We start from the raw sequence: 52,371 nt of genomic DNA on the forward strand, positions 1-52,371 counted from the left end.
ATCCTATGATTTTCTTTTGTGAAACAACAGGTGTCTTCTGAAAGAGCACAGATAGGGAAAGATTCATGTCAACGGGAGATAATTCTGGATCGGAGGTGCTAACCCGTTGCAGCACTGCATGATTCTGCCATACAGGATCAGATAGATTCTTAACAGCACAGTGTCAGCAGGATTACAATATATCTAGAACTTTGGCAGAAACATTCAATTACACTTTAACATGTGGTTGAAAATATGGTGCAAGTTAGTTTACGCTTTTGTTTACAATTATGGTTCCGGGTAGAGGGTTGTAAAAACGTGAAGACTTAAATGTTTGAAAAAGTACATTCGGAAAAGTAAATCTTGCGCTGTCCGAATGCACATTACCAAATATTTACTAGTGTGTTTACCTGACCTAAAACACGAGTTAATACCGGCTGTCACCTGGGTGAGGTACAGTATAGCTGCAGCTGCTTTTTGATTGAGTGAGGCATTATTTTGGATTCCACAGGTCAGATGAGGTACGTAACCCCATAACAGTACTTTATCATTATATACCAGGGGTTTCCTCATATCGCAATAACATTGATCTAGTTGCTATTGGGAAGTAGTAGCACAGAAAACAAGATAGGTAGCGCTAACTAGACAGTTGATGGTAATATAGTAACTAATTTAACATATAATATAAGCTTATATAACACATAAGTGACTAACACAAACTCAACCTTATATAAATGATGGAAATATATAAGTGGCTGCCGCTGATACAAGTCTGACCCCCTGGTCAGATAGAGACTAGATGGAATAGAAATATGTATCTATGGCGCCTAACATACAATAATATGTAAAAAGGATATAAACAGCCGAGCCTGGTAGAAGTGCAGATCTCAAGGTGTCTCCAAGTGAAGTAATAGGTGCTTAAAAAGAATAAAAATAAGTGCATAGCATAATACTGTATAATGCACATGACACACAAAACATATAACAAACAGCTGAGATATTCATCTTCAAACAGCTGTTTCAAACAGAGGAATAAATTGTCCAGCTGCATCTTACCACAGAGGAGAGGGGATACTCTCAAATATATCCACTGCTTGCCCTTATCATCCATCTGGTGAGTGGGCAATTTTATCATTGAAGCAGATTATCAGTCTGACCCATCTCATTTTTATTTTATGTACCGTTTATTATTTTATAATATTTTTTATGTCATTTGTATGTCTTTTTATTAATTGCCAATTTCATTGTTCACCTATTGAGTATCCCAGCTGTTTGTTATATGTTTTGTATGTTTTGTGTGTCATGTGCATTATACAGTATCATGCTATGCACTTTTTTTTAATTCTTTTTAAGCACCTATTACTTCACTTGGAGACACCTTGAGATCTGCACTTCTACCAGGCTCGGCTGTTTATATCCTTTTTACATATTATTGTATGTTAGGCGCCATAGATACATATTCCTGTTCCTGCTATTGGGAAGTGCTTTTCTTTATAGCAGAATAAGACGAGCTCCCCTCCAATTACATTTGCTGGGTTTCAAAATAATAATAATAATAATCCCCTTTGGCAAAGCAACTGAAACACTTACTTTCAGTTTTTGTCTTTTCACTGGGAATTTATTTAATGTATTATGTGCACTAAAGGGTCAATTTATATGTTTGGGGACTACTAGTTTTTGTAAAGACTAGATTGCCTTAAGGGGTTAACTGCGTAGGCTGGTTCAGGTTACTCCTCTCCATCATGTGATTGGTGGACTGATCAATAGGATTTTTGACTGATACACATTTCTTCTCTAACCTCTTATTTGCAGAGCCCTCCTACACTGAGGATTAAATAGACCAGCGGTTTGCAAACTGGGGGGCGCGAGATTGACGGCGGGGGGTTTATACAGTCCTTGCGCGCTTCCCGTAGGCACTTAAATTAAGTGCCGGAAAGCGGCGAAGGCCCCTGTAAACTGCACTTACCGTGACTTAGACGGCTGCAGGAGACGCGTCGCCATGGCAACGTGACATCATGACGCCCAGATGTCGGAGCTGAGATAAGAGGGGGGGGGGGCGCGGAGAGAGGGGAACAGCCGGCAGGGGGGCGCAAGGAGAAAAGACTGTGCTCCCCTGAAATAGATCACGGAACACAGTTCAACGTCACAGTTACGATATGGAATATTTGTTCAAATGCTAAAACCCCGGCATTGTTTAGATCTCATTTTCTCTTAATTGCTGGCAGCGGAAAGGTTTTTTCTTTTTTTTCCTTTCATATATGATATATAGAAGTTCAAAATAATAGAATCTCACAATATTAGGACATATTGAGAGGCTATTTATTTACCACAGTCTCCTGGCTGTAAATCTACAGTAAAAAAATATTGAAGCAGGATTAGTACTTTTTAGTTTAGGTTTTTTTGCACCACTATTGTCCCAGCTGTGCAGCTGGACAACTTTCCCATGCTGTATGTACATAATAAAGCAATATTGCTTGAAAACCTTTTCTTCTTTAAAGACAATATGTAATATATAAACAGATATATTTATATGTACCGCTCACCTATATGTATGCTAACGATTGAGGGGTACATAGGGTGCATACGGGAGTATGGATACAACAAGGAGAGGGAAGTGTTGAAGATACAACCTAAAGAACCTATGTCCTCTCACTAATAACCAATTGAGGGCTGGAAGCATTCAATCCTGGGGTATGTGACCCCTATATAGCCACTCACTAATAATCTAAACAATGATTTTATTAAACATATATACAACGTGCAAACATATACAAATAAACTAACAGGGAGAAAGTGCAACAGTGGAGGATGTTATATCATCACACAGTCTTATTGATGTTATGTGTAAATCCAATAGAGATATATAAAGAGAGAAACATACGTGCATCAGTGTAGGTGTCATGATACTGACAAGTGTAAGTGTAACTTCAATTAGCTCTATTGAACAAGGATCCTGTATATAGTCCCTGTAGCTAATAGTGAAATCAGAACAACACCAGTATAGTCAATCCTAGTTGTGTGTGCATAGATGTAACAGATACTAGTTGTATCACAATTGTATCAACAGACATACTGTACACTGTTACCACAATGCAGCTACATGCAGTCAATTGAACTAGTTACTAATGAACGAAAACACATAAGTTACGAATTACGCTGGTGTATGAACCACCGCTATATTAGGTCAATACCCAGCAGTATTTTGCAAGGCTAATGTTCTTCCTTATCCACTGCTATGTCACTGTAATATCACAATAGCATAATGTAATGGTGAATCCAGTGCATTCTAAGGATAGATATCCCAGTGCAGCGTTCGCCAGCCAATGCGTGGCATACAAGAGATCAAACTATTCTCTGGCACATACAGGTGATGTGATAAACCTTACAGTCACGAAAGCTGCACTAAGGCAGCATGTATATGAATGCGTATGATGCGTATACGACCTGATGACCAGAAACAAGCGTGGTTACAGACAATATGCTAAGATTATCTTTTTTTCACATGCAGCCTATTAATTCATCGTATGAAACTACATCGTGTTCAGGAAAAAATGGACCCTTTTCGTTATCAGCATATTTGATATATTTCTTGCTCAATCCGCATGAAAACGTGCACAATTGTTTGTCTGTTATAAGATTAAAATTATATACAGTAAGAAGCAAGATGTAGACAATCAACTGATGTTAACTAAATTGATGTCACTGTATTATGTCAGCAGGTACCAGATACGCGGTGGGAGACATAAACAAGAAATAGGATTCTTTCCTTCGTAGCTCGTAGTGTAAATGTGTTACTGTTGTACTGTAATCTAATCAAACACAAAGATTACTATAAAGTTTTGAGTTCAAAGTATGTGTGTTCAAAATGTCCTCCTCCTGCTGAAGCGCACACCTGAAGACGAGAATGCCACTGTTTGATTGCATAATTAATAATGCATTGATCTTGCTGCTCCCATTCCTGAACGATACGTTGTTTTATAAATTCGTTTTTTCAGTTCTCCTAATGACCATATTTTATCAGTAAACATTTTATGTAAGCGTTTGGAACCATAGTTCTTGCTCTGTCTCAAGCACTTACGCACTTATCTTCTTCGCTGGACACACTTTTTGTAACTATGCACTTGTTTAGGTCATCATGTCGTCACCGATTCCAAAGAATATTTATTAGATTACCAAATAATTCTTAAATGTAATAATCTACTGTGACAGACTTTTATCATTGCTCACATTTTCCCGGAGAGTTACTATTTCTCTCTTAAATCTGTTGCCTTATCAGGTGGGTATTGTCTTGATAAAGATGCAGTGGCACATTCATACTGGTGATTGATGCTGTACTCTTAATATATGAGAGATGATGCTCTGACACCAAACAAATCTGTCATTTGTCAGAGAACTTAAGAAAGTGGCATAGTGGTAAATTCACTATCTTGGAAACCCCACTTGGAAACCCCACTTGAAATCTTAGTGGCACCTGATTGTGACTTAGGAAAGTGTCACTTTGGGCTATACAGGTGTGCCGACGAGTATTCTAAAACTTGCCTTGGAAATTCTGGGGCAATATCCAAGTAATGCTGCCAACATTCAGTGACATTTCTGCAGGCAGACTAATGGCCCATCGGATTAACACAGCGGGGGCCCCTGGCAGTCCCATTCAAACTGTTGGCAGCATTACTGGGGTATTGTTGGTGATTGCCCCAGATTTTCCAAGGCAAGTTTTAGAATACTCGTCGTCGCAACTGTATGTACTATGCAGGGTACAGGATCCTCAAGACCATTTCTGGCATGGATTGATACCATACAGCCCATTGACTTGAATGGGCCATAAGGTGTTTCCTGGCATCGGAAGGTATATTATGGAATAGCACCGTTTAGAAAATATAGGCCTGTGGTCTTCACTTTTAGCTGCAGGCTTTTTCAGACTGGACTTTATTGGGCTTTTACAATCTTATGCACTGCTCAGACACTGTCAATGCTATATAAGGGAACACAAACATGTTCCCCTTAGCCAACCCTTTTACTGAAAATGTATCCAATGCATAGCAAAGCTAAGGCTCTGAAATTTTTTTTCTTTACAAATATCCTTAACTTCATTGTGACATCATCTCCAGTTACTGTAGTGTCCAGGAGCCCTATAACAATGAGCATTGGGAAAGCAACACATACTGGTCAAAATGTGCCTCATAGTTCTTTAAAATCTGTTTCCTGACAGAAAGGGATGTATAATAGGTACTGTAACTTGCAGCATACAGAGAGCACTGTGTGCAAGCTAATGATTTTCAAATAAAAGTGACAGTGAAAAGAAGGAAAATTATAGACTTCATCACATTAAACCTAATTTTATTGCACCATTCATTTTTATGGCTTCTAATGCAATGATCCTTAAACTAAACTGCAGCATATTAAAAGAAAGTTTGGCTTGTAAGCGTGTATTTTTAAAGGGCCGTCCCACAAAGTGGGCCAAAAAATATATAAACGTAATTGGCTTCCTTTGAAAGATGCTATTATCCTTAATGTAAATGTATCCCCCTTTCCCTATGCCTAAGGGAAACCGTGAGCGATTATGCATGCTGCTGTTACCTGTACGCACACAGGAGGCCTGAGCCTCCGCTTCTGGGAGCCTGGGGTGAGCTCTCTCTCTCTTTGTGCAGCACCTCCACCTATGAGGGATCCTAGTGATGGCGGGATGATTCCTCATAGAACTCAATACACTCAGTAATAACAATACCAGACCATATATATGTAGCCAGGACTGGTTCTTGGCTTCCAGTGTGCCCTCCCTGGCAGTAAGTCCTGGTAAGAGCAGGCCTGCCAGTACTTATCATGGGTTTTCCCCACTCCTTGAAGTGCCCTTGAGTGACAGGGGGAGGAGGTGGAACTAGGCCTTGGTTTACCCAATTCTAGGTCAGATCTGGTGCCCTCCTCCTGGCTGTACTTAGGAGATTGCTGCCCAAATGTAAGTAGTGCCTCTCCCCACTTGAAAGAGGCTGGTCACACACAGGTTGCCTGAAGACTGGCCTTCCCTGTTCCTCTTCCCCTCGGGGGAGACTCGAGAGTGAGTGTTTACCTTTCCCCTGATCCTGATAGAGGATCAGGGAAGAGCAAGGACTGCTGCAGGGGCACTTGACCTGTAGTGCAGGTCCAGGGACCACTCTACAGCTGGAGATATCACCAGAGACTGCATAGGGCAGAGGCCTGCTGTGACTGCTTGAGCTGAACAGAATAAACCGTTCCAGTTTTATACCTCCTGCCTGGTGTGTGATCTTACTGGGGGAAGGAGAGGGACTTATTTCTACCGTAGGAGATCGCCTGCATACATCTGGAGCCTGTGGCAGATGGAGACGCTCTGCCATTACAGATCTATGCTGAGTATGTACCCAGTGAAGGTGAATCGTGTTATCCAATAGCTATTATATATCTGAAATCATGTGAGTGTGATTTTAACTTTTTCTGCAGATATAAAGTGTCTGACAAACTTGCACTATGTTTATTCCTTCTTTATGCACCTGGTACATGCGGTGAGGACCTTTACCATAAGCGATTCCCCACATGAAAAAGACCCATAGAGATTGGAGTATAAAGAAACCTTTACATATACCGTAACACAGAGTAATCCGTGAGTATACATTTCATTGGGATATTGAATATTCAATACAAAACAAAGACTCAAGACATATTGCACCATTTGTTCTATGTTCTTTTATTTTTCATGACTTTGTGCTCCCTGACCCCTCTGGACATCTAAGAAACCTGGGTATGTACCCAGAAACCTGTCCTGTGTCCCCACAAACATCGGTGGACGAGTCGGCCCTCCTGCTTACAAACAGGTAGCATGCACCACACATGCTGTAATGGCAGAATCTCCCATTGGGTGGTGGAAACACTGTTACATATAACTCAATTTTATTGTAAACCCACAGTATGCAACAACACAATACACAAATACAATAACACACTGATACAATACTACAATGCCCCTGTGTGTCTTCCCCCAAAGTACTGTGGGTGCCCAGGGCAGAACACTTCCCACCCAAATGTGAGGTAGTGCTACCCCACGTGAAGTGGTGGTGCACAGTGGGCACCTTCCTGGTCAATGGCCTAACCAGTGAATGCTTGGTAATGGTGTTGGATCCTGTCCCACGCAGCGGGGCCTCCAACACAATTCCCCTCATACCTTATCCAGGAAGCGGTCTGCGCTGAAGTCTCCAGCCGGAGGGTTCCTCTCCTGTGCTGCCACGTGCAGCCTGGTCCCCGGCCGCAGTCCACAGCTGAGGTTCTAAAGGGAGGGTCCCTATCTGGGGCCTTCCCTATGACACTCCACTTCTTTGAAGTGATCAGGGTCTATCTGGGGCCTTGGGGTGAGTGGGTGGGCGAGTGAGTGGGTGGGTGACTGAGTGGGTGGGTGACTGACAGGGTGACTGACTGGGTGGGTGGGAGACTTACCTTGACCGGGTGGGTGGTGGTTCCTGGCGGCAGACGGTACCCCTCCTGGCCCTGATATCTCTGTGGCATCTGCCTGGGGCAGGAGGTGGGGTCGGGAAGTTGATGGGGAGGTGGGGCAAGAGTGGCAGGCTGGGGCAGGAGGGCTGCGCCGCACTTCCCCTCCGTTCCTCGTTGGGAGCAAGGGGGGAGGAGCATGAAGTTGGCGGCTGGGGTAGGAGGGCCGCGCCGCGCTTCCCCTCCATCCGGGAGCCAGTTGGGAGCGAGGGGGGAGGAGCCTGAAGTTGGCGGCTGGGGCAGGAGGGCCGCGCCGCGCTTCCCCTCCATCCGGGTGCCGGTGCAGGGCGGCGCATGTGAGGGTGAGTGTGATGGGGGTGTGATGGGGGGGGGAGAGGACAGAGAGTGTGTGTGTGTGTGTCAGTTGGGTGAGGCAGAGGGGGAAATGAGTGGCAGTTGGGTGACGTCATAGAGCCACCAATCTGATTGGCCAGAGGCTGAGGACCAATCAGATTCACCGCATCTAGCACCAGACTCACAAGATTAAATTTTATTACATATATATATATATATATATATATATATATATATATATATATATATGCAAATACAACTGTATGCTCATCTGCATGTCTTAGGCAGGTCTGCAACCCCGCCTTTCCCCATTATCACCCAGCATACAGCACTTCCACTGCAGCAAGGGATTCTGGGAAATGACATGCAAATGAGCACACAGTGTCACTTTTTGCCTCAAAAACCATTTATAACATGGTTCCCTATAGGCTTAAGCTTGCTGCATGGTCACAGCTTTGAGCACAGCCAGGGTTAAGGTGCATACCCAGAAAACCACCCACAGACAGCTGTTTCGACCTTAATGGGTCTCATCAGTGTGGGGTTGATTTTAACTGGGTATGCAAAGAGGCTATGTTATAGGCTATACCATAATACTGAGTTAAGTTATGGTGAGTAAAAAAAGTGACAAAAACCCTCCACAGGAAAGCAAATATGCAAATACAACTGTATGCTCATCTGCATGTCTTAGGCAGGTCTGCAACCCCGCCTTTCCCCATTATCACCCAGCATACAGCACTTCCACTGCAGCAAGGGATTCTGGGAAATGACATGCAAATGATCACACAGTGTCACTTTTTGCCTCAAAAACCATTTATAACATGGTTCCCTATATATATATAAAATGTGGTGGGTGTTGGAGTTAGAGCGTGCTGGAATGTGTGTGTTAATACCATATGTACTAGCCTGAATGCACATGTGCGGAGAGATGGACTCCCTGCCGAGCGCATCAGGCAACTGCGCCTGTTTAAGGATACTGACTCCCCACTAGTATTCCTATATAGGTACATATGTGTGGGGAGACTGATACACCAGTCCCTTGTTACATTTACGAATGTGCATGTCTATGGAGATAGACACCAAATCGTCTATCAACATTAGTGCTCATACTATTTTTAATGTCATGGTGTCCAAGCATAACTTGCATGTGCCTAAAGGGTAATAATAGCATAAACCTCCAAATTAATCTAAACCAGACAGACAATGAACTATATATATGGATACAGTAACCGCTTCCTATAAGTATTAAAAAATGCAATGATGTCAGATCTGATGTAATGTATATAAACACATGCATGTGCATTTATATCACCGGTCCTTCGTTTCCCCCCTTACCTCCGCTACTGTGGGAGGCTGTTGCAGTTGGCGACGGGCTTACCGGCGGCTCCCTCTGCAGGGCGCCTCCATGTTTGTTATGCACGCACGCAGGGATCGCGCATGCACAGATGTGCGGGAGGACTCGCGGTGGCCATGTTGTGTGGTGCAGGTGCGGCGGCCATTACAGGAAACGCTCCGCGCAGGGACTACAAGTCCCATGAGCCTCAGGGGAATGTCACATGCTGCGACTTAGCCAATAGGGTGGCTGCATTTGCAGTTAAGGCAGTTTGTAGCGCGAGGGAGCTCGCGTTGACATTTAAAAAAGGGACAGTTTAGTCAGTAATCAGTTGAGGAGAGGGACAGGGAGGATAGTGAGGAGAGGCAGTTGTAGGAGATAAATAGTCCCCTTACTTTTTCATAGGAGTATGTCATAGCTTCAGAGTCTGCAGTTAACATGTTGCTAGGCAACCAGTGAGGCTGTGAGATGTATGACAGTTAAGATTAAGTCAGTTGAGGGGAGGACAGGCAAGGAGTGAGATATAAGTTAGTGAGCTAGTGAGTTATAAGTTAGGAATAAGTTAGTAACTTAGAAGTTAGTAACATGAGTTATTAATATAGAAGTTAGTAAATTAGGAATTAGTAAGTTAGTGACAGTTGGAACAGTGAGGACCAGGGACTGCTAAGGGAAGACTGCCTGGGAACCCAGCCCCTGGGAGGCACTTACAAAACCAAGAGAATTGAAGTAAGCCCTTCCTGAGTGATATTCAGACTGGAGCAGTATTTTGGGATGCAGTGTGCTAGAAGCTAGGAAGCCCAAAAGATTTGTGGTGTACTAGAGGCCAAGACTGATCCAGATGTACTTACCTGAATGGGAAGGGGCACTGAGGGAAATTGTCCTGAAGAAAGCATTATACAGGGAACCTGTCTATTGAGGTATTGTGCTCTATAAGATAATAATTGATCCTGTGCAAGCCTGGAGCTGGTGTGTGCCTGTCAATAAAATACCTGTGAGTTGTAAAAGATCCTGGCGCTCTATTTCTTATCTTGTCCTCCAACCCACCAACTACCCTCCATTACAGCCAAGGCCTGAACCTGCCAACAGGAACCATGAGATCACAGGTAACTGACCAAGGAGCTGACACTCTAATCCCATCAGGAGCAGAGCAGGACTTTGTTCCCACGTGTACACCCTACCCCTGCTGCCGGGGGGGGGGGGGGGGAGGAGGGGGGGAGGGGGGGTAGGGGGGAAGGGGGGTTACATTTATATGTTATAAGTTCTTTAATTTGTCACATACATGTTACATGCATGTTACAATTACACTGGACATGATTTGATATAGTCCAAACAAGTAGCAATATAGTCACAAGTTTGGAATAGTCAAAAAATAATAATGATAATAATAAATGTTAATACCATGTACAAAAAATACACTATAGTAAATACAGAAACTTAAACACAGTACATAGAGTAAACACAATAAACAGGATGCGAGAATGAGCATACTAGGAGATGTCCTAATAGATAGAAGCCAATTCAAATAAACAGGGTATACGTAAATCCCTCATTAAGACCATTTGAGCTACGTGTCTTCAGTTTATATTTCCACCTCAATCCATATTAACATCTGATCAATATTGCTACCCCTGGCAGGGTATTTCAGTTGGTATATGCCCATGAATGTTAGGCATTTCACATCACCATTATGGAAATGTGTGACGTGCTGCGCAACTGGTGTGTCATTGGCATGTTTGAGGGAGTTAACGTATTCGAGTAGGCATCTGCGAAGTTGCATAGTGGTCTTACCCACATACCTTTTACTACAATTACAAGTGATGAGGTAAATCACGTTGGTGGTTCTGCAGTTAATAAAAGTGTCCACCTTAAAGTTCTGTGTATTGTCGTGATTAGCGAATATTTTTGCAGCGATAACGTGTTTGCACGCTTTACACCCGTGACACCGAAACATGCCTATTGTTGGAATTAGCCAATTTTCTGCCCTAGGGCGCTGGTGGTGGCTATGGACAAGAATGTTGCGTAGATTTTTTTTGAATGTCTACTTGTGATTATAAGTTTAGGACCAAGAACTTTCACCAAATCCTCATCAGATAGGAAGAGATGACAATGACGAGAGAAGATCCTTTTTATTGCCCACCATCTCTTATTATAGGTACTGATGCATTGTATTGTTGAATCCTGAACTTTAAATGTATTAGACGAAAGAAGAGTATCTCTATCACTATGTAGTGCCCTATGATAAGCACGATTTAGCGTTTTAATGCTATACCCCCAACTTAGGAAACGGTCACGTAATTCTTTGGACTGGTGTATGAACTCCTGTATTGTAGAACAATTCCTCCTTAATCGGAGATATTGACCAATAGGTATCCCAGCTATGAGACCGGGTGGATGTTGACTCTGTGCCAGTAATAAACTATTATTAGCTGTACTTTTCCTAAATACCTTAGTTTGAATATTGCGATCTGAATTGACAAAGATATTTATGTCCAAGAAAGTAATGGATGTTGTTCAGTACAGTAGTTAACCTCAAATTAAAGGTATTCGTATTCAGGCACATTACAATTTCCAGGAGAAGCATCTGTGGGCCACCCCACAATAGGAGAATATTGTCTATGTATCTGATCCATAGAACAATATGATCAGTATACAATGACAATTCCTCACAGAATAAGTGAACATATTCAAACCAGCCCAGGTACAAGTTGGCATAAGTAGGTGCACATGCTGTACCCTGGGTCTGGTGGTAATAATTCCCATCAAACAAAAAATTGTTGTCTTAGCTTAGAGTATGTAATTGAGCAGATCAAGGACAAATACATTGTGTTTGTTAAATCTGCAATCCCTGGTGGACAGGAAATGTGCTACAGCAGCAAGGTCATTCTTTTGAATAATTGAAGTATATAAGGACTCGGCGTCTAAACTCAGATGTATAGTCACAGAGGTGATGTTAATACCATTAGGTTTTTTCAGTGTATCTTGCACATATGATGGTAAACTAGTGACAAAGCCCATTAGGACCTTGTCAATGTAGATACTACGACCCTCTGTCAAACGTATTCCCTGAAACGATTGGACGTCCAGGTGGATACTGCTGTTTTTTATGTACTTTTGGCAAACTATAAAAAGTTGCCACAGCTGGAGATTTTGGGTACATAAAGTCATATTCCTGTCTGTTTATTAAATCGGCATCAAGGCCCTTTTGCAGAATAGCAAACAGATATTTTTTTATATTGTGAGGTGGGGCTACTGTTCAAAATCTCGTGGCAATACTTATAACCTAAGAATCTCTTATTTTCTTTCATGTAAGCATCAGTTTATTGAATGACAATATTGGCACCTTTATCAGATGGTTTGATGGTATATGTGGTATTGGACATGAGATCATTAAGGCCACTTCTGTCCTTGGCTGTAAGGTTATTTGCTGATATACAGTGTGTAGGTTCCGCTTCTAGATCCCTAGTTACTGTAGGGTAAAAGAACAATAGTGCTACAGGTATAGTGCTACAAATGACCAGGTTTGATGGCAATATATAAACAATCTTGATTGAAGAGCGTTAATCAACGGTAGGTTATATACACAAGTGAGTGCTGGGGTATGCAGGTGGGCGTATATAAGAGACATGTATATATATATAGCCCTGGTGAGTGTTGTAAGCAGAGATATATAAACCCTACCACATCACTCCCAATAAGAACACAGTCTCAGACCGCCTAAAGTCACCTGTATAGTACCTCCCAGTAATGCAATAATGCCAAAGACTCACGTGAACCATGCCCGTTTTCCTCCTGAATATGCGTGCTTCCGCTGGGTAAAGTAGATATTCTGGTAGCCACAGGATGCGGTAGTACAGAGCACAGCGAACGACAGGACTCCACAGGACAGCAGTGATGAAGATTAAAAAGTTTTCTTTATTAGCACATAATGGTGCAGACAGGTGCAGACAGGTGCAGACATGTATGGGTGCAAAATCTCCTCCTCTTACGCGTTTCACGCCTGTGTTTGGCGCTTCGTCAGAGAGTGAGTGTACATGTGCTTTGTTCCCCCTCTTATACCACACTGATTGCCTGTAATAGCCTTCAGCCGCCATAACCGGAAACCGGAAGTGACGCGGGTTCAGTCAAGAAACCGGAAGTGATGTGTCGCAATGTATGCGAGGTGGTGAGTTGTTTACAAACCACCCATGTAGTCATGGTGATTACCACGTCATCTCCTCTAGTAATGAAATGGAAAATTTAAAACAAAGGGGAGAAACACAGCCATATATATACCTTGCAGAAATGTGTTTTAAAATAATCTATGCAAGGTTTAACGATAAAAACAAAATGTATCAAAGTGTACAGAGGACCTCTAAAGGTATATGCATATTGTTACTGAAGTATATAGGTTATAAAACTTCATATGATGAGTATACATTGGGCCAAACAAATGGACATTATTAAAGAAATATCAATATATAATATAGGATCCGGAAATATTATGCATACAGTACATGAAGAGATATATCACACCCAGATACAATTTCATATCGAATTAGGATATATAAGGGTGTTGGAGGAACAGAATATATGCAGATATATCAAATTAAAGCATTGCTGTACATCATAGACTATCATCATTGATAAAGCATAATCATTAAATCAAAAAAATTTAAGTTCCCAATCGGTATTTATACCCCCGGGTGATAGTGACCCGAGGTTATAAATCCAAAACATTTCCCTTTGATTGAGTCTACTCTTCCTGTTACCTCCCCTAGTATGTTTAGGGATATGTTCCAGGGCATTGAATGTAAAAGAATCAATTGAACCATGGGGGCACTCAGTAAAGTGTTTAGAAACAGGTAAGTTTAAGTCATTCTTTTTTATGGATCGAAGATGTTCTGAAATTCTAATTTTAAGTGGACGAATCGTCCTACCAATGTATGTCTTGCCACAGGCACAATTTAGTTTGTATACTACATAATTTGTTTTACATGTCATAAAGTGATTAATTTTGTATTTTTTGCCTGTAACTTTACTAATAATCTCTTTCAAAGGAGTAGCAAATTTACAATAGGTACAATCCCCACATTTATGGAACCCTTTGGGAAATTTTTTAGATTTTGTTTTCGATACATACAAACTTGGTGATACATGATAGCCAATAGTCCTAGCTTTTTTGTACACAAATTTTGGGGGGTTTGACACAACAGCAGTCAAATCTTTATCTAGCTGTAAAATTCTCCAATGTTTTTCTATGATTTTTTTAATATGGTTAGCCTGATTATTGTAAGTTGTAATAAAAAGAGGGGTTTCTGAATTCTGATCAGAGACATGTTTACGTTTCATTTTTTCCTGTTTTGGAGTTTTTAACAGATCCGTGCGTTCTTTGCTAATGGCATTTTTAAAGGCTGATTGGATGATATTCTCTGAATATCCTCTCTTTCTGAATCTATCATTTAATATCTCTGATTCCTTTATAAATGATTCTTCAGTAGAACAGATTCTCCGTAATCTGAGATACTGTCCTGTGGGAATGCCACGCAGTAACGATTTTGGATGGCTGCTATTGGCCCTAAGGAGGGAGTTGCGTGCGTTAGGTTTACGGTATGTTAATTTGAATTTTGCAATCAGTATCTATATACAAATTAATATCTAAAAAGTTTATGTGATTAATATGGATCAATGACGTGAATTTTAAGTTAAAGGTATTATCATTGAGATAATCAATAAAGTTCCCTAGTGTAGAGTAATCTCCCCTCCATATCAGAATGAGATCGTCAATGTATCGACGGTAAAATATAATATTATGACGGAAAGGGTTAGTGTCCCCAAAAATGTGAATATTTTCCCAAAATCCCATAAATAAATTCGCGTAAGAAGGTGCAAAAGAAGTCCCCATAGCAGTGCCTTGTTTTTGAAGATAAAAGTGCTCATCGAATAAAAAATAATTGTGTTGTAATAAGAAAATAATACAGTCTAACAAGAAAGTGATTTGAGGGGTGTGCAAATTTGAAGTGTTAAGGAAGTGAGTGATAGCTTGAATACCTAATTCGTGACTAATAATAGTGTATAAGGATGCCACATCTAGTGTTACCCAGAAATAATTGTGATACCAAGTGATGTTATTCAACATAGTTAATAAATGTGTTGAGTCTCTGAGATAAGAGGGGAGACCTCTCACCAAGGGTTGCAGATAAACATCCACATACCTAGATACACCATCTCCCAAAGATTCAATACTGGAAATGATTGGTCTGCCTGGTGGATTTTCCAGGGACTTATGGATCTTTGGGAGATGGTGAAAAATAGGTATTGTGGGAAAACTGTTACATAAATATTGGGTTTCTTGATTAGATAACACACACAACTCTCTACCAAGATCAATAAGTGTATTCAATTCTGTTTGATAAACATTTGTAGGATCCTTCTCCAATATAAGATAGCAAGTCCTATCATTAAGCTGTCTCAATGCTTCTGCTAGGTAATGCTCTTTTAGCATAACCACAGTGGCTCCGCCTTTATCTGCGTTTTTTATCATAATTTTATCATTGGTTTTTAATTGATAAAGTACAGTACGTTCTTCTGTGGTAAGATTGTCTGATCCTATATTGGAGAATGAGTATCCTTTTGCCAAAATTTGTAGGTCACGTTCTACTAATTTTTCGAACGTTTCTAGAAAAGGTCCTTTATTATATGTGGGACTAAAAAGTGATCTGTTTTTAAGACCTGAATCCTTACTGTGTGTAAGGAATGTTGTTATGTCTTCTGATTCCTCTGAGTCATGCTCTGCTAAAAGATCTGTTACTGTAAGTCTTGTAAAATAGTACATTCTTGAAAACTAAGAGAGTCATGATACATTGTGTCCATCGGCGTCTCTATAGGAGATACAGGAGACTCAGATGGAGACAAGGTAACAGTAGACTCTTTCCTGTTGTTAAACCATTTTTTTAAAGTTAATTTCCGTATAAATTTTTGTACATCTATAACAGTAGAAAAAAGATCAAAATTTTCATTCAATGCATAGTTTAAACCCTTATTTAGGAGGCTAATTTCATCCTTATTCAAAGGTATCCCCGAAATTTTGATCACATTGCTATTTTCAATATTTAAGTGTCCATCTTTCTCTTCTTCTCTTTTTGGGTTTTTTCTTTTGGCCGAGCGCCTTGTTCTTTTGAATAGTTTTTTGGGGCCTTGGATTGGTATGATGATGAAGATTCATATCTCCGTGTATATGAGGTTGATGGTCTATTATCCTGATCTTCTAAATCACGTGTATACCTCTCTGTATCTGCGCCATTAAAAAAAGAGACTGAAGATGGACGTCCTTCAATATCTGAGGTGTCAGACATACTGGACATATCGGATCTATTTTTCAAAATGGATTTATTAGGGGTGGATTTGGTTGGGTTTTCTCTCTCTCTGTTTGAGTATCTCTTCTGATTTTTATTGGCATTTCTGTGTTGTACAGGTTTTTGCCACATGTATATTTGATTATGTACATAGTCCATTTTATCCCTCTCATATTTCTTCTGTTTCTGTACCATTAAATCCTGTTCCATATTTTTAATATGTTTGCCCAATTTCTCATCACAGCTGTCAAACTCGTCCATGTCTTGTAAATCATTTAAATTACATTGTAGATCAGTCACTGCTTTAGATGTTATTTTCTTCTCCTCTATTTTATGTTCTATAATTAAATCAATGAGTTTGAAGGAACAGTCATCAAGGAGTCTGACCCATTTATTTTCAAACTCTTTTGATGGGAACCCAAATGATGGCGTTTTTGTGATCCTCAGACCCCTTGGTAAACGTTTAACCAACCGGTAGTTTTCTGTTATTATTCAGGAGGAAAACGGGCATGGTTCACGTGAGTCTTTGGCATTATTGCATTACTGGGAGGTACTATACAGGTGACTTTAGGCGGTCTGAGACTGTGTCCTTATTGGGAGTGATGTGGTAGGGTTTATATATCTCTGCTTACAACACTCACCAGGGCTATATATATATACATGTCTCTTATATACGCCCACCTGCATACACCAGCACTCACTTGTGTATATAACCTACCGTTGATTAACGCTCTTCAATCAAGATTGTTTATATATTGCCATCAAACTGGTCATTTGTAGCACTATACTAGAACATTGTTCTTTTACCCTACAGTTACTGAAATACATAGTAGCTCATGACCTGTGTATGACTTATATGAGATTATTGTGGGACTCAAGGACTCTCAGTGCTCTTCCTATTTGGATTTGAATTTTATAATACATGGTGACAGACAGGCTATGGAGTGCCAATCAGAGGACTCTGACACAAGTCAACACAAATCCATGTCTTATGCACATACAGTAACTGCACAGACAATTCAAAATGCAACAAAAAAGCAGCACAAGTATTTGAAGGTCTAACACTCCCGATTGATAATGAAGATATTGACTTACCGATGTTCTTCAATAATTTTGAGAAGGCACTTTCAACTGATATACGTTTATGGTGGGATATAACAACATTAGAAAACTACCGGTTGGTTAAACGTTTACCAAGGGGTCTGAGGATCACAAAAACGCCATCATTTGGGTTCCCATCAAAAGAGTTTGAAAATAAATGGGTCAGACTCCTTGATGACTGTTCCTTCAAACTCATTGATTTAATTATAGAACATAAAATAGAGGAGAAGAAAATAAAATCTAAAGCAGTGACTGACCTACAATGTAATTTAAATGATTTACAAGACATGGACGAGTTTGACAGCTGTGATGAGAAATTGGGCAAACATATTAAAAACATGGAACAGGATTTAATGGTACAGAAACAGAAGAAATATGAGAGGGATAAAATGGACTATGTACATAATCAAATATACATGTGGCAAAAACTTGTACAACACAGAAATGCCAATAAAAATCAGAAGAGATACTCATACAGAGAGAGAGAAAACCCAACCAAATCCACCCCTAATAAATCCATTTTGAAAAATAGATCCGATATGTCCAGTATGTCTGACACCTCAGATATTGAAGGACGTCCATCTTCAGTCTCTTTTTCTAATGGCGCAGATACAGAGAGGTATACACGTGATTTAGAAGATCAGGATAATAGACCATCAACCTCATATACACGGAGATATGAATCTTCATCATCATACCAATCCAAGGCCCCAAAAAACTATTCAAAAGAACAAGGCACTCGGCCAAAAGAAAAAACCCAAAAAGAGAAGAAGAGAAAGATGGACACTTAAGTATTGAAAATAGCAATGTGATCAATATTTCTGGGATACCTTTGAATAAGGATGAAATTAGCCTCCTAAATAAGGGTTTAAACTATGCATTGAATGAAAATTTTGATCTTTTTTCTACTGTTATAGATGTACAAAAATTTATACGGAAATTAACTTTAAAAAAATGGTTTAACAACAGGAAAGAGTCTACTGTTACCTTGTCTCCATCTGAGTCTCCTGTATCTCCTATAGAGACGCCGATGGACACAATGTATCATGACTCTCTTAGTTTTCAAGAATGTACTATTTTACAAGACTTACAGTAACAGATCTTTTAGCAGAGCATGACTCAGAGGAATCAGAAGACATAACAACATTCCTTACACACAGTAAGGATTCAGGTCTTAAAAACAGATCACTTTTTTGTCCCACATATAATAAAGGACCTTTTCTAGAAACGTTCGAAAAATTAGTAGAACGTGACCTACAAATTTTGGCAAAAGGATACTCATTCTCCAATATAGGATCAGACAATCTTACCACAGAAGAACGTACTGTACTTTATCAATTAAAAACCAATGATAAAATTATGATAAAAAACGCAGATAAAGGCGGAGCCACTGTGGTTATGCTAAAAGAGCATTACCTAGCAGAAGCATTGAGACAGCTTAATGATAGGACTTGCTATCTTATATTGGAGAAGGATCCTACAAATGTTTATCAAACAGAATTGAATACACTTATTGATCTTGGTAGAGAGTTGCGTGTGTTATCTAATCAAGAAACCCAATATTTATGTAACCGTTTTCCCACAATACCTATTTTTCACCATCTCCCAAAGATCCATAAGTCCCTGGAAAATCCACCAGGCAGACCAATCATTTCCAGTATTGGATCTTTGGGAGATGGTGCATTTAGGTATGTGGATGTTTATCTGCAACCCTTGGTGAGAGGTCTCCCCTCTTATCTCAGAGACTCAACACATTTATTAACTATGTTGAATAACATCACTTGGTATCACAATTATTTCTGGGTAACACTAGATGTGGCATCCTTATACACTATTATTAGTCACGAATTAGGTATTCAAGCTACCACTCACTTCCTTAACACTTCAAATTTGCACACCCCTCAAATCACTTTCTTGTTAGACTGTATTATTTTCTTATTACAACACAATTATTTTTTATTCGATGAGCACTTTTATCTTCAAAAACAAGGCACTGCTATGGGGACTTCTTTTGCACCTTCTTACGCGAATTTATTTATGGGATTTTGGGAAAATATTCACATTTTTGGGGACACTAACCCTTTCCGTCATAATATTATATTTTACCGTCGATACATTGACGATCTCATTCTGATATGGAGGGGAGATTACTCTACACTAGGGAACTTTATTGATTATCTCAATGATAATACCTTTAACTTAAAATTCACGTCATTGATCCATATTAATCACATAAACTTTTTAGATATTAATTTGTATATAGATACTGATTGCAAAATTCAAATTAACATACCGTAAACCTAACGCACGCAACTCCCTCCTTAGGGCCAATAGCAGCCATCCAAAATCGTTACTGCATGGCATTCCCACAGGACAGTATCTCAGATTACGGAGAATCTGTTCTACTGAAGAATCATTTATAAAGGAATCAGAGATATTAAATGATAGATTCAGAAAGAGAGGATATTCAGAGAATATCATCCAATCAGCCTTTAAAAATGCCATTAGCAAAGAACACACGGATCTGTTAAAAACTCCAAAACAGGAAAAAATGAAACGTAAACATGTCTCTGATCAGAATTCAGAAACCCCTCTTTTTATTACAACTTACAATAATCAGGCTAACCATATTAAAAAAATCATAGAAAAACATTGGAGAATTTTACAGCTAGATAAAGATTTGACTGCTGTTGTGTCAAACCCCCCAAAATTTGTGTACAAAAAAGCTAGGACTATTGGCTATCATGTATCACCAAGTTTGTATGTATCGAAAACAAAATCTAAAAAATTTCCCAAAGGGTTCCATAAATGTGGGGATTGTACCTATTGTAAATTTGCTACTCCTTTGAAAGAGATTATTAGTAAAGTTACAGGCAAAAAATACAAAGTTAATCACTTTATGACATGTAAAACAAATTATGTAGTATACAAACTAAATTGTGCCTGTGGCAAGACATACATTGGTAGGACGATTTGTCCACTTAAAATTAGAATTTCAGAACATCTTCGATCCATAAAAAAGAATGACTTAAACTTACCTGTTTCTAAACACTTTACTGAGTGCCCCCATGGTTCAATTGATTCTTTTACATTCAATGCCCTGGAACATATCCCTAAACATACTAGGGGAGGTAACAGGGAGAGTAGACTCAATCAAATGGAAATGTTTTGGATTTATACCCTCGGGTCACTATCACCCGGGGGTATAAATACCGATTGGGAACTTAAACATTTTTTGATTTAATGATTATGCTTTATCAATGATGATAGTCTATGATGTATACTGTAGCAATGCTTTAATTTGATATATCTGCATATATTCTGTTCCTCCAACACCCTTATATATCCTAATTCGATATGAAATTGTATCTGGGTGTGATATATCTCTTCATGTACTGTATGCATAATATTTCCGGATCCTATATTATATATTGATATTTCTTTAATAATGTCCATTTGTTTGGCCCAATGTATACTCATCATATGAAGTTTTATAACCTATATACTTCAGTAACAATATGCATATACCTTTAGAGGTCCTCTGTACACTTTGATACATTTTGTTTTTATCGTTAAACCTTGCATAGATTATTTTAAAACACATTTCTGCAAGGTATATGGCTGTGTTTCTCCCCTTTGTTTTAAATTTTCCATTTCATTACTAGAGGAGATGACGTGGTAATCACCATGACTACATGGGTGGTTTGTAAACATCTCACCACCTCGCATACATTGCGACACGTCATTTCCGGTTTCTTGACTGAACCTGCGTCACTTCCGGTTTCCGGTTATGGCGGCTGAAGGCTATTACAGGCAATCAGTGTGGTATAAGAGGGGGAACACAGCACATCTACACTCACTCTCTGACGAAGCGCCAAACACAGGCGTGAAACGCGTAAGAGGAGGAGATTTTGCACCCATACCTGTCTGCACCTGTCTGCACCATGATGTGCTAATAAAGAAAACTTTTTAATCTTCATCACTGCTGTCCTGTGGAGTCCTGTCGTTCGCTGTGCTCTGTACTACCGCATCCTGTGGCTACCAGAATAGATCCCTAGTTACACGAAACGAACAATTCAACTGCGGGGCAGATATTCAATGGAGGCGTGAAATGGCTCTTCTTTTTAAGATGAGTGAAGCAAACTGTGATATCGCTATCGGTAGACTCATTCTGTTCAAGTATGATATTAAGGTCATCAAGATTCTGCCTGTCTAGTAGACTCATGCTTGCAATGTTTTCATTAGACCTCTTGGTATGGAATTTATTCAGTAATAAACGTCTACCGAAAAGATTCAAATCTTTCACCCACTCAAACAAGTTGAAATCTGAATTGGGTGAAAAAGACAGTCCCTTCTTTAGAAGGCTCAGTTCTTCTGGACTGAAAACGTGTTTGGACAGATTAAAGATCTGTAATCAATCGGTCTCGCTATCTGTTGTTATTAATGACTGGGAGCAGGTGGAGCTTTTCTTACTGTTAATGTTCTTTTTTTCCCCTGCAGACTTTACGTTTGACTGGGCTTGTGCTAACAAAACAACCAAAGTTACCTTAGGGGTTGGTTTACAACGGTCTCTAGCAAAACCATGTGACGTAGACATTAATCCCCTTCTGACATATCTGTCTCTGAAGAGGACTACTCAGGTGCATTCATCCATTTATTAGATCTTGATGGATATCTATACACCGTGCCCTGTTCATAGTCACGATTGTCACGGAGGAACTTTCAATGCTTCCTGTCCTTTGCTCCTTCTTAAATTTCTCCATATTTGTTTCCAATTGACGCTCAAACTCTTCAAATTCCTGTAGCTTATTGTACTTACTAATGTCGTTTAAACTGGCATCCAGATCATTACTAGTTGTTTCTAATCGTGTTTTTCGTGATCGATCAGTAAAGTCATTAATTCCTTGGAGCAGTTAGATAATATAGTTTCCCACTGCTTAATAAACTCTTCTGACGTTATACTGCTGCGGCCAAGTTTATTCGAGCATTTGCCCGTTCTTGGCCGCAGCAGTAGCCTGGCGCGCGCCCGAGAGTGACGGGCGCGCGCCGAAGCAGCGGAAGAGCGCCCTCCGATCGGGGCGCTCTCCCTACCGCTGCCGGGTCCGCCGGGTCCCCCGGAACCCCCTGCCGCTGTCCCGCGATCGCGGGACACCAGGGCTCCCTCGGGGAGCCCCTGGACATGCGTGCAGGGGGCGCACGCTCCCGAAGACGCGTGACCGCGCGTCTATGACGCGCGGCACGCCGAGGGGCGGCCACTAGCAAGCCGGGAAATCTCCCGGCTTGCGGATCTGGCCGCAGTGCGATAAACTGTGTCGCCACTGTATAGTATGCAGGGCTTAGTCTTAATCTAAGCCCACGTGGAATCATGTGTTTTATATAGTTCTGCAGACTGGTGATTTCCCACCAGACTTGTGTTTGTGTTCTCAGGAGTTTAGAAATATTTCTAAAATAATTTATAATATCATGGTTCACCTCCGAGGTGACTAATGGTTCTTTAGTGAACACATTTTTAGCTTCATCCAGCCAACCGGAGGTGTCCATGCCACTCGTGAGATAGCCCGCCATGGTATGTCTGGAGCTAGGATCTACACCCAAGAAGGGCTTATAAGAGATAAGCCAACAAATATAAATGAGAAAAAGGGAGTGGTGATAGGGAGTGATCAACTACAAACAATACGTAGTTTGTAGTTGATCACTCCCTATCACCGCTCGCTTTATCTTGTTTTATCTACACAGTTTTTATCTAGATTGCTTCACTGTATATATTCATTCACTGTCAAGTTCATGTTTTATAATTTGACTTTAGTTTAAATCTGAGTATTAAAAGTGAAATTTTACTGTATATTCTTATTGCCAATTCTACATTACAACTGAGTGCAACATAAAGAGACTTTCCCTTCTTGTGACTATCTAAGATTGAAGTTAGTCACATCTAAGTAGCAAGATTACTATGTGATCATAACATTACCTGTAACATAATCCAAGTACTTCAGTGTCCAGTGCATGGTCTAACCATGTATTGTTCCTGAATACAGGTAATTTATTCCTTGAGATGTGCAAAGATTGACATTGTACAAACTGTCTATTGTGTTTGTCACTTAAAAACCGTAGCCCATGGCATATATTTTAAGGTGTGTTTAAAGCTTCTCAATCAAATACATCTGTGTTTTCATTAGTATGACACTGACAATTAAGGCTACCCATGTCCGTAAGTAATAACTTTGTATGTTATTGTTTTTTCATACGTGAGCAGCACTGTTTGCAACCATTCCTTGCAATTTTCTCGTGCACTCTTCCTGACATGATCATATTGCACATTAAAAATGTATTGAGCACTACTATATCCAGTGTAATAGCAGATATGTATTAATGGGCTTAATACATTAAACTCTATTAAAGTGGACTTAATATCCCACCCGCTAAAAAAACTTACGACCGCAATTATCACGATTTTAAAGTTGAAAGAAGAAAAAACAGACCAGCACAGCTTTTGTCAGAAAATTGTAATAAAAAACACATAAAAATAATATAGCTCACTCACGTGAGTTAAAACCGGCGGGTATGGGGTAGCATTGGCACGAAAAACGGAAGATCACGGCAATGCAGGCTTATAATCCAGGCAGGTCTCCACGCAGCTGCCTGGATTACAAGCCTGCATTGCCGTGATCTTCCGGTTTCATGCCAATACTGCCCCATACCCGCCGGTGTGAACTCACATGTGAGTGAGCTATATTATTTTTATGTGTGTTTCATTAAAATTGTAACATAGCCTATGGCCGTTACCCTCTTTTTCTGGGTCCTACCAGTGTAAATCCTGTTAGGTGCAGGCAGTGGATGGGTTAATTCCTCCTGAAGGCCTAGTTGTTAATGCAGCCTTGGATACATTTGCTGTATCCAAGGGCGGGCCTTGACACAACCAGAGAGTGTCAGCCTAGGGGAGGATACTGGCTGGGTCACATGCAGTTGATGTGATGCTTCTCAGTATCAGACCTGCCTTGTTATGGGGTAGGGTTGCAAGCCCAACCCCATGGAAGGTACTTAGACTCCCCCAGAAGTGAGTCAGTCTGTCTCCCCTCCCCCTGAGGAGTGGGAGTGTGTGTGTTATCCTGAGCACTACCAGGGATAAGAATCTGGATGCCGGCTTCATGTGTTTGCATACACTACAAGAGCCACATTTAAAGGAACCCCTGGTGATAAAAGGTTTTATAGACCCAGAAGTATTAAGTTCACTTGGTGAGACATAAGATCCAATTGTTCTCGCTCTACGGTATACAAAAGTAGGACCAGGTTCAACATATTTTTTAAGGACAGGGTCCATGGATAGGACATTCCAATGTTTTGAAATTATAGAGTTAATTTTTCCACTTTGTTTATTAAACTGTGAAATAAAAAGAGGACATTTATTTTTAGACTTTACCAATCCATGTGTACCCTGTTTATTAACAATTGTCTCATTAGTATTGCCAAGGCGAGAGTCCCCAATTGAATGTGCGGGCAACAATGATGCCCTCTCCGTTTTTACTGCATTATTGAAAGCAATTGGGATTTAGGGTATTGCTCCTTCTTTTGCAAACTTATTTATGGGGTGGTGGGAAGCACTCTTTATATATTCAAGCACAAATTCTTTTCGTCACAATATTGTTTTTTATAAAAGGTTTGTGGATGACTTAATTATTATTTGGAAAGGGGATGTCACTACACTTCACGCTTTTGTATCCTATCTTAATGATAATATTTACAACTTAAAATTTACACTAAATTTTCATTTTCATCACATTGAATTTCTGGATCTACAATTATTTGTAGATATAGATAAAAAAATCCAAACAGATGTGTATAGGAAGAAATACATTTCTTAGGGTGGACAGCTGCCATCCATCTCATATTATAAAAGCCATACCCAAGGGACAGTTCCTCAGACTAAGAAGAAACTGCTCCACATTTAGTGATTTTCTTTCTCAGTCTGAGGAACTGACGAATAGGTTTTTGGAAAGGGGATACCCTAAATCCCATATAGCAATTGCTTTCAATAATGCAGTACAAACGGAGAGGGCATCATTGTTGCCCGCACATTCAATTGGGGACTCTCGCCTTGGCAATACTAATGAGACAATTGTTAATAAACAGGGTACACATGGATTGGTAAAGTCTAAAAATAAATGTCCTCTTTTTATTTCACAGTTTAATAAACAAAGTGGAAAAATTAACTCTATAATTTCAAAACATTGGAATGTCCTATCCATGGACCCTGTCCTTAAAAAATATGTTGAACCTGGTCCTACTTTTGTATACCGTAGAGCGAGAACAATTGGATCTTATGTCTCACCAAGTGAACTTAATACTTCTGGGTCTATAAAACCTTTTATCACCAGGGGTTCCTTTAAATGTGGCTCTTGTAGTGTATGCAAACACATGAAGCCGGCAAACAGTTTTCTACAGTATGCCTTGCCGCAGCCACATGATGTGAATAAAGTAAAAAATAAGGAATTTAAGATCAACAGTTTTATAAATTGTAAACGTCAATTTGTTGTTTATCTCATAACATGTGGTTGTGGCAAGAGATATGTGGGTAGAACGACTAGAGCCCTTAAGGTCAGGATGTTAGAGCACTTGAGGCTCATAAGATTGAAAGACACAAATCATCCTGTTTCCAAACATTTCACGGAATTTGGTCAGTGAGGAACAAGTAATTTTTCCTTCCTGGGAATTGAATCAGTTAATTGTAAATCTAGAGGAGGTGATCATGTCAACCTTCTGAACCGTAGGGAGGCATATTGGATTTTCATTCTCCAAACACGCTTCCCTATGGGTCTGAATATTGACTGGCAGTTAACCCATTTCTTGTAATGTTTGATAATTTTTAAGAGTCGATTGCACTTTAGGTCAATCTCGTTCAATGAATAATGATTGATCAAATTAGCCCTTCAAATCTCATAAAGTTTCACAAAGTTTATGATAAACTTGGTTATTTGATGTATTGTGTTGATAATACCTTTATACAATGTTCTTTATATATTATATTTGTTATATTTCCCTTGTTCCTAGGATTTAGATATACAATATGTGTTATGCAGTATTCATGTTTTAACATATATTTTTTAAGTTATTTGGTTGTTTTAAATTATTTGTCAAATTGTGTTTATATGTTTCATATATCTCTTATTTTTCCCTTATGTGTCAGTATAAGTTGTAAGTTATTATGTTTTTCTCAATTTTCCTCATTATAGAATGTTTTTTCTTTTTCTATCTTCTATATTTCTTAACGTTTGGATTTCAGCATTGTTGATGTTTGCCTCGTCGCAATGCGCATGCGCAGTGATTAGCACTGCATGTATGCGTCGTAGGGATGTATTGTATTAGTAGGGCAGTGATTTTCCATGACTTGCCCTTAACCAAGATGGCCACACTGCCTGTGAGACTTGCTTTGCCCTTAGATCGGCACTGAGTCGCTCTGCGCATGCGCGATGACTCGCGTAGTGTCATGACGTCATCAGGTTCCGTTTTTTGGCGCGAAACGGCCCAAAGGTAAGAGGGTATATAATGGATGTTATTACATTGTGTTTTATCCTTGAAAAAGAATGCTGTGACGTTCAAAACGCATTGTATGTGTCTTTTGTCACATTAAAGTGCCCTTTTAATCATTTTTTGTTTTGGGTCCTTCCTGCTCCGTTTGTGCTGGTGCGCTTTTTGGTCTCCCTTTTCCTGTATTTAATTAAATCGTGAATGTGAGAGGACAATGTGAGGGAGGAGTCAAATGTGACATCTAGGCAGCGTGCTTGTGATAGTGCTGCCAACAGTAATGTAGAAGGGAGCAGGGCTTAGAGGAAGTATGAGGAGCTCCATCTTTGACATGTTCAGTTTGAGTTGGTGGAGGGCCATCGAGGATGATATAGAGGAGAGGCATTCAGAAACTTTTTTCTGTACATCAGGTGTAAAGTCAATGTTTGAAAAGTAAATTTGTGTGTCATGAAATTGTATGCGAACACGGTTAACACAGGGCATAAACCAGCAGAGGATGAGCAAATTGATGTACCATGTGTCCTTACACAAATAAAGACAGAGACAATAAAATCCATGAAGAGTGGGAAAACATCCAGGGAAGATGAAATTCGAACTGAAATCTTGAAAGAAGCTAGCAAAGAAGTAGAGAAAAGTAAAGATAAGACTTGCAAAACTCTTTGAATGCTGCTTGAAGAATTGAGAAATGCCATTGTTTTCCTCATCCACAAGAAAGGAGGCAAAGAGGACCTCAAGAACATTTACAGAGATATTAATCGGCTGCAACAGATCCTGGACTTTTCCCAGTCTAGAGAAAAAGCTGTATTTTGCAGGGGATACACAATGGACCACATTCAAATCATACATGAAGTGATTTCCCGAAGTAATTAATATAATTTACCCCTTACATTCGGATTTGCAGTACCTGGAAGATCAATAGGGAGGCATTTTCCAGCAGGACTGAAGATGATGATGGTGTTGATATTTATATAGAGATATACATATATACGCACACAAAAATGTATTGTAAGCCTAATTATGGCTAAATTAACCCATCAAGTGTTAGTAGGGCTGCCTAAGCCCTCTCAATAAGAGCCCAGGTAGCTACATTGTCACTTAATGGAACTATTAACTAAATAATAATCACTTACCCTTCCATCTTAAAGGCCACATCAGGTTCAGAGCTCATTGGAACTAACCCAAATAGTGGCTGATTAATAAACAAATAAATCATAAACGATCATTCCACGGTCAAAAAAAAACAAACTTAAAAAAATACACAATTCAGGGTCTGGTGACAACTTGGTTGACGCCATGGATCCTCAATTGCTTGAAGAGTCATCTTGGGTAAGTATTTCTCTTCCTTGATTCTATCTTTCTTTAGCCACCGGGTATGTTCTCTTCCTTAAAACTTTTGTTCTGTGAGGGACCTGGCTTTTTCTAGGGGATAGGACAGATGCAGAACGTGTAAAATGATCACGTTACAGCAAAAATCAGAGTAGTTGCTGACTGTAACATGATCACTGCCATTCTTGATGACCATACAGACAGACACGTTTTATTTTTAAAATGTAATAATATTGTATGTGTATTGTGTTTGTGATGTATGTGTTTGATTGGTCAAAAGCCCTATAAGCCACCTTTGGCTAATAGGGCTATTGTCCATGGAAATAGGAGGGGAGCAGGTTTGTTGGGGGAGGTAGGGTAGGTTCCTCGGTGAGGGAGACAAGGCATTCCAGGGAGGATTAACCCCTTGTATACTATAGCGGTTAAACCGATATGATATACAATGGGTAAGTAGTTGGGTGTTTTATCCCCTTAGCAGTCATGAAGACATGCATATGGCCACTATGGCTACTAATTGGTTAATGGAGAAAGAAAGTTATATCTATGGCGCTTGGCACCGAAATACACTAAATACAGGAAAAGGATATACAACCAGATGGATGGTGAAATCCACTTGGGTTCTCCTCGTACCGATGATCAGTCATGCAAAAGAAATAAAAATAACATAGTGTAATACAGTAACTAACAATGACAAAAAACACAACTAACAAATGCTGAGACAAACAGATGCTGAGACAAACAGATGACTGGGATTAATAAAAAACATTTAATGCAACAACTAAATAGTTAATGAAAGTATAAAACACACAATAAAAAAGTCCCATGTGCACACCAGCAATAGCTGGACTGTCCGCTTACCAGACACTGGAAGGTAAAAGGCGGTGGATAATTCAGAGAGTATCCCCTCTCGTGATGGTTACTGACAGCTCCAAGGCGTCTCGTTTAGTCAGCGGGAGCTTCCGGGGGAGACCCTCCCAACCTTCCAGACCACAGACCTCCGCAGAGCAGCCACACTGGGATACGTCTCGCAGGAACGGACGTCGTCACGTGCGCAGCAGCAGCGCAGGATCAGGAACAGCAATGACAGAGGGGCGATGTCGTCAGAGCCTCGCACCGCGGGTGGCATGGGCTACAGCCGCGGGCGGGCCTAAGGCAATGCTGTGTCCGTAGAGATGGTAACGGGAGTGTGGTAGGTGCTGTTAGAACAGCAGTGCACAATGTGGACCACCCAATTGGTTAATACAATATTGTTGGAATTTTATTTTCGATTAGTCCAGGGTTATAGATTTTTTTTTTATAGTGCGAAAGCAATATATAATCCATGTCTGCAACTTGGGCTAGGTAAAATAAAATCCCGTTGTGCTCTCCTAAAATACCTATTCAGAGTACTGTATGTAGAATACAGGATGAAGAGGTAGTTTTACGAAACAGATAACTTTCTATATCATTGGCCATTGGCCGACATGCTATTGAAAGTTGACTTGGTGGACAGCTTTGGGTAGCTCTTCATCCTATAGAAAATAGCACTGTCATGCGCTCTGGAGTGCGCTGATTCTAATGAGGCAAGGTTTATATGGATCGGGGGAGGAATGATAGGTCCTTCGGAGGAAAAAGTAAGTCCTGGAAGTTATAGTACTGCGACTGGTCTCCAACTACAGACATAAAAAAGATCACACATGCAGGTAAATGCTATATGGCTCCGTCGGGGAATTGAGTATGGGGTAATGGAGGTAAAGAAAGCCTTCTTACCTCCTATATTAAACCCTTTTACTTGACTCTGAGTCCCGCTGTCCACGAAGATCCAGCCGCACGTCCGCGGCAATGAGGGAACCTCCTCCTCCCCCTCCGGGTGCCGCAGAAAGTGAAGTGTAACAAATAATGCTGTTACAGATTCCAGGGCACTCACACAATATCCATGAAATCTATAAAATAAAAAATAGGGTACCCAAGTAGTGGAAAAAACTTGAAAGGCTTTATTTGAACATAATTAAGTGGTATTTAGTAAGGAATAGTCCCACGAGTTTCACGCAAGTATTGCGCTTTCTAAAGGAGTTGAGAAAGGAGTGGGAGGACTATTCCTTACTGAATATCACTTAATTATGTTGAAATAAAGCCTTTTAAGTTTTTTCACTACCTGGGTACCCTATTTTTTCTTTTATTGATTTCATGGATATCGTGTGAGTACACTGGACTCTGTAACAGCACTATTTGTTACAGCTCTTCATCCTATATAGAATGTCTGAAAGAGGGCTTCCACTTTGAGTATATACAATATGGGCCAGTGTGTGTGTGTGTGTTTATATATGTCAAAATTGACACGTGCAGTACTAGATGTACCCGTGATAACTTGCCAAGCCAGCTACTAATGACTGCAAGTCTACTAGACACACACACAAGAGAAAAATCTTAGCTGCAGTAACATTAACAGTTACTGTACTTGTAAGTAACTTGGGTATTATCAAAATTAGACAAAGAATACCTAAAGTACATTGTATGATTCTTTTTTTTTATAATTTCAAACAATCTAAGTTACTTGTCATTAAGGTACAGTAGTTACATTTCTGCACCTTCAAGTAAAAAAAAAAATCAATCAGAAAAATAACAAAATACTGAATACTTTTTTAAATTTACGCTCCTGAGGTATAAGTGGAGAGTTGAAAAAAACTGGTTATCTGTGTGTGAAATAGCTATGACAATATCTCAATCATGACTTTGAGTCTGATTTTTCAAATCCCTAAATATTTCAAGTATATAATTGGGAACCCAAGAAAAAAACCCAAAACAAGACTTTAAAGGGAGGGAAGAAATGCTAAAAGTGGTAATGATTAGAACGGGTGATTTATAGAAAGGAATACATATTCACAATAAAGGGGCAATTTGATAAAAGATTAGTAAAGCAACTACTTGCTCAGAATGCTGTAAAGTGATGGCACTTTACTACAGATTGTGTAGTGGTTTAGTATTGGCCTAATAATGTACCCACCTACCACCTGATACAAAACCAACAAAATACAGCTTTTGCCATAAAACAATTGCAATAAAAATAACTCCATTCACACTTCTAGGCATAACTATTAGTTTTGCTTCAGTTGATAGAAATGGAGTGATGGGGGGTGAATCAGAGGCTGGACATCGCAGGATAATTCAGCCTTCTGGCGACTCATAGCAGTCAGTCTGTTTTGAGCAAGAGTGTCTCCCAGAAAATCTGCCTTTTAAAGCCTGCTACAAATCAGTAAGGCTGGGGTGCACCTTAGCCGTGTTTTCAAGCAGCCATAGCTCACTGAAAATCCATACCTGTACTACAGGTATAAAGTCATACTGCAGTCCAGAGTAATGGGACATTCCCTGTTACAGACAATTTAACTGGAAACATCACCATGTCATAACAGGCATTATTGCTGTGCTATGTAGTAATTAAATACATGCTGAAAGAAATATTGAAATAAATTAAAAGACATTCATTAGATCATTTGGAATTCCCTATACACCAGACACTTTCGACTTTTTTAGTTACCGGCAATGTATGCTTACTTCTAACAATGTGTATCCCCCTTTTGGGGACTACTAGTTCTATAAGGGGTTAACGGCCTTAATGGGCTAACTGGGTTGGCTCTCTCTGGTATCACCCTTCCCCTGTATGTCTGCGACCTGTGATTTCACTACAGCGAGTATAGAGGGTATATATAGCTCCACCCTATGTGGTCCTGCCTGTGAGTCCGGTAAATAGGTTTAAGTGTATAGTCCTGTGCATTAAGATGTATTCTGTCACGCTTGTTATTTTTAGTTAAGAAACATGCCCTGACCTAAGTAAGCACCAGTAGGAAAGGCCCTCCATTGTTCACGCTATTGATAAGGACACAGCATGCTCTTGGTAAGGTGTTTTCAGCATAGTAACTCCAGAGTATGTTGGGACCAGCCCAACTGGAGGGTTCCCTGCGCGTTCCCTATCACATAGGTATGGAGAAAGTATGCAATACATAATAGTCGGTTGCTAACTCAGAAAGCATTGCCTTGCCAAACGTACGTCGGCAGTGACGTCATCACGTCCAAGGGACGGGATCAACGCTCGTGATCGGAGCGTGACCGTCCCATACTAGCTCCTCTACACGGAGCTAGACATATGCATTGAGCCTATCATTATCCACTTGAGCAGCACCCGAGGCAAACTTTGATACACCCAGCATTAGCAAGTAGGTGGTTAGCGACTCAGCACTACCACGGGGTCTGCAATTTTATGATACTGTATTCTCATGTTGTTTTTACCTACCGAGGTGTGAGTAGACACTACTTGTGTACTACTGTTCTCTTTTTATTCATTGCGGCAGCAGCCACCTTTTTGTGGTCAGAATAGACACCCCTCCCAAGGGTGCTCCCACACTGGAGACATATCTAGTGTGTGTCCCCTGTTTACTGCCAAGACTGTGTCCTTTTATGACAGCATCTATCACTGACACTAGCAGTGGGCTGTTTATCTGGACTGCCTTACTACTGGCTATACACAGCGGCTACTGCAATCTCTGTGACAGTTCACTAACACTGACATTCACAGTGTTTAATCTGCTTCTAAACACTACATTAGCATATGGGCAGGCTGACTTACTAACACTTACCTGAATGTGAGCATTTCTATCTTTGCTGAGTGGCTGCACCTGTGTCCATATCCAGCAGACCCAAGCCACATTGGTTTAAATATTCACCTAGCTACACCCTGCACATATCATTAAGGGTGCTAGCCCACACCTCACGCATGAGACTTGGTATATTTTATTTCGCTGCGCTTTTTTGGCTCAATTCTGAGTCTTATTTACTCTGGCAACCTAGTGTTCCATTTATCTTAGTTGAGTTATTACTCCCAATAAATTATTATTTTAATTCATTCCCTCCTCACCTACGACTTCCTCCATTTTAGCACACTGTGATTTGTGTTATGCTTGAGTGCTCTCCATTGGGGTTCTTTTCTCCCTGTGTTTATTTTGCTAACTCAGGAGCCTAACGTGTATGGCTTAACGGTCCACTCGACAAGTGCAAGAGACTAACAATGTATCCTTACCTACGGGTAACAAGTTTAAGTACCTCCCCAGCGTAGGAGTGAGAGCTGCCCCGGGGATGAAGTCCAGAGTGATATTGTTTGCCACAAGTTTCTGTCAAGTAACCAGTATGTCAACGTCTGTGGAGCATTATTATATCTATCAAATAAAGCACCTTTTTGTTTATAAATGTTCCTGGCTCCCTTCCTTCTTATATTCAAAAACCCACGACAAGCCTGCACTTATCCAGCACCTTGCAGAGGCCTTCGATACTAAGCACTGCCAATGTATATTGTCAATCTGAGGTGACGTTCTTTAGAGTCAGGTAAGTGGGGTTACAAACTGTTAGCGGCAAAAATATCAGAGTGCCTCCCAAAAGTTTTCTTTTAAAGCCTGCTATTTAGTGTGACTTGGGTGCTCTTTGCCATTATATTATTGGTGTAAAACTGTGCCTAGCCCTATGTCAAATTTATCTGTGAAGAGGGTAACCCATATGGAAAAATCAGGGTTCCTTAGTGTCGGCTTTTCACACAGGCAATGCTTTACCTCAACAAAAGCCCTTTGACATTCTTCTATCCAAACCACATGTGTAGGGGCCCTCCTTTTAGTCAGTTCTTTCAGGGGTGCTGTCAGGGTAGAAAAAGGGGGACTGAATCAGCGATAATAACTGACTTGACCCAGGAAGGAGCCTAAGTACTTTGTTTCTTGTTTCCCACGGTGCACTTTTTATCATTTGTCATCACATCAGCTTCCCGCAGGGACTAGAAGATAGCTTTTAGATTAATTAGATAACATTGCCAAGTCATACTCTTAATGACTAGGAAAATGTGACCAAGTAACCTATTAAAAAGAAGATTCATAACACAGAATGAAACACGGGCAAAACTACATTTGTAACGTCAATTTAGGTTCAATCATCAAATTGTCCTAGTATTCACAAACTTCAGTTAAAACCGGTTATATCTGCCCAATTTTATTCTCAGATTATTGTCTGGTATTATACAAACTGTGATACCTCCGTCACGTTGCGGGGTCTTGTGTCCCATATTCAAGGCAGGAAACTCTATATTTCATTGTAAGGGGTTTTATTTACAGGGGATAAACAAAACAATAGGCCCACTATCCCTTTAAGAAAACAAAGCATAACAATAGTACCTACTCCTCTTAGGAGACCGTATACACATCAGCAACTTCTCTGATTTGCTGGCCAATTAAACTGGTTCCCAGCCCAAAACCCACAGTCCGGTTTACAGATATATCAAATGATAATATCAAAAGTCCTTATCTGTTTTTGTTGAGGACTCGGCCCCAAGAGAGTCCAGGAAACCCCTCTCTGATCTAATCACCTGGACGGGACAGCCCTGCTTCCACATCAGTCTCACATCCTTCTCTCTTCCTCAACTTGATCTTCCTGGGTGTGCAACTCAGGCAGTCCCAGCAGGCCCTGCAACCAGTGTCCAGCAGGCCAAGGGAACTGTGCCAACCAGCTTCCTCCTGGCTGGGGAAAAAGTATCTCCCCCTCTCTGGGGAAACCAAGCTCAATGTGTACAGGCCACGTTCTGCCTATTAGCTCCCTGCTGATACAGGGGTCCAGCCTGCTTAATTTAGTTTTAGTTGCATCAAGCGCCTACAGAGGAATTCAACCTCCTGCATGCTGGAAAGCACACTAGCCGCACTACTCCAGTACATAGAGATAGTGACTCCTATAAATATACCTAGTTTCCACTAACAGTTGAGCTACCTGTAATGCCCTAGGATCGTATAGACTTTGAAAGAGCTGAGCTGCTCTGTTGAGATTTGGATGGGGATTTGGGCAGTTGAGGATGTGTAAATTAACATGGATGCATAAAGTTGTAAATAAATAACAAGTAGTGCTAAGTGTTCCTCTTGCCTCTCCTTGTGAATTAGGTTGAAGGTGTCCTGCCTATTTTCTGGTGAACATTTTGATAGATTTTTTTTAACTGTAGAAGGGGGAACCTACCCAGTTGGTATCACAAATGGGATTTAAGTAGTCCAACGCATGAGGTGTTTGATGAGCACCATGGCATTTGGACATATAATAAGTATGAATAGACTATCACTATAACCCCATTGTTATGCCATTATTTGTTTGGTACACCCTGACTGACAAAGTTCACAGGTGAGGAGACAGATTCATCTGACAGTTTGTCTGAATGTGTGATATTTGAGGGCAATGTTCATGCAGTATTAGGTGACAGACACACAAAAAGCTTCTATGATATGGGACAGTTGAATGGAGTTGACTTTCGAGACATAAATTGCTACACTGATGAGGATACAAATACAGCTAAAAAAAATGTTTTGACTTGTCAGGAGAGCATTTTACACCAAAAGTGATAAGCAACAGGTACTTACGTTTACTATAAAGGGTTCCAAATGTCATGCTTTGTGTATGGGACTGGGGAATCAAGTGGGGAACAGACTGTCAGCATCAAAAGGCCCTATCGGACTCTGAACAAGCACCTAGTGAAACATTATGTGTCTCACATGAAGAAACATCACTGCCTTCTATCACAACTCAAAATCCTTATGAGCAGCATTGTAGTCTGACTCCAGGTATTGGGGTTCAATTTATAAAATCAAATGAGATGTTAAATGGAAATATACACCATTTTTCAGTAACAATAAGGCAAAATATAACAATGCCACACTCACCGCTGAAAAAAAAAAGAAAGTGCAGCAGCCGGTTGTTTTGGAGAGCAAATCAAAACTTGGAAACTGCAGACCCCATGAAAGAGCAGAAGGTGAACCCCAAAAAGCTTTTCAGGTCAGTCCTCATTTTCACTGGCGAGGAGGCAGACAACAACAATGCCACATTCAGAACTAAAAAAGACAAAGTGCAGCAACAAGCTGCTCTCCAGAGCAAACCAAAATTGGAAACTGCAGCCACCATGAAGGAAAACAAGGGGAACACAATAATGTTTTTCATGAAGTCCCACAATTTGATGAACAAACTGGATGATATGGTAAAAAAGGTGACCAATTCAGACAGAAGTCAACTGAGTGGCAGAAAGGCTGCAGCAATATATTACAAAACTATGAAATACAATATAACCATTTAGCAGACTGTTCCGAGTAAAACTACAAAAAAAAACTTTGGATGCACGAGGAACTAAAAGTGCAGCAGAAAGAGAGCCACACACAAAAATGATTCCCCATATCGAGTGTAGCCCCGGCTGGGTGTGGCTACTATTCTGCCCTGTACTGGCATATCAGTCCTGGTAACAGAAGGCGGTGTTGGGATCAATCATTGGTTTTCGCCACTCAAGACAGTGCCCTTGACTGACAGGTCTGAGTGTTGCCCAATCCTGGGTTCAGACTGGTACCCTCCCCGTACTGTACTTAAGGGGGTTGCATCTCCAAAACGTTAGTTAGTCTCTACCTTTGTGAGAGACAGGGTGTCACAAGCAGGCTGCTGTGTATTGGCAGGCCCAGGTACCCTTCCCTTCGGGGAAGTGAATGACTGCTAGAGAATCAGGGAAGAGCAAGGACTGCTGCGGGGGCCCTCCACCCCCTAGTGAAGGTTCAGGGATCATCTGAAGTTTGAGACCAGAGCTGTGACTGCCTTGGGCAGAGTTGCCAAGTGACTACACTGGGAGTAAAAAGGGAATAAACCAGTTCCTGTTATTATACCTCCTGCTTTGTGTGTAATCTTTCTGTTGGGAGAGGAGTCTGTTCTACTGTGGGAGATTACCTTCATACATCTGGAGCCTACAGCAGATGGAGGTGCTGAGAACCATGAAATAAATGTGGGGTATGTACCCCAGAAGTCTGTTCTGTAGTCCCCACAAATATCGGTGGACACCTCAGTCTCTTGTGAACCAACAGGAAACATGTACCATACACCTGGTAACAGGGGAATCTCCATAGGGTGGGGAAATACAGTTACACAAGGATGGCATTATACGTCTCACTACCAACTGAGACCCTGCAGAGGCTCTCCTATCATATTGACTTATAGCTGGTACAAAAATGTATTTAATGCATACTGTTTTTAACTTTGCAAAACATTGTTAAGTTTGATATTGTCCTGTAATTATAGGTTTGATATTGTCCTGTAATTATAGGTTTTATATTGTCCTGTAATTATAGGCTATTAATTTCTTAATGTTTATAAGTTTTTAATGAGTTTACCTGTTGCATAAGTTTAATGAGTTGCAATATAGTTGATGGTTAAGATAGTGTAATTGGTAACCATATAACAAATGTGCATGAGGACATGCATGTTTAAGTGGGGAAAATATAATGCCCACAAGGGCCGTAGACATTGTAAGAGCTGAGCTGTTGCTCTTGGAACCTTCTGAAGAGCAGCCAGCGTGGAGTTCTAGAGATGGCAGTTGGGATTTGAAACAAATCAAAAAAACGATAGTGCAGTGAAAAATTATCACTACCACCTAGATGTCAAAGTAAATCTACAGGTTGTTGTTGTTTTACAGTGTTGTTTGTTACTGTGGTTAACAATTTAATTTCATTTAAAAAAATGTATTTCTCTGAGAAGGTTCAAGTAAATTGTCTGAAAATGTAGTACAAGTTGCAAAATAAAACATTTAGGGCCTCATGCTATAAGCAGCGATAAGCCCCTTATCACCAAAAAAGCCTACAGCGATTCAGTAAATAAGCTGGCGATAAGAGCAAAAATCGACAGGTTTTCTTGCAGAGAAAAAAAAATCGCCAAATGCGCGGCGATAAGCCACTTATCGACGCTTATTGCCAGCTTCTCAAACTAGCTCAATTCTAGTAGCCCCGATCAGCTTATCGAGGCTGATCGCCGCTCTAGAATGGAGATTTCCTCTCCAAATCGTCCCGCCACAAAAAGTTGACGAGAAGGTGATGAGAAGCTGCCGAGAAGCAGTGAGATAGCACTTAGAAAAAAAAATGCATTTTTCCTGCATCGGGAGACTCCAGAGCTGATATCCATTAATATCACCAACGGAGAACCCCGGCATGAATCAGATGCATGAAAAATGCATTTACAGGCAACTTCATTACCGTAGCGGCAAACCGCTAAGGCAATGAAGGGGTTAATCACCAGTTCCATGCTTATTCTTGGTAGCGGGGGTGGGTGAATGTGGTATTTGACCCTTGATGGGTGTTTAGGCCTTGCGGGGGGCTTGCGGGTAGACTTAACCCCTTCATTACCTTAGCGGTTAATACTGCTAGGGTAATGAAGGGGTTAACCCCTCCCGCTACCCACACGGTAGGCCTAAACACCCATCCTTTGGCTAATACCCCCTTCACCAACCACCGCTACCCACAATAAAAAAAATACACACAACAGCCCTACTACCCACCTCCTATGCCACCAAAAACCATTACAATATTTAATAAATACCAATACACAAACCACTATTTTTTTATACACAGGATTAATACCACAGGCCGGCAGGGGTCCCTGGGTCTTCCCCTCAGGTGTCCTGGGGTCCACGGGTGGTCCCGTGTGTCCCCGCTGGCCTGAGGTACTATTTGTGTTGTATAAAAAATAAAGACAGCCTCCATTTCAATAAATACACCTCCCTCCCCTCAAACACATATATTACAGTAACGTGCAAAATAACAATTATCCAGATATGGATAATAGTTTATTTGCCCATTATTTAACAAAACATTAGCCAGGCAGCATAAATAAAGTAAATAAAAAACGTTCTACTTACCCCTGCCATTATGAAGGGCATCCTCGTCAGCATACTGCAGGGCCATGTCCTCTGTTGCCAGAAAGAATACATTCAAAAATACAATCTAATGGCCCCTAACCCCTTAATCACCTTAGCGATTAATAACCGCAATAGTAATTTCAAGGGTTAACCCACCCTGCCCCACTACCCAGGAGGCCTAACCACTCACCCCTGACCAACTATACCCACCCTGTACCCATTGAGTGGCACAGTAGAACATCATACCCATATAATATGGGCATGGTAAGCTAGTATAGCAGTCAGTGGTCACCCTAATAAAAAAGAATGAATGTTCAAGATACACAATAATAAAACATATAGAACAAGCACCAAAACACCCAGAAAAAAATTAAAAGCACTAGCCAACCAAGCAATTAACTAAATAAAACCACTATCCAATCAATTAAAGAAATAAAACAACTAGACATTCAATCCAAAAATTAAAACCACAATCAATTACATAAATCATACCAGTAGCCAAAAAATACATTTAATACCTAAAAGCAGTAACCAACACAACAATTAATTCATACAACCACTAGGCAACACATTCATTAAAACTAGTAGCTACCAAAATACATCATTAAATAAAATCACAGATAAAACCAATCTGTAAAAAAACAAAAAACCAAGCCATTACAATTCAAATCAATTTAATCTAAACAATACACAGAAATAGAGAATATAACAGTCAATAGAAGAAATGCATTTGGCCAAAAATGCATTGGCTGCCACTGTATTCATCTGTACACGAAACAGGCACACATTAATACATTAGAAGTCAATGGGCAATGAAAAACATAAAATAAGAAAAAAACAAGAAAAAACCGTATAAAAATAAAAGTACATACATTCACTATTTATCTTACCTTTAGAAGCGTTGACCCTCCGAATCCTGGTGAATCAGCAAGCTCTCCTACCGTGACGTCATGAAACTCAATCCAACGTCATCCACCGTGAAGATCAGGAACAGGTAACCAAATTCTTCAATCTTTAATCTTTTCTTATCTTCTTCTTTCTTCATCTGTGATTATTTCTTGATTTTCTTTATCTTCTGTCTTTATCTTCATCTGTTAATCCAATAACCCCATGTTAAATCCACGATGTTGATCCGTCGACTTCTTGAGCTCAAACGAGATGTCACGGTCTTAAATATGGCCTGTGACGTCACATTTGGGCGGCAAATAGTTCACACGCCATCTGATTGGCTGTGAAAACCATGTGCCCTTTTTATTTTTAATGTGACGACATGAAAGGGACTGAAGCCAGTCAATCAGAATGGCTGTGCTTCCTTTCCCTTTAACATGACATCACAAAATCCAACATGGCGCCGTCACATGGTATTTTAGCTTATCAGATTGTGAGAACTATATCCCCAATCTGAGTGGTTGTATTAGACCATGTGACAGAGTAATTCTTGGGAAGGGATGTGACATCATCCAAAGGGATGACCATCAGATTGGGGATATACTTCTTAATTCTAAGCTTATGACAGCAAATTGGCTCTGACTAACCTTCTTAAAATAAACCACATCACACACAAGTTCCACTTACCATGGCTTCGAAAGCGGTCAGAACCATCAAAAAGAAAAAGAACCAGAGCGAGTTGTGAGAATACTTTAAAAAATATGCGCAGCCAGCCCCGCAACAGGCGGAGTTGGGAGAAGATCCCTCCGTTGAACACTCAGACTCTGAGCCAGGTGTGGATATTGAAACTCTCTCCACGAAGAACGACTTACTTATCTTCTTTAATAGAATTGAATCCCTAGTGCAAACAGCAGTGAAGGATCTTAAAGAGGAGATATCTTCCCATGGGGAACGCACTAGCTCTTTAGAATCCAAGGTCAACGCTACAATTACCCGTCAATTCCTTATGGATGCTGAACTCAAAGAAGTGAAGTCCCAGCTCCAAGACATCAAGGACAGACAGGAGGATGCGGAGAACAGAGACAGCCATAATAATCTCTGGATTCGGGGGATCCCGGAATCTGAAATGGATATCGAGAGGTTCATGGGCAAATGGCTAACATCAGTCCTTCGAAATTTTACGGAAGAGTCTCTTGCCCTTGACAGATGTCACAGAGCCCTAAGAATGAGACCGCAACCAGGGGACAGACATAGGGATGTGGTGACGAGAGGCTCCAGAGACCAAGTTCCAAAATATACCCCTACAAGTATATGCTGACCTGGCGCCTTCCTCACTTGCCAAAAGAAGAAATCTCCAAGAGGCAAAGGCGAAATTAAAAGACCGCAATATCAGATATAGATGGACATTTCCCTTTGGTCTCATGGTAGTTAAAAATGGGAGACCTTAAACACTCAGGAACCCGGACAACGTAGAAGCCTTCCTCAACCACCTAGGACTGAGCCCCCTCCATCCAGACCTGCTGCGTGAGGTGGGAGCCCTCCAGACCTGGAACTATCTTGGTCCACGATTCCCACAAGAAGATCTTCCCGCCAGGACTCGCCGGTGAAACAACCACCCAGTGCTGTGACCAAACCCTAAGCTGAGCAACAGTTCCAGATTCCGAATGGGGTATTACCCCCCCCTTCCAGGTAGCACTCTGAGACTTTTTGACTCATGACCCCCATTACCTTTTAACTCTAGATCTACGTAAGGTCTCTTGGTCAGATCGATCCTTGTTAGGAGCGGAAAAAGGCTGAACGCCCGGAGCTGAGGCCTGGGGGTCTCCTGTTCTGGTGAATCCTGAAGGTTTAGTAGAAAAGGATAATTCGTAAAAATGCTAAACGTTGAAATGTCATATTATGTTTTATAATTCCATTTAATATGAGGTTGTTCCCGTTAATTTGGTTTTGTGAGAGTAAATGTATAAGTATTACATGCTGATATATTATATCATGTTTTCAGGTTCAAGTTATTACAGTATAAGATTTCTAATGGTTTACAAACGAAGTTAATGCCATTGATCTCGGAATAGTTTAGCCTCAACTTTACAGTAGGCCCAGAGCCCAAAGAAGCTCTGGGGTTGGAGCTTGGTTAGACATATCATCTGAGTCTTCGCCACTACCCCTAACCATGTCTGTGTCCTTGAAGACATATTTGCCCTTTTCTTTTTTGTTCCCCCTCATTCCAGATTTTGCTCCCAAGAGCAGGTGGGCATTAGGACTGTCTCTCCGGAGACGCATCCATGCTCACTCTTTTTTCTTTTCTGTTTTTTCCCATCCCTCCCGTTATTGTTCTTTCCCTCCACCCCATCCATGTCCCCCACCCTTGAACAGCCAACTTGTGATGAGTGCAATAGGCCAGCAGTGCAGTTTAAGACTGAACACTCATGCTTGTCAGCGGTGTTAATCCAAACTCGCGATGTCACTTAAAGTAATCTCGCTTAATGTGAAAGATTTAAACTGCCCTAATAAAAGGAGAAAGGCAATGACGGATTTTAAGAAAAAGGGGGCTGACATTCTCTTTCTACAAGAGACTCACTTTAGATCTCCAGACATTCCAAACTATCTAGACAGATTATATAAGAATGTTTCCTTCTCCTCCGCAATGGTCAAGAGAAGGGGTGTGGCAATACTATTCCACAATTGGATCACTTTAACACACAAAATTAAGAAAATAGACAGAGATGGTAGATACAGTTGTGTGAAAAAGAAAGTACGCCCTCTTTGAATTCTATGGTTTTACATATCAGGACATAATAAAATCATTGTTCCTTAGCAGGTCTTAAAATTAGGTAAATACAACCTCAGATGAACAACAACACATGACATATTACACCAAGTCATGATTTATTTAACAAAAATAAAGCCAAAATGGAGAAGCTGTGTGAAAAACGAAGTATACCTTATGATTCAATAGCTTGTAGAACCACCTTAGCAGCAATAACGTGAAGTAATCGTTTTCTGTATGACTTTATCAGTCTCTCACATCGTTGTGGAGGAATTTTGGCCTACTCTTCTTTACAACGTTGCTTAAGTTCATTGAGGTTTGTGGGCATTTGTTTATGCACAGCTCTCTTAAGGTCCAGCCACAGCATTTCAATCGGGTTGAGGTCTGGAAGAAATTCAATTGGTAATTAAAAACTTAAAAGCCTCAAAAGCCCTTGGACCAGATGGGTTCACAAATTTATATTATAAAAAAATGTGCAATTCCCTTTCACCCCCATCTACTCGCTGTTCAACTCTATTATTGTAGACTCGGTTTTCCCATCAAGCATGCTGCAGGCTTCCATCTCTCTTATCCACAAGGAGGAGAAGGACCCCTCAGCATGAGGGTAATACCGACCAATATCACTAATCAATTCTGATATTAAAATTTTCTCCAAGATTTTAGCTAATAGACTAGTAAAGACTCTTCCCTCTTTGGTTCATGTTGACCAGATGGGCTTCATCCCAGGGAGACAGACCACTGACAATATAAGGAGAATTATAGACCTCGCGGCCTGGGCATCTCAGAATGATATCCAATCCATGTTGCTCAGCCTTGATGCAGAAAAGGCCTTCAATCGAATTGTTTAGGTATAAATGGAGGAAACACTGAAGGCCTTTGTTTTTTCGGGCATCTTCATTAAGGCAGGCATGGCTCTCTATTCAAATCCCACAGCAATATTTAAGAGCCAGAGTTTCCCCTCATCCCAATTTCAGATAAAAAACGGTACGAGACAGGAGTGTCCTCTATCCCCACTCATCTTTGCTCTTTGCATGGAGCCACTGGTGGCACATATACGTCAAAATCGTAACATCTCTGGCCTAGTGGTCGGGTGTCAGTCCTACAAACTGGCCCTTTTCGCCGATGATATCATCATAACAATATCAAAACCATTAACAACCTTGCCAAACCTGTTCAAAGAACTATCTATTTTCAATAAACTATCCGGTTTCAAGATAAATAACAGTAAGTCGGAAGCATTAAATATCAATCGAAAGCAAGAGACAATCAAATGAATTAAACTAAACATCGACTTTAAGTGGCAGCAATACTCATTGAAATATCTGGGAGTGTTCCTAACCAAGAACTACGACTCACTCTACCAGTCTAATTATCCCAAAATATTAAAGGTACTGAAAGCCGACCTCATGGTTTGGACTAAATTTAATATATCCTGGATGGGTAGAGTCCAATCAGTGAAGGCGAATCTGTTACCCAGGCTGCTATACCTTTTCCAAACCCTACCCATACCCATCGTAATTTCAGATATAGCCAAGCTCCAATCCTTGATCTCCAAATGTATTTGGAATAACAAGAGACCCAGACTTAACCGCAGGTTGCTAACCAGACCCACAAGAGCAGGCGGCTTGACACTCCCTTGCCTTCTCTCATACTACAGGGCAGCTCAAGCAAAGTCAATGGGTAGCATGGCACACCAACCCCTTACTTAGGAGATGGCTCACCTTGGAGGCTCACCTGCTATATCCAACCCCTATAGAAAATATTATGTGGCTTTCTACCCAGGTAGGCCTTCTGATTCACCCGCCCTGCCGACGATCACACACTCTCTCAGACTCTGGGACAGGCTTAAGTTTAAATATAAGTTTAGCAGCCCAAATTCTTGGATGACCCCTATATTTGGGAACAAAGATTTTTCCCTGGGGCGATCCAAACAAATTTTTGCTAATTGATTGCAAGCAAATATTAACAGACTTTTTGACATCAGCCACGACCTTAAGGTGATCACCTTTGATAAACTGGTAAAGGACAGAGGAATTCCATCAAGGGAGATCTTATGATATCTCCAGATAAGGGCCTTTTATGCTAAAGTTTTGCCCACAGGCCCTGTTTTATTGTTTGAGAAACTCTGTCTGGAGGCGGACTCCCACCCAAGGGTGATTTCAGAGTTGTACGGCCAATTCTCTCAGCCAACAGTGGATCCCTAAGGTAAGCTTGGATTTATGGAAAAATGGGGGAGGAGCTGGATGACGACGATTGGGAGGAGATCTTTGAGTCTGTAGCTAAAAGCTCTATTTGTTCAACTATTCGAGAAAATGCCTATAAAGGCATATGGTTTTAATGTATGATGGAAAAACTGACCAGTTTCCTGAACGACACATACCTCAATTTCCAGAAGGTTTGGAAGCCTTGGATTGTTCACGCAGGTAGGCCACATGTGGACTTGATCTCCCATAGCCTGTTGTTCCTTGGGACCAATTATACACCTCTGCTATGGTCGGGCCAAGAGTTTCCCTTGCACCGCCCCAAAATGCTACAACCTTTTGTAATCACCAAGCCCCTCGGAGATGGTCTCCATATCAGCCACAGAAGCTGTCCCTCAATGTTAACGCACACTAAGTTAAAATGATGTAAAGCATCTTGAATTGTCGTTTCACCACTGTGCTGTTCTCCCTCCCCCTGAACCCCCTTTTTCTTTTATGTATCCACCGCCCACCAAAACTCCCTTCCTCAAATGTTTAATTTCTGTATATCTCTGCTTGAAAATCAATAAAAAAATTAAGTTAAAAGTCTAGTTGATGGCTTGGCTCGCTTAGTCATCCAACAATGTCATCTAAATAAGCTGTTGCCTACTCCTGTTGTGGGCACAAAACATGGTCCATTAGCCGCTGGATGGAAGTGGGAGCCCAAAGAACATTGTGATCAATAGATATAGCTCAAACGGTATGGTGAAGGCAGTTTTATGCTTTGAAGTTTCACCAATGGCAATCCCTTTGTCTGAACCTAAGTGGTAAGCATCATACCACAATACGGCATTGATCTTTCGGAAATCTACACAGAATTGGGTTTAACCATCTGGTTTTGGAACCAATTTCACTGGGCGATACCAGTCTCTCAGTGTTATCTCAATTACTCCCAATTGCAACATATTCAGTGTCTCTTTTTTATCAAATTTTCATCTTACTTGGAGGCAGACATAAGGCTGTGATCTAACTTTAACTCCCGGGTAAGTATCAATGGTGTGTTCTATGTGGTGCACTCTACCTGGTATTGCAGAGAACAGACGAAGACCTGCTGTAGGAGTGTTCCTTCTGCTCGTAGCTCAACAGTTCCTGTGGGAACCTGAGAAGAAACTGTGCTTCTTTTAAATGGGACCTGAAGACGTAGATCTTGGGCTTTTTTTTCTGTAATTTACATGGCTTCAGAAGTTTGATATACAGTAGTTAATCTGTTTTCTTTTCCTAGTTGAGAAATGTCATTGTTTACTTCAATTGTTCTCCTGATAACCTCAATAAGACCTTGCAATTTAGCCAAGAGTTTACTCTCAGTGGTTGGCAGTTACCTTAACTCCAGGCTGTTACAGCTTCATACAGGCTTTTTCGTAATAATGTTTTTGCTGGGCCTGCTGCCTTTTTTGAAGTGAAATTTCTTTTGTGGCACCTACAGAGTTTTGATGAGGAAAATCTTGTTGCTTGTAACGGAAATGCGTAACGGAAGTTATGTTATTGCCTGGTAATGGCAGCGCATGTGCAGAATCGGCCGCCTTACTCCCTGCATGCGTAGATGTAGCCGCCTTACTCCGCACATGCGCAAATGCGGCTGCCATACTCCACACATTCGCAGAAGTGGCTGCCGTACTCCACGCATGCGCAGAAACGGCCGCCGTATTCCGTGCATGCGAACAAGCGTTCGCCGTACTCCAGGCATGCGCAGAATTGGCTGCCTGATTCCACGCATGCGCTGAAGGGCACACACACAGAGACACACAAACACACACTCACCACTGTTACTAGAGGAATTCTAAGTGAGTCTAAATATAGAAGTGCAAATAGCAAACATTTTAGAAATGTACCATTTCTAATAAAAAATGCAGAAGTGGAAAACATGCAAGGTGTGTACACATATAACACATGCATTGTATATAGATTAATATAATATAGTAACTGTAATGATTATATTGAAAAAACAGGGGGGGGTGCCAAGCACACACATTCTAAGTCAAAATTCTTTGCGTTCTGTCACTGAAATTGTGTTTTGATTTGATGATTTACATTGAATTAAAGACTTTTGAGAGTAACAGCATTTAGATACTTTATAATCCAAGATACATGTATCTTACTTGAGTTATCGTAAGTCAATTATATCATGTATTCCAAGTGATAGTATGGAATTTCTGTGACAAAACACAAAGAAGTTTCACTTACAATGCGCATGCTCATCACACACAACTTTTAAAAAAATGTCTTAACCATTCCCTGAGATCAAAGACCTATTGAAATATATTTTAAGAATGGAACGGTTGTTACTCACACGACTCCCTTATCAAATTCAATATACAGTGCACCGTGGCAGATGATCATAAAGGAGTTCAAAGGGTAAAACCTAGTAGAGGTTTGGGAGACCTCGCGCACCACGAATATCAGATATGGAATGAGTTCAACGTAAGCCTTTTTTCCATATCCATACTCTTCAATTTACAGTTTCACGTCTCCATCAATCCATCCATTTGTGGATGGTAGACAAAGGTTGCACTGTTTTCACCTTTAACACTTTCTTGTATAATTTGAGCCTGGGCAGCTCTTAAATAACAAATGCTGTTGTGGCTCCCTATGCTGCTGCTGCTGGTGTTTCTGATGGAGCAGAGTTACTAGCTGTTGCTGAAACTGTTTTTGGGTCTGTTGCAGTGTTTGGAAACTCTGTTGCTGTAGCAAATATTATTTCCAGAATTGCTCCATAATGTCACCAGAGGCACAACACTTTCAAGGGCCACATCTCATCCCACTGCTTACACCAATTTGTTTGTTGCGAGGTGAATCAGAAGCTGGATACAGAAGCTTGGATTTACAGGATTCTTGACTTTTATTCAGCACAAGGTACTATACTTTACAATAACTCTAGCTTCATTAAGCAAAATAAAATAGAGAACAACATAACAGAAGCCATACTTGGAAATCTTACATAGAGCCCTGGCAACAGGGCTAGTACATTAAGCAGGCTAATGTGGTGGGATTCACATCAGTCTCTCTGTTATCACAGATTGAAAGTTTATACCACAATCTGCCTTTTAAAGCATGCTAATCAGTGAGGCTAGGGTGCACATGAGCCCTGTTCTCAGGCAACCATAACTCACTGAATAGCCACATCTGGGCTATAGGTATGCCGTCAAACTGTTTTCCAGGGTAACAGAACATTGCCTGTTACAGGGCGTTTGTGAGGATCGGGCGCAGGCGTCGCACTCGAGATAGCAGCATCAGCAGCAGACTCGGATCCAGGCTTTGATACAAACTTACTGCTACTGCTCTTCATCAGTGCCTGCTGTGCTGAGCTCACTCAGCAACAAATCAGGGGGCTGATTCTTGCAGCATCTTCTGCTGCTGTACTTCTCAGCTATTGGCTGCTCTCCCTTTATATGCTCAGCTATTGCTGTTGCAAATTGGCTGAGCATAGAGACTGTTTCCTTGTGACATCGTGCTGGTCGCAAGCACCTTATATTGTCCTGCCTTGCCTTGTCTTGCCTGCTGCGCTATCCTTTATCTTGCAGTTCTACGGAAACCTCGGCTTACCTCTCAACAATCCTGTCTATCTCCAACCCTCGACCATGGCTAGTGACCCAAATGATCCATACCTCCTCCGACCAATGACCACAATAAGTAATACGATGATCCTCCCCTCTCCAACCGTGACCGGGCTACCCACGACCATGACTCTGCATTAAGGACGTGATCTTAGGTCGGTGTTTCTGTATGCCCCCTCGACCTCGCGGTTCAGTCCAGTTTTTGGTGGGCACCGGTTACAGCGTTTAACCGAAACATGTTTTTTAAGGAAACATTACAATGTTGTAACAGGCAAACACAAAATTATGTTGCTGTATTGTGGAGTAAACACACAATTTTCAACTGGTGTCAGGATTCCCTCTTCCCAGGATTTAAGCTCACCCCTACCAACTTTTAAAGTAGCAGGTTTGTCATGTTACTGTGCAGGAAAGGTCCATTGTGGCCATTCTCCCTCCACAGCAAAGGTAAATGAGAATTTTCACAGGTAGTGTTAGGACCTGCATACTAGTCATGCCGTGAAGTGGCTGCAGGCTTATAACACTTTAGCCAAAGAGTTTAACTAAATGACCCTTACTCATGAGAATACAAATATTGAAGTATTTAACTATTTATTTTATCACATTTGACGTAGCATTAGGTATTTTTGTCTTTTGTTGTATGTATTGTGGAGTAATTTAATTACATACTGAAATAAATATTGAAATACCTTAAAATACATGCATTAGAAAAGATGGAGTTCACCGTACATAAGACACTGCAGCCCAAAACTCGGTTGTTTTATGCTACCTGCAAGTTATATCTACTTCTAAATTCTAACAATGGTTAGCAGGAATGTGCATCAGTGGTTAGTGCATTGGATTGTGAATAAAAAACGCGTAGACAGGGTAATGTGTAAGACAAACTATCTCCAGCTGGCAAGTGACTTTCTTTATGAAATCTTGGCGCAGGAATTCATTATACCAACATTAAGTGACCCCATAATGTCTTCTTAGTTCATAGATCACAATGGATTATTATTATTTGCTCTCAATGTCCAAATGTTTCATGCAGAAAGGGTTGCCTTACAAGAAGAGACATATGAAAAGGAGGATATTTAACTGCCATTTGTCTATGTTTTGTGGCAATATGAAAATGAATCTATTTGTTTTTTTTCCATAGTCCCACAGAAACCACCGTCATGTCTTCCTGTTGCATTTCTCACCTTGGCACAAATATGAGGCAAACCGTTTCCAAGCTCTCAGCATTTTAATGGATTTATTTTTAAGCTTTCACAATACCGCCCATATCTTAATAAAAACTAATTAGATCCAGCATAAGAGTTTAATTATTCCGTGTTAATAATCAGGTTTTCAGGAGATCAGCCTTCTTTGACAAATTTCCAGCTTTCTTTAGAGACAAATATGGAAGCAAGCCAAACAAATTACATATAGGAGCCAACATGTAATAACTATTACTCATAATATGTATAAAGTAGGTAGAGATGTATATGTAAAAGACAATACAGGCATACCCCAGTTTAAGGACACTCACTTTAAGTACACTCGCGAGTAAGGACATATCGCCCAATAGGCAAATGGCATCTCGCGTATGCGCCTGTCAGCACGTCCTGAACAGCAATACCAGCTCCCTACCTGTACCGAAGCTGTGCGCAAGCAGGGAGACTATAGAGTCTGTTACAAATGCGTTATTTACATCAGTTATGCACGTGTATGACGTTTGCAGTACAGTACATGCATCGATAAGTGGAAAAAAGGTAGTGCTTCACTTCAAGTACATTTTCGCTTTACATACATGCTCCGGTCCCATTGCGTACGTTAATGCGGGGTATGCCTGTACTAGCTAATATTCATGGTATTGACAGCAGCATTTATGGATCATATGCCCAGATCCTCTATTATTGACTGAGTAGGGACCAATACTTTGGTTTGGGGAAATTATACTGCTGACAACTTACTGTAATTCGTTGGAGCAATATCTGAGTTTCAGCAAATTAAAAAAAAACAGAGTTTTAGAGTAATCGCCAAAAGTTTCTAGAAGCTGAAAGATTGTTCAGCAAATAAAGCTTTGTGTTGAACTATAGGGTAAAGAATATACCATGATTACCCTGCCCTTCAGTAAAGTCCCCCAGTGCAATAAAATATGTATACAGTATAATGTTGTCCATTTGAGTCTAAAGCTGATATCTTGCCAATATATAGTAGTATTATTTTAAGTATAATAATATGGGGGTAAAGGAGTGGCTCAGCAGCCCCGGCTGTCCCTCCCCCTTCTGTCAGCAGCCCTGTGTGCTGCTCTAAGACAACATGCACTATAATAATTGTTAGATAGTATAGTATGGTATAGTAACAATGATTCCGTACCTTAAATGATTTACAAATTGTTTCTATTTTGGTGCCAGAGACATAGGGAGGTAAAATAATGTGCCTGTAGTTCCAATAGATTTTGAACATTGTTCTATCATGTTAGAGACCATTGTATGGATTTACGGGTCCACCTATATCTTAGGGTACTTTTAGCTAAACCCGGCATTTAATGAGAGAAATCTGCAAATAAATATATTAGCAGAAAAGCAGTTTATTGGTTATTGTTTCGTTTATTTCCTATAAGCAATGATGAGTGACCATTAATTAACTTATCATTAAAACTAGATTTAAATTAACGCTATTGTTCTAAAAGGAGATTAATTAAAAAATATGAAATTCCACTTAGCTCTCTCACCCTCTCTCAGTGTGTCCTGTGCCCCTGTTGTTGAGTTACTGCAGTTTACAATAACTCCTGCCCAATCCAGTGTAGAGGAAGCCAAAAGGCTAAACATATAATCTACACTTAACATAAAGATACATTTGATGAAATACATTTAATTTTCAAAGCACCAAAAAATTCTGCTGCATGGTATGGTAGTACATAAAGAAAGAATATCATACAAACAAATGGGAAATTGCAAAAGGTGGATAAATGGAAAAACTGACATTATTGTTGTTTAATACCAATTGTATTTATTGACCTATTCACTAAAGCCATGTCGTCATTGGTAATGCAGTGATAAGGGTTTTTACTGCTGTGATATGTCAGAATTATGAAGATATTTACTTGCATGCTATTCACTAAACTTCGACTGCCAAAATGCCTATTTGTATTTATGACTGTACCCCAATCTGGCATTAAGCCTATCTTGCCAATGTATCGAATGTACCCTTTATACACTACACAGATAAGATAAGAGTAGCCAGTCTAGAACAAATGATAAAAATATGTAATATTAACATTGTATAACATATTTATACATTTTTTTGTATATTAACTCCTTTAGTAGCTCAAGTAACCAGGTAGTCATGCTTAATCCATGACTATCTGACCACTTTTGGTACTGAAGGGTTAATATTTGCACACATGGATAGTATGCTTTTTGTGTTTTATTTGTATGGTTTTTGTTGACCTCTTTGGTGCCTGAAGGCATTCATTTACAATGCATTGGTAGCCTCAAACATCACAGGGGTTAAATCATTTTCAGAAATGGGGTTTTGTAAGAAATCCTATTTGCCTAACCCGATGGTGGAAACGTGCGTTTTCTCCCACCCCTCCACAAATGCACAGCAAGCACTGATTAGCACTCATTTCTATGCTTTATCGGTTATTTGTATCACTAGTGCTAATTAATGCAATTTTCGTGTGTACACTTGAGATGGAAATTGTAAATCATAACATGCACCTGAAGGAGTGGCTCAGTGAGTACAGACACAGACTCTGACAAAAAATCCCGGTATAAACACCTTGTGACCTTGTGTAAATCACTTTACCTCCCTGTACTGTACCTCAGGTGCTAAAAACATAGATTGTAAACTCATCTTGGCAGGGACTGTGTCTGCAACATT

General features: G+C 40.4%; 1 long non-coding RNA gene across 1 annotated transcript; it reads left to right on the forward strand.

The window, feature by feature from the left end:
- Positions 1-9,393: 9,393 nt before the first annotated feature.
- On the forward strand, positions 9,394-49,776 carry LOC142491135 (uncharacterized). The gene is made up of 3 exons (XR_012800299.1): positions 9,394-10,200; positions 39,970-40,067; positions 49,658-49,776. It is a non-coding gene; the product is annotated as an uncharacterized LOC142491135 (long non-coding RNA).
- Positions 49,777-52,371: the final 2,595 nt, after the last annotated feature.

This window comes from Ascaphus truei, chromosome 3 (assembly GCF_040206685.1).
Source record: "Ascaphus truei isolate aAscTru1 chromosome 3, aAscTru1.hap1, whole genome shotgun sequence".
Lineage (NCBI taxonomy): Eukaryota > Metazoa > Chordata > Amphibia > Anura > Ascaphidae > Ascaphus > Ascaphus truei.